Source organism: Centroberyx affinis, unplaced genomic scaffold (assembly GCF_046629955.1).
Source record: "Centroberyx affinis isolate AG114_WGS23_722 - 3 ecotype Tasmania unplaced genomic scaffold, CSIRO-AGI_Caff_v1 ptg000127l_1, whole genome shotgun sequence".
Classification (NCBI taxonomy): domain Eukaryota; kingdom Metazoa; phylum Chordata; class Actinopteri; order Beryciformes; family Berycidae; genus Centroberyx; species Centroberyx affinis.
The window spans coordinates 1-58,075 of NW_027278828.1; the positions used below are offsets into that span (position 1 = coordinate 1).

General features: G+C 42.9%; 1 protein-coding gene across 1 annotated transcript; it reads left to right on the forward strand.

The window, feature by feature from the left end:
* Positions 1 to 3: 3 nt before the first annotated feature.
* On the forward strand, positions 4 to 52,730 carry dnah6 (dynein, axonemal, heavy chain 6; the record flags this gene model as incomplete). Its single annotated transcript, XM_071529647.1, is given in 52 exon segments — positions 4 to 48; positions 250 to 417; positions 554 to 702; positions 3,481 to 3,588; positions 3,909 to 4,035; positions 4,334 to 4,546; positions 4,748 to 4,969; positions 5,640 to 5,762; positions 6,989 to 7,171; positions 8,010 to 8,153; positions 9,937 to 10,158; positions 10,335 to 10,482; positions 10,875 to 11,032; positions 12,375 to 12,506; positions 14,739 to 14,910; positions 16,097 to 16,243; positions 16,438 to 16,511; positions 16,633 to 16,787; positions 17,623 to 17,854; positions 18,079 to 18,231; positions 18,946 to 19,086; positions 22,978 to 23,220; positions 24,010 to 24,177; positions 24,349 to 24,584; positions 27,461 to 27,605; positions 27,876 to 27,992; positions 28,277 to 28,400; positions 28,690 to 28,886; positions 29,882 to 30,085; positions 31,551 to 31,676; positions 32,065 to 32,229; positions 33,181 to 33,248; positions 33,523 to 33,703; positions 33,904 to 34,083; positions 34,391 to 34,624; positions 36,610 to 36,745; positions 37,004 to 37,176; positions 37,684 to 37,874; positions 39,235 to 39,395; positions 40,620 to 40,679; positions 40,682 to 40,707; positions 42,111 to 42,257; positions 42,474 to 42,612; positions 46,454 to 46,573; positions 46,819 to 46,940; positions 47,603 to 47,732; positions 47,953 to 48,080; positions 48,347 to 48,532; positions 49,935 to 50,007; positions 50,342 to 50,493; positions 51,694 to 51,916; positions 52,627 to 52,730. Coding segments are annotated over 52 exon segments (7,875 nt in total), but the record flags the coding sequence as incomplete, so codon positions are not given.
* Positions 52,731 to 58,075: the final 5,345 nt, after the last annotated feature.

Consider the following 58,075-nt stretch of genomic DNA (forward strand, 5'->3'; position numbering starts at 1 on the left):
GTCATCGCTCAGCAGCTCATTACCATACGAAATGCTAAAGCTGCTAAGGTATGCAATTACTCACACATGCTCTCTCTCTCTCTCTCTCTCTCTCTCTCTCTCTCTCTCTCTCTCTCTCTCTCACACACACACACACACACACACACACACACACACACACACACACACACACACACACACACACACACACACACACCTACCACAATTTTTCATAATTTCTCAGTTAACCCTATGTAACCCCATACACAGCTGTCCAGGTTTAGGTTTGAAGGCCGGGAGATCAAGCTGGTGATGTCATGTGCCGCTTTCATCACCATGAACCCTGGATACGCTGGCAGGACCGAGCTACCTGACAACCTCAAGGCTCTCTTCAGACCCATAGCCATGATGGTGCCAAACTATGCGCTCATCGCCGAGGTAACAAGCTATCTGTGTGTGTAACCTTATGTGTACACCTGTTTATTTTCTCTGCTAATGATTTTTCATTCTCTTGTTTTTCTCCTCTCCTCTCCTCTTCTCTCCTCTCCTCTTCCCCCTCCCTCCCTCCGTCCAGGTGATTCTGTACTCAGAGGGTTTTGAGTCCAGTAAGACCCTGGCTAGGAAGATGACTCAGATGTACAAGCTGTGCTCTGAGCAGCTCTCCCAGCAGGACCACTACGACTTTGGAATGAGGGCCGTCAAGTCTGTCCTGGTCATGGCTGGGTCAGAGACACACACACACACACACACACACACACACACACACACACACACACAGTCATATTTGAGTCCATCAGAGCAACAAGTCATCTTCAGTAGGGTTGCAAAGGGGTGGAAAATTTCCGGTAAATTTCCGGAAAGTTTCCGGTAAATTTCCATGGGAAGTTAAGCTGGGGAATTTTGGAAATATTCCAAATTGGAAACTTTCCATGGGAATTATGGGAATTTATGGGAATTAATGGGAATTAATGGGAATTTATGGGAATTAACTGGGAATTGAGGGTAATTTAATGGAAAGGTATCATATCCAAGCATAAATATTTGTTTTGTTATAAGCAGACATCCATCCAAAATAATACAATTAAAACAGATTTATTTGTAAGTAGAACTTTATCAAGTGTTAAATATTTTATTGAACAATCAATTCTTTCATTGAAGAACAAAAACATGAATGTTGAGTTGCATGTAGGGGGCGTGGTCTCAATAGCCCTGCAGTAAGCAGTGTGCTATGTGTGCATGTGATTGAGGAATAGCATAGATATTCAACTGTACTTGCATGATATCTGGTTGTTTTAGTCAGGATTATGCTAAAATATATTTTCCCTATATTTAAGTTCCCTATTAAGAGCATACCTTCAATTTAGTAAATTCCTGGTTTATTCCCGTTTATTCCCATAAATTCCCGTGAATTCCCGTGAATTCCCATGGAAAGTTTCCAACTTTGAAAATTCCCGGAATTTTGCAACCCTAATCTTCAGTGGATAAAATGATCTGGCTGGGTGCAGAACTCTCATATCCAACAAAGATTTTGATGATGGGGCTGTAGGAAGCGTACAGGAAGCTGTAGACTCTGTACCAGTGATGACTCAGGCTAAGATTAGAGGGTAAGTGCTTCTGACTGCTGAAATGACCCCATTCTTTCTCGCTGTGACTATGGCAGATAAAAGGAAATGAGCACTTTTCCAAAGAGTGCCATCTGCGTGAAATTCCTTCACTGAGCCAAATGCACACTGTTCTGCACATGGCCCTTCATCGTTCAGATCACTTTTAGATTAATAGAGAATGTATGGGTCTTTAGATTTTCTTATTTCCTCACTCATCTTCTCCCCCCCCCCCCCCCCCCCACATATAGACTTATGTATTGATCATCTCCTAGTGTACTGACAGAGCTGACGTTATTATTTTATAATGTATGTGTTGGGGTTTATTGGCATAGATGGTGAAGTTAATTAATATATTGATCCACCCTCTGTTACTTTCTATGGGTTTTGCATAGTGAGCCTAAACTATGCCCATGTCCTCTTATAGCTGAATTATAGGCATTACTCTGTGCCCATAGAGCTGCTGCAGTTGCTGCTGCTCAACTGTTAACTGTCACAGTAACAGTTGAATTCACCTGAGGCTGAATAGAAGCGGACATGACAGTTTCTCCTTAGGAGTGAATTGGACAGATTGTCATTTTGGAGCAGAGCTGTAGTAACTGTGTAAAGGCCTGTGTGTGTGTGTGTGTGTGTGTGTGTGTGTGCATATGTGTGCGTGATCTCCTCTAAGGTTCTCTGTCTCACAGCACATCTTTTTTGCCATCTAATAAGTAAATCCACCTAATGGCCCACATATTTCCCCTGCCTTGTATGTGTTTGTGTGGGCAATGCATGCATGTGTGCATCCATGTATATGGTGTTGTCAATGACAGTGACAGTGACAGTGCTTCCTTCTATTATTCATGAATAAATCAGAGAACAGTCACTGGGACATCATCATCAAACCTAATTAGCTGGGTTGAAGAGATGAAGGGAGAGAGAAGGTAGACAAAATAAAAGGTTTGGAATGAACAACTTTGGATACAGCAAAACACAACTCTTCCTGGTTTGCGTAGGTGCATATATGGATTTGATTGGATGTTCTTGACCATATGACCACATGATATGTAAAGGAAGTAATGCTTTTGACTGATGTAGAATGGTTATTAGCTAAAGCTCTGGGGACTGTTGTAAGTGGCCTGTGATTCATTGTCTGTCTTTCCTAGATATTGCACCTCTGAGTCTGCTTGTTCCACACCAAGCACACATTCATTATCTCCTACTCTAATGACTCTAATGTTTTTTACTCTTGATAGAATCGAGCCAGCTTGTTGTGAAAAGCAGGTTTCGCAGTATTGAATCCTCAACTCTCACCAGCTGCATATTATCTTGACTACATCTGTATTTTTAATGAGTCTATTTTGCACCAGTGGCACATTCATTAGCCCACATTCTAATGACTTTTTTCAATGGAATGAACCTGCCACTGGGTTTGATTGCATACACTAAACAAGTTTTTCATTAGATTATAATTTTTCTTTTGCATTTTTCTGACATTGGCATTTGCTTTGTATGTCTATATCATATCCATCTTATGTTATTTAATGACATCTGCATCAGATGTCTGTCCTATGTTTTCTAATATAGTATACCTGAGAGGATGTTCTTTTCCAAGATTATGAGTATGACGGTGAAGCAATAGTTATTAGGTGCAGCTGAGTTGGTAATAATGATGAACATGTATGCTGACTGAAAACATTTGTGCAAAATAGTTTGACCATGCAAGAAAAAATAAAACAAGGATAAAGCAGGAGAGATCCCTAGCTAACTCCTTGGTTACCAATAAAGCACAGCTAGCCGTGCTTTATGCAAATTATTAGTGTGGTTGGAACGCCTCTGTGACTAATCAGTTTGTTTGGTTGAAAGTAGGCTACTTGATGAATGGCCATACTGTGTTAAGTAGTGATGTGTCTGTCATCAGCTCCCTAAAGAGAGAGAACCCCGACCTCAGTGAGGATGTGGTCCTTATCAGAGCCCTGAGGGACTCCAACCTGCCCAAGTTCCTCACCGATGACGCTGTGCTGTTTGGGTGAGCCTGTCAGACGCACCCACGCACAAACACACACACACACACACACACACACTCACAAACAGTATACACACATTTGTGCTTCTTGCACCATTGCATTGCCAGGTTTTTGGTAAGGAACTAAAATTACTCTCAGGCTGGAACTTATTTCTTGTGCTCCAAATGCATACATAATGGAAAGGAATATCACATTGCATTTTTATACTTGATTACTAATAGGAAATGCAGTGATAAGGTCAAATGGAGTCAAAAAAGTGTCACACGTGAGAACAACTGTTTTGTGGTGGCTGTGGGTGTGTGTGACATCTTTTTCCTTCCAGTGGTATCCTCTCAGACCTGTTCCCCGGTGTGTGTATCCCGGAGCACGACTATGGCGTGTTACACTCCACCATCCTGGAGTCTCTTGTCAAGCGCAACCTGCAGCCTCTGGCTAGCATGACCAACAAGGTACAAGTGGAGAGAGATGCTTTACTTTTGTGTATTAACCTGTGCATTAACCTATATAAAAGTAGTACAAGCACTTGAACACATAGGATGCACTTTAACAGCTATCAGTGATATACCTTGTATTTCTGAACCCATTTTATTATTTGGAGGTCTATTTTTCTTATTAGTTATATTATAACTATTATATTAGTTGAGATATTTTTCAGCAAAGCTGCAGTGCAGAACATTTTCTCTCACTCTTTCTCTCTTATTTATATCACTTCCTTTCTCTCCTTCACTCTCCCTTTTCTCCCACCAGGTGATCCAACTGTATGAGACCATGATAGTGCGTCATGGTGTGATGTTGGTGGGGCCTACAGGTGGAGGAAAGACCACTGTCTACACCATCCTGGCAGACACCCTGGAGACCCTCCACTGCACAGGACATGGGGCCAACAACCCCTTCTATCAGCCTGTCAAATCCTACGTCCTCAACCCAAAGTCTGTCACAATGGGGGAGCTTTATGGAGAGGTAGGTGGATGGGTGATGGAAGCATGGATGGCTGCTTCTTCTGCATGTGGCTGCTGCACCTACCATTCTCTCTCTCTCTCTCTCTCTCTCTCTCTCTCTCTCTCTCTCTCTCTCTCTCTCTCTCTCTCTCTCTCTCTCTCTCTCTCTCTGTGTGTGTCTCTCTCTCCACTCACTGATACCTCCCTAACCTCTACCCCTCAGGTCAACACACTGACCCTGGAGTGGCGGGACGGCCTGATGGCACTGAGCGTACGTGCGGCGGTCAATGACACCAGTGACGACCATAAGTGGATCATCAGCGATGGGCCGGTAGACGCCCTGTGGATTGAGAACATGAACACCGTGTTGGACGACAACAAGATGCTCTGTTTGGCCAACAGCGAGCGAATCAAACTCACCCCGTCCATACACATGGTGTTTGAGGTTAGAGAGTGAGGAAGAAGAGACAGTTATGTTTTGTCTGGTTAATGGGTAGCATTTCAAACGTTTTCAAAACTTTGTTAAATATGGGTCCAAGGGTAAAGGGCTAATGCTTTCAATACAGGATTGATGCTGTCTGTCTAACTGCATAATCGCATATGCACTTAAAAATGAACTGCATAAATTCATGCTACCTTGAAAATTGAAATAGGGTCACATGTGCAACTTCAGCTAGGGATGACACACTAAGGCATGCTGGATAGATCGGTCTACGTGTTCACATAGTTCCATTTTCTACAGCTAGATCACTTAAGCTATTCTATATTATTGCTGTAATACCATAGAGACCATTCTATTCTGTGATTGTGGGTACAATGGTCATGCAGTACCAAGTACCAATGATCACAGTAAAGAAAGTCATCAAGGGCGTTACAGGTTTTATATACGGTTACCAACAGATGCCTACTGACTGAAACGTTTTCTTTAATGTAGTTAACATACAGAAGAATTTAAAAAATGGACAACACAAAAAAGATTGCTAACTGGCTCCCCGGTAACCACTACAGTTGGCAGATTAACCAATAAAGCAATATCAGCACAGTCGGAATGCGTGTTTGACCAATTAGATTGCCTGGATGAAATTATGCATCGTCTGTAACCTTGTGTCTCTCAGGTCCAGGACTTGGCGGTGGCATCCCCAGCCACAGTCAGTCGCTGTGGGATGGTCTACATCGACCCAGATGAGCTCAAGTGGATGCCCTACGTCCAAACATGGATCAGTGGCCTGGGAGACAAGGTAATACACATTGCTATAATTATTATAATCATATCATTTTTTTTCAACATACAATATACAGGCTGGAAAGATCAAAATATGCTTTTGAAAGTGGCTGAAGGCATATTCATTGTAATAGAGGTTTGTCCTTTAGGCTCGGCAGATAACAGCTCTCACAGCATTATATGTATGTTTATATAATTACAAATTTTATGCTTTCAGATTAACTTGCAGTTTTAACATGTGGTTCCACATATCAGTGTTTGTGTATGTTTATTGTTGTGTTGATTATATCTCTTTTTTTTTATATCAGGTCGTAATAGCCATGTCCATAGCCATGTCTTCATGATCACATTCCAAGCTGTGGGCATGAGTCAAGCATCAAACACACTTCCCCATCCTTTAGATCGCTGACTACTACCATTTCATCTGTCCTTTCCATTGCTCTCATATTCTGTGTGTGTGTGGGTGCATATGTGTCTGTGTGTGTGTGTGTGCACGCATTGGCACATGAATGGTGTGGTGTGCCTGTTAGGGCATTCTAAGCAGCAGAACATCAGTGTCAGCATAAACACTGATAACAACATATCACATCAAAGTTGATTGCTTGGAACATTAGCCCTGAGCTTTTTAGGGTGACCTTACATCACAATGAGAGTGTGGGCCATCTCTTTCAACTAGCTCGCTCTCTCTCTGCCTCTGCATATCTACAGTAAATGGCTGAGGCTCTGCCGTTTGTTGACAAGGCCTGCATAGTTCTTTCGATCTTTGATCTGTGCTTATGTGGGCTCTGTTGTATCCCCTGTTTTTGTCTCCTCCTGTTTTCTCCCCACCTTTCTCCTCCCACCTCTGAGTATTTCATTCTATTGTGCTACTTTGAGCAGGTCTCTTTCAAGACAAAGTTTATTTTTGGAAGGGATTTCTTCTCCTAGTTTCTGTGGTGTATTCTGCTTTGTCTGGTTTGTTTGGTTTCAACCGTCTCAACAACTTTGTATAGAGGTTTCAATGAAACTTCCCACTGATTTCTTCCCTGCTATTTTAGCTGAGGGAGTCTCTCTCTCTCTCTCTCTCTCTCTCTCTCTCTCTCTCTCTCTCAAGCCCATTGCCATTGCTTGTGTACCTGTTCAGGTTGCTTCAGCAATTATGCAGATAAAGGTCTCCAGTCAATACCTAATTCCCCCCTCCGCCTCCATCCTTCTGTGCACTTCCCCATCCCTTTCTCCCTCAACCCATCCCTCTCTCCCTAGCTGCCAGACCCAGTGTGTATATACCTGCTGCAGCTGTTTGAGCAGTATGTGGAGAAGGGCCTCCAGTTTGTGTTGAAGCGCTGTTCCCAGGCCATTGGCCAGGTGGACATCAGTAAAGTCACTACCCTCTGCTGCCTGCTGGAGGCACTGCTGCTGGGCAAGGGAGGGCCCGACCTCAAAATGGTACATTAAACAGTAAATAAAACCATGACCTTAGTCCATTTGTGTGTTACTAGTACTAACTGATCTATGTGGCATAATGACACCAATCAGACCACAGTAGGACACGTGTATAGACCTCGTGAGTCTGACGGCCACATGCCCAAATTACAGACTTACAGTTCCATAGCGATTTCTCTATGGGGAACATGCATCGTCCCTGCCACATTTTGGTACATACAGTATAATTTGCGTCACCTCTCTCACTCTCAACATCTCAGCAGCAGACTGAGAAGTTTGTTCTGTGACAGTCATGATATAACGACGATGACAACTATATAACTTTGTATTCCTCCTTGGCACAGTAACATACCTTTCGTTTGCGCCATACATTTTCCCCATAGAGGTGCTATGGAACCAGAAGTCCATATTTGCGCATGTGGGCGTCGGACTTACGAGGTCTATAGCTCAACATTGTAATCAAAAAGATTTTGAATTGTTGTTGGGGACAAAGTCTGCTGACAAATGGCAATGGCAGGAACCTCTGCTGAAGCCAACCACCACACATTACACCTCAGTCACATACTGTACCTTATATCTGACCAGATGATGGATGTTGGGACCCCACAAACACATAAAATATTCACCAAACTCACAAGGGCATAGTTTAAATGTGCACAATTTTTTGGGTTTGACAATATTATTATAAAATGTATGCCATCTCAGTGATTGAGCTGTTTCCTGTTTTTCTGTCTGTGTGTGTGTGTGTGTGTGTGTGTGTGTGTGTGTGTGTGTGTGTGTGTGTGTGTGTGTGTGTGTGTGTGTGTGTGTGTGTGTGTGTGTGTGTGTGTGTGTGTGTCAGGATTCCAAGAACCTTAACAGTGTGGTGTGTCAGACCTTCATATTTTGCTACCTGTGGGCGGTAGGGGGCAACCTGACCAATTCTCACTGGGAGGCCTTTGACAGCTTCATCAGAGAGCAGGTTGAAGCCAACAATGACACTGAGGTATATATACACACACACCCACACAGTTTTTCATACATACAAATATGCACATAAAAGAAGAAACCTTTTTGCTCTATACTGCAGACATACATTAAGAAGAAACTTCACAGTTGTTCCACGAAGCTGTAACTGTTGCGCCCACAACACGCTTTCAGAACGCACACTATACTGTAGCCTCAACATACTTCTAAGGTGCTCACACTCTCACAACTCTAAGCATGTCCAGAATCACTATGTTCAAAGCCTTCTCTGCCACCCAAGGCATATTTCATACATCATCCCTACTGAGGGTCAAATCCATTTACCAAGACGTTCCCTAGTATTAGCGTGAGGTATGTGAGGAAGCCTGAAGGTTAGCTTATATATTGCATCAAAGTGCCCTTGGCATTGGATATATCTAGACATTGGAGCACAGTTAATCTAAAGGGGAATTCTTGACTCTTTTTTCATGAAATTATATCAGTCACTTGTGTCAAAGACATTAAGAAAGAGCATCCATATTGTCCATTTTCGTAATATGCTCAGTGGGATACAAGGAACAAATTGGAAAGGTAAATCACATAAACAAATGAGCCAAGGTTATAAAAGCCCATTGCATATTATTATCCTATGTTGTCAGCTTTAGAGAAATATGAATGAAGGGTTGTAGAATGGAAGATATATTTTATTTTTGTGAAGAATGAGGCACAGAGAAAGAGACGGCAGAAGGTGGAGGCTAATGGTAATATTATGAGTCCTTAAGCCTAACGGGAAATATTAAAGTTAATTATTTGAGACGTTTGTCTTGGTCGGTATTAGTGGCGGATGATAGAGATAATACGTTAATGACAGAGAGAGGCAGAAGAGAGTAGGGTAGGGACATGACTCACTTACCTGGAGGTGTGAGTGTGAGTGAGAGAGTAAGGGAAAGGATGGAAGGAAAGAATGAGACCTAATGAAAAAGCAAAGTGGGCACATGCATAGCTATTAAACATTGGAGTAAGCACATACAAGCGTCCCTCATGCAAACAAGCACACACTCGATTCTGATTCTGCGAATATTATAAAAGCTTCAGAGTGTTGTCTAGAACATTGAGTCCCACCTGTGAGCTTTCCACCCGCTGGATAGATTATACAGCAACCAACCCACCAAGGCTTTACTCTATGAGGTGTTCACATATTGTCTTGCTGTGTGTGTGGACATGTGGAGGGTAGAGTGTATGTGTACACATGTGTGTACATTTGCGTTTGTTTGTGCTTCTGCATCTGGTTATCTGGCTCTGTGTGTGTGTGTGTGTTTACTGTGAGATCAAGCCAGTGCCAGTTCCCAGCTGTGAAGCTTGAAGGAATACAAACTCACACAGAAATCCCATCACTCACCCACACACACACACATACACACACACACACACACACACACATACACATACATACACACACACACACACACACACACACACACACACACACACACACACACACAGATAATAGCAGGACTTGGAGTCTGGGGAGCAAATATGGCATACACATACATGCCATAGGGAAAACAAAACACAGACTTTCAAAGCACCACCATGATAGGAACTACTATCAGCAACATAAAGACTTTGGTTCTTTAATACCAGCAATAAGTTCCTAGGGATGGACTGCATTATCGCTAATGACATACAGTGAAAGGAAGGCATGTGTGCATGCATTTGTGTATATCGCATCACATTCGTTTTGCTTTAAATGTCTGTGTGTGCGCATGTGTGTGTGTTTGCATGAATGTCAATTCATGTGTGCATGCATATGTGTTATGTAGCTGCCGAGTTGTGGCTCCCTGTGGAGTGTGTACATGAACTTCAACAACAAGCGTCTGGAGCCATGGGAGAAGATAATCCCTTCGTTTAAATACAACAAGGAGCTTCCCTTCTTTGAGATGCTGGTTCCCACCACTGACACTGTACGCTATGGCTACCTAATGGAGAAACTGCTATCTGTGCGACGCTCTGTACTCTTCACTGGCATCACTGGAGTGGGGAAGGTAGGCATTCACATATACAGTCAGACAAACACACACTGGTGTATTTAAGATGGCGGCAGGGAGAGCTTAGGCAATTATTGAAAAAAAATTTGTAAGAAATTAAACTTTTGGTATTGTGCTTTTGATGGGTGTCAAAGTCAGTACCAGAGTGCCATGTGTCTGTCTGTCCCATGCAGTCAGTAGTGGCTCGAGGCCTGCTAAACAGTATCCAGGAGGAGGCAGGCTACCTCCCAGTCTACATCAACTTCTCTGCCCAGACCTCCTCAGCACGCACACAGGAGATGATCGAGTCTAAACTTGAGAAAAAGAGGAAAAACATTCTGGGTAGGAGCAAAAGGCACAGTATGACTGCAAACCCAGTAATTTAACCAGACAGCTTTTCATCTTATCTGGCCACCCTTTCATCAACCTGTCCATGCATTTGTCCTTCACTTCCCCACTTATATCTCTTCCTCCATCCATTATTCCATCCATCCTTCCATCCATTCATCCATCCATGTAGCTGTCTTTGTCCTTTATCCCCATCCATCTCTTCACCTCTTCCCTTCTTCAATCCATTTACATGTCATCCCCCCTTCACCATCGTACCCACTCTCCCCATCTTCCTTCCCTCCATCCATCTATCCATCCATCCATCCATCCTTACACTTGCTAATCTTTTCCTCCCTGTCCATCTGTTCCTCTCTCTTCATCCCTCTCATTCTCCCCCCCTGTAGGTGCCCCTGGTAATAAGAAGATAGTGATCTTTGTGGATGATCTGAACATGCCCAAGCTGGACAGCTATGGCTCTCAGCCCCCTATAGAGCTTATGCGGCAGTTCCAGGACTTTTCTGGCTTCTATGACAGAGAGAAGTTCTTCTGGAAGGAGATCCAGGTGCACAATTACACAAATAAGATGAGATAAGTTGACATGGCGTGATGAGATACAATGCAACATGAAATCTGTCTCAGGCATTCAAGCAGTGCTTTTTTCACACATTCACTTGGCATAAAAATGTTAAATGTATTTGTTAATAAATAAAAACAATCAAGAGCCAGTTCATACTGCATGTCGTCAGCAGGGCCATGCCACTGGAAGCGCACAAGCGAAATGTGCAAATATATTGTCAGACATGCGCACAGATGCTTACATTACACTATATACTGTATATGATATGAGGCAGAGAGCTGACTTGGCTGTTTTATTTTAGTTCAGCGGACAGCTGGTTGCTTTGTATACTGCAATGCTATGTAGCATGTGTTACTCTTGTGCATCTGCAAACAGCCTAGTAAACACACTCAGTATTCAGTCAGGGCAGCTGTCTGAGACGGAGCATTTAAGGCTAGATTGTTTTCTGTTAAGTGTAAAAGTGTAGGTTTAGCTCTTTAGTTCCTTTGTAACAGCAGCACAGTCAGCATCAACTTTTAATTGGTTTTCCAGTTGGACTTTTAACGAAGCTTGTCCATTCATATAAGAAACCCATTTATCTTGTGTGCCTGTGTGTGTGTGTTTGCGTGTGTGTGTGTATGCTTGTTAATATTATATACTCGTGGACAATTCGCAGGCACTGAGGTACCATATTTGTATTATACACTGATATGTTTGTCATATTTAACTTGTGCTACACAATCACACACACACGCACACACACACACACACACATACACACAATAACGATTGCGGTATGTGTATGTGGTATGCATGTGATATCACTGAATTGTTTGCTTTAATTGAGTGTGTGTGTGTGTGTGTAGTGCTGGAGTTAGACATAGGCGTCAGACCGATAGACAACCATGTCTGAGTATGCGATTAACCATGGCTCAGTACATACTGTGATGTACTACTACCTGAACACAAACAGACAAGGTCACCACACATATGCAGACAGCATACAAATACACTGTGGTTGGAAAAAAAGGAATTTAAAACGCCCAATATTGTATTTTATTTAGTCTGTTTTCCTTGTTTATATTGTATAATATGTTTTTCTTTGCATGAATATATTAGATATGACATTTATCTACGTCAGAAATTGATCTGCAGTCTGAAAGTTTAAATTATTGAGTTCTTATTGACCAAATCAGTGTAGCAGAAGGCGGCAGGAGATGTTTGAAATGGACTCCATTGAAAGGGACTCCCTGTTGCTCATCTCTACTCTTCTCACCTCTCTCCTTTTTTAATTTTTAATAATCCCTTCCTTATTTCTACTCCCCCACCCCCCCACCCCCTCCTCCAGGACATGACCATAGTAGCTGCCTGTGCTCCTCCAGGAGGGGGGCGTAACCCAGTGACCCCTCGATTCATCCGCCACTTCAGCATGCTGTGTCTGCCCACGCCCTCCGAACACAGCCTCAAACAGATCTTCAATGTCAGGAGACACACACACACACACACACACACACACACACACACACATACACACACATACACACAATCTTTGCCCCCTAGCAAATCCATGAAAAACATGGGAATGGCAGCACTCCAAATACGTGCTGTCAAAAATATGACAAGACTTAACCTCAGCTATACCATTATTTTATTTAGCCAACATGAGGCTAATCTGTTATGGCATGCAAGCCTTCATCAGAGCGCATATTGTTTGATGAGATTTTAGTGTTGCCTTTCCAATTTTTTCCATTGAGTCTTTAGATGCCAGTTTGCCAGAAGAAGGTAATGCTATTAGGGGTACCTGCCATACATTTTTTTTCCCACATAATCTCTGCTATCACATCTTCAGTTTTACAATTACAATTACAATTACAATTTCACATTTGGCAGACGCTTTTATCCAAAGCGACTTACACATGAGATTTTCATACAACACAAGCAAGGTTCTAGTTAGGAGAGAGCAACAAGAGTAAGTGCTATAAAGCTAAGTTCTGGTCCAACAGGACATAGGTGCTACGAGGCAGTGCTACAAGGCCGTGCTATGAGGCAATGCATAGAGTGCATAGAAGCAAATTTAATTTTTTTTGGTTACCCGGGCCATTAGGTGAGAAGGTATTCGCTAAAGAGCTGGGTCTTTAGCCTTTTCTTAAGGATTGAGAGGGACTCTGCAGATCGAATGGAGTTTGGTAACTCGTTCCACCACCGGGGAACCACAGAAGAGAAGAGTCTGGCTAGAGACTTAGGGCCTTGCTGTGGTGGCAGCATCAGGTGCCGCTCCTTGGCAGAGCGTAGTGAGCGGGAGGGAGCATAGACCTGAATGAGGGAGTTCAGGTAGGTCGGAGCCATTTTGGTTATTGTTTTATAGGTGAGCATCAAGGACTTGAACTTGATGCGGGCAGCAACTGGGAGCCAGTGGAGAGATATGAATAGCGGAGTGACATGGGCTGGTTGAAGACCAGACGCGCCGCCGCGTTCTGGATCATCTGCAGAGGTTTGAACGTACATGCCGGGAGCCCTGCCAGTAAGGAGTTGCAGTAGTCAAGGCGTGATATTACAAGAGCCTGTACCAGGAGTTGTGCTGCATGCTCAGACAGGTAGGGTCTGATCTTCCTGATATTGTACAGAGCAAATCGGCATGATCGAGCAACAGAAGCCACATGCTCCTTGAAGGTTAGTTGGTCATCAATCACGACACCCAAGTTTCTGGCAGACTTTGTGGGCATGAGCTGAGTTGATTCGAGCTGGATACTGATCTGTTGTTGTACAGAGGGAATGGCTGGGATGACAAGGAGCTCAGTCTTTGACAAGTTAAGCTGAAGGTGGTGTTCCTTCATCCAAGCCGAGATATCGGCGAGGCATGCCGATATCCGCGCCGAGACTGTGGGGTCGTCTGGCGGGAACAACAGGAGGAGCTGGGTATCGTCAGCATATGAATGGTATGAGAAGCCATGTGAGCGGATCACTGCACCCAGTGAGGTGGTGTATATTGAAAAGAGAAGGGGTCCAAGCACTGACCCTTGAGGTACCCCTGTGGACAAGCAGTGGGATTTAGACACTTCCCCTCTCCAAGACACTCTAAAGGATCTCCCTGAGAGGTAGGACTCAAACCAGCAGAGAGCCAAGCTCAGCGAGTGTGGAGAGGAGGATTTGGTGGTTAACCGTGTCAAAGGCGGCCGATAGGTCAAGTAGCAGTAGGACAGAGGACTGACCGGCAGCTCTAGCTGATCGCAGTGTTTCCACTACAGACAAGAGCGCAGTCTCGGTAGAGTTTTGACCCTCACCTCCACTATCACAGCTTCATATATTCAAATTCAGGATACCTCACACCCTCATACATCCACACACACCTCCGGTTCACAACCTCAAAAAGCGTCATACACCCTGAGCCTTGGTATTCATTTTGACTAACAACTGAAAATGATGTGTGAGTTTTCATTAGAAAGATACTTGCCTCTGGTGTTCGCTACCCCCCTAATGCTCAAACTGTTCAGACTGCCACTGCCAACACCTGCACCTGCATAACAGCCTTCACAGACACTTTCACACATAAGCAAACACACTTCTCTCTGCCTGTCTCTCTGTCTCTCTCTCTGTCTCACTCTTTCTCCTTTCTCCATCTCCTCCCTCCCTTCTCCTCATTGTTCTTTAATCAGTCTGTAATCTATCCCCGATGTCCATCCATATCTCTTTTCCTTCCCGCCCTTTGCTCCAGGCCATCCTGTGTGGTTTCCTCAGTGAGTTTTCCCAGGCGGTGAAGGACTGTGCGGGGCAGATCGTGGACGCGGCTGTAGAGATCTACCACCGCATGAGCGTCGATCTGCTGCCCACTCCAGCCAAGTCCCACTACGTCTTCAATCTCCGCGACCTCTCCAAGTGTGTCCAGGGTGAGACGTCAGCACACACACACACACAAGCACACACTTACAAACTAACACAGGCATACAGTCTCTGTCTTTCTCCCCCAACAGCACAAACTAAACTTTGGCTTTGCCCGCAGAGGCAGAGAGCGCCGGAATCCTTGTACCTCCGTAGTGTGGCGCAGAGCTATTTTTTATTTGCCAAAGTTTATCTCTCTAAGCCACATTACCAACATTTGTGAGCTCTATCTCAGCCGCTAGCTCCCAAATTATATCTACCATCACCACTTCTTCCCCCTTTCCCTCTCTCCTTCCATCCCTGTACCCAGCAGGCGTCGTCACTGCAGGGGGGCTGAGCTGAAGTGACTACTACGACTACTTCCCACACGCTACTTGTTCACCATCGCCAGAGTGCATTACTCTAACACACAGTGCCCAGTAGCAATACATAGTGTTGGTGAAGGGGAATAAGCCGACACCCTCTCTTCCCATCTTCTAGTATTGTTGACCTCACATGGCCCCTCCCCAAGCAACCTCTCCTTCCATTCTGTTTCCCTTCTCATGTATTCATAACCATCATCTTTACATGGGTCTAATTTAGGCAGGTTGCGTCGGGGACCATGTTAGGATTTAGTGTTGCATAATGCATCACAAAAGACTACAAAACACTACAAAACATAAAGTAATAAAGCGGTCTACTCAAGGTAAACAACATAAATGTGCAACATTTTCGAAAACATTGATATGAAAATACATCTATACTCTCCACCGCGCCCCTCCACTCTCACACACACACACACACACACACACACACACACACACACACATACAACAATTACCGCAGTCCCTTTCCCTGTGATGTAATTTCTGGCATTAGGGCAATTTTTTATTTTTTTATTTTTTGTCATTTTATATCTCTTATTGTTATTCTACCATTTCCCACAATGTTTCTGTTGTCATTGAGATTCCGTTATCCAATCAAGATGTGTCTTAGCTTGTCAATTGCTTTTGTTGTTATTCTGTTTTGTTTTTTCTTTTGTTTTCTTTGAGATTAGATGTTTTTAATGAGCTCCTTGTTTTTTTCATGACCTCCATCCAGTGTTTTACGTATGTTTTCACTGTTCAAATGAAGTAAAACAAAACTAAACTGTCCATCGAACCATACATTCCATCATCCCCCTCTCCATCTGCCCTCCCCTTTCTTGGTGTCCAGGCATGCTGCAGTGTGAGCCGAGTACAGTGAGGGACCAGACCCAGATCTTCCGTCTCTTCTGCCACGAGTGTCAGCGGGTGTTCCACGACCGACTCATCAACAACCAAGATAAGACCTATTTCAACACCATCGTCTCTGAGATGGCCAGTAAGAACTGTCACAATACAGGATGCCCTGGTGGCTCATTCTGCTAAATGCACAAACACAAATTGTGTACTCGTACTGTTTAAATTCTGGTATTTTCCTTGCTGTTGAGTCAGTCTTTGCCCACTTTCCTGTATTGTGTATCTTTATCTTTTGTGAAATGTCCCGTTCTTTGACCCTCTGACTCTCTCTTCCAGGCAAATATTTTGGCTTCAACTTGGAACCCGCCTACTTTGTGACTAAGCCAATTATATTTGGAGACTTCATCAAGGTTAGGTCCCATCTACCCATCACAAAGGCTAGAAAACAATGGAGAAGATCTGATCTCTCCATTTACACAGCAATACTGAACTTCGTCATTCCTCCCTCCCTCTATCCCATAATTCCTATAGGTGGGGGTAGAGAAAGCAGATCGCGTGTATGAGGATCTGACAGACATGGAGAAGATCCAGGCGGTTCTCCAGGACTACCTGGATGATTACAACATGACCTTCTCCAAGGAGACCAAGCTGGTCTTCTTCCAGGATGCCATAGAGCACGTCTCCAGGTGCTCACACACACAAACATACACTTGCACCATCCAATAGCCAGATTTTCGGTAGGGTGACTTCATAGTTGGTGGTAAATGACTGTCAGCCCTAGGTGGTACAAACTGCAAGATGAAGCAATTTTGAATGTTAGTAAAAGTGACATTGGTCAAGAAGTTACACTCGTACCCATTCAAAATATGAAGTATTGCTTTTCCAAATGGAACATCTGGAAAAGGACACTGTCATTCTTGCTCTAGGATTGTAATTATATCAATGAACGATAAAAGTGCATGCCTCCCAGCAACTTTTTAACTGTCACTTGTTTAGAAATATGAGTGTGATATATAATCAGTTTTGATGTGTCTACCGGATCTGGTTGTCTTGCCCATCTGTTTATCTGTACTTGTGTATCAAGCTGTCTTACTCCACAGAAACAGGTTCCTTAATTATAATAATAATATAAAGGAATAACAAGAAGGGGAAAAATAAGAAGAATGTGTTTTATTTACGACACGCTCCATTAAAAGCAAGACCATTTAAAGCTAGTAAAACATTACAGGAAGGAAAAAATGCATAATGAGCAAAACAATAGAGGTAGAAGCAGTGGTGAAATAATGAAAATGCTTTTCTGCAGCGATTACATTATTGATATTAAGCATTTAGCTGATGCTCTTTTTCAAAGCGACTTATTATAAGTGAGTAGGTAGGGCTTCAGTGTCTTGCTCAGGGACACATGGCTGTGGCAGGGATCGAATCTGTGACCTATGAACGTCCTTGTAACCACTAGGCCAACCTGTGAGCCTAGAAAGAAAGGTTTTTAAAGTTTTTGCACTTGTCACTATCGTCCTCTAGGATCGTCCGTATGATCCGCCAGGAGAGAGGCAATGCCCTGCTGGTGGGGGTGGGAGGTACAGGCAAGCAGTCACTCACACGGCTAGCAGCCCACATATGTGGCTACCGCTGCTTCCAGATCGAGCTGAGCCGGGGCTACAACTACGAAAGCTTCCATGAAGACTTGAGGAAGCTGTACAAGATGGCTGGGGTGGAGGGCAAAGATATGGTGTTCCTCTTCACTGATACTCAGGTATAGAGCAGAGAAAGGGCTTGGCTGTGTGATATTTTTTTCTGTGTATGTGTTTGTGTGTGTGTTCGGTAGTGGGTAGATCAATCAATGAAATTTAGCTTTACTCAGGTAACAGCAAACAAGCATCTCAAGTGCTTGGGAGGGTTTTTATTTGTTATTAGATGTTGACAATACTAGGTAGAGTATATTTAGATGAGTCACCCACTGTCACCTGCGTGTTGTAGATTGTGGTGGAAGAGTTTTTGGAGGATATCAACAACATGCTGAACTCTGGTGAGGTGCCCAACCTGTTTGAGAAGGATGAGCTGGAGCAGGTACTGGCCGCCACCCGCCCCAAAGCCAAAGAGGCTGGCATCAACGAGGGTAACAGAGATGAGGTACACACAGACACGCACACATACACAACATATGTCATTCAGGGAGTGTGTGTGACACATGCACATACAGTATACACATATGATCGTCTACGTGTGCAGGCAAACAAACAAATACACTGAAATTGTCTGTGTAGATTATCAGCGCAAATGATTGAGTGTATACTGGTATTATCAAGTTCTCTCTTTTTTTTTCTTTTTAATCTTTGTTTTTTGTTTTAATTTTTGCAGAATTAACCTTAACCCTGGCACAAAAACAAAAAGCCTATCCGCACCTTCACTTTGTAAACAAAATTTGTTATGTAAACAGAATTTCACACATGGGAACACACATACACATTATGGCCATTTCCAGATACCCAACTGGCACAGTGGCTGTGTCTAAATGTGTTACATAACACTTCAGAAACAAAACACATACACAAAACACACACACACACACACACACACACACACACCCCTATACACACACACACACACACTCTCACTGCACTATCCACAAAAGGCCGAAACAGCCATAGACTAGGGCAAAAACAGTCAATTAAAGACAGTGCCCCAAGTGAGCTGTAAGAAAGCATCAGCCTCTAATGTTATCCGCCTGCTGAGACCAAACCTCCAGTAGCTCCAATACAAGAGAATCAAATAGTTCAGTGCTGTATATCAAATTATGGAATTGTGTGTGTATGTGTGTGTGTGTGCGCGCGCCTGTGCCTGCAGGTGTTTCAGTTCTTCATCTCTCGTGTGCGGGAGAAGCTTCACATTGTGCTGTGTATGAGTCCTGTGGGCGATGCCTTCAGGTCCCGCTGTCGCATGTTCCCCTCGCTCGTCAACTGCTGCACCATCGACTGGTTTGTACAGGTCAGCTGAGATAGCTCTGTATACACACGTGTGTATGTGCGTGTGTGTGCTCTTCCTCTGACTCTCTTTCTATTTTCTGGCTCTTGCAAAACAATGTATTTATGTATTATAAATCAATTTACCTTGGGGCTGTGAAATTCTTACATAATTATTGTATATGTATGATCCATAGATAGTCATAAAATATTAACACAGCACCTAGCTGCTGTGAGCATAGAGTAGAATAGAAACTTTATTCTCTACACATGAGGAAAAACAGACAAGATGCAAGAAATGCTTATTCAAACACCAAAAGTAAATATTTACAAATGAGTACAGATTCTGCACTGCATATTTGTAGCCATGGCTTATAGATCTAATTAATTAGCAGTTGATTAGCAGTTTAGAATGTGATTCCAGTTCTCTGTCCCCCTAGTTGATCAGCTTAGTTGATCAGACTTACTGTAATCTCTTCTATGAAGAAAGCATCAATGTTATTATTATGTTTTCCTGTTGTGTGACAGTAAATTAATTTGCACACGAGAAGAGAATTATGGGAGTTGTGTGAAAATTTTCAGCTAAGATGTGAAGATTTAAAAGAGTGGTGGAATGAGCTGCTGTCCTATTCCACCTCTGAAAAAATAACGTACAGTGTGAAATGAAGATGGCACACTTTGATAATGTCTGGGGCCTGTTATTGAGTTCATATCCAAAATGTAGATGTACGCTAAAAATGTCAAATGTCTTGTGTTATTATTTTACTTGTGAGACCCTGAGACAGAGAGCCACATAGGGTTTGTTTGTTTGCTTGTTAGTTTTTCAGCAGGCTTTGGCTGGGAGTTCTGCGGTCTGGCTGCAGGGTGTACAACCTTTAACGTTAGCCATCGTAGGATACAGAGTACGCCATGGAGGCTATTTGCTTCACAATTCTCCCTCTTTCTTCTCTCGTAAACAAGGGTCATTTGTTGCCTATACTGCACTTACTCATATATACTGTATATGATATTATTGTTGACCTGTGACTGTGGGGCACCTCTGGGTGGGAGTGCAGGTCTGGGATAACCTTCAATTAGTTTTGCATATTTGAAATTAATGCACATAATAGACCCTGGACAGGCACTCCTGCTATGGGAGGCTCTGTGAATATGAACTACAGTGTCTTTTTATTGCTGCACTGAATGGGGTGGGAATGTGGGTGGGAGATGGATGGATGTATGGGTTTTGTAGGATGTATAGGTGGGATGCATGGGTTTTGTGGGACGGATGTGGGGAAAATATGCATAGCATGCATGGGTTTTCTAGGATGTATGGGTCTTGTGGGATGGGTGGGATATATGGAATGGTTGGATTGGGTGAGAAGGGTCAGGGATCTATCTTTTACTCCGTTGAGGTGGATTTTGTTTTTTTAATGTCTTTTGCATTCCAAAATCAATAATAATAAAAAATCGCATCGCTTAGTAGATACCGCTCAATGAAGGACATTATTTGTAGAAAATTATTTTTACCACCCTGTGATGAAGTTTGGTAATGCAGGAGAGAAATGTCTTATCCTTGAATAATGGACCTGATTTTGGCTCTTGTCACACTTACCACAGTGGTAAAAACTGCAAATTGTGCAATTCCTGATAGAGCATTAGTGAGGAATCAGGTTAAAAATTCAAAAAGGTAATTGCATTTAAGCTAAAAGTCTTTTTGAATACAGTCTTTGTATCTTTGTGGTTCTGGGCATTTCCGGCATTTGGGCATTTCTGCATCCTGGCCTTGTCAGCTGTGATAGATTGGGGTGCTAGGGATCACCCAGCTGTCGGTAAGCACTCATCAGTCTCCTTGTTCAGTTCAAGTTTGCGTATTGACATAGCCCTTTATCACAAGCATGTCTCAAAGGACTTTACAGAGAATGAGCCTAACTACATCTAACTGATCAACAATCAATCGTAGAACAGAATGATGTAGGCTAAACCAGTCAATTCAGATGGGTGAGGTTTGGATAAATTTAAGGCTTACGGTATTTTCCTCATGCCTCACAACCCTTCTTTCCTGCCATCCCTCTATCCATCTATCTGACATTAACATCATGGAGCACGTACTGTCGGCTATACCCAACACATTATTTCTTCTCCACACTGACAATTTTCTACCCCCATTCTTTCTCCTTATTAACCACGTTGTATAATGTGATTAAAGCAATAATGCAAGTAAGGCAGAGCCCATGTGAACACCATCCTGTGAACACATTATATTAATGCCATCATGCTCTTAATCTACAGCATGTAAGTATAATTACAGTAGCATGGAAGATTTTAATCGCATTAATAGACAGATGCGAACACCTTAGTTGCATTTCTTCAACTGTGGTTAAGTTGCGCATGTGCCCAGCTCATCGTGTTATGTAGAGGTAGAAGGGAACTGTAGTCTGTACTGGGCTAGATTAAACTGAGTGATGTGCTGCCATTTTCATAGTGCTGCACAATTATGCATGCCTCATCCAATGCGGGCACCTTGATTACATCTTATGCAACTATCGCCAGGCTGTTGCAAAACAGGTACACAAACGTCTGTGCTTTTGTGCACACCAAACAGGTTGGCTATAACTCAGTATTCTGCTCAGCTTCCAAGTTTATATAGTGTAGTTGCCACTGTCGTCATCAGGAGTACAGGGGCACAGGCGGTGTCACTGGGGACACATTGGGTGCAGTAGTTCACACAGCTCCATTCTATAGTTCTCTCTCCACCCTACATCACTGAACTCCCTCAGGACCACCGCTTCCCACCAACCCTTGCTCTGTATCCTCATCCAAAGGGCTTTTCCCACTTTACATTCTTAACCTAGGGTCATCTCTAACCCAAGGTTATTTTATTCTAAACTGCCCTGTTTCACACTGGTAAGAGTTAACCCTGGGTTTTACTCGATTTTCAGGCGAAAAAGAGTTATCACTCTTTGGAATTGGCAAGGGTGAAACGCTTGTTAAATATGCAGTGTGAAAAGTCCTCAGAAATGAAGAAAAAACAAGCACAGATCCTGTACAGACCCGCGTGTGTTCAATTCTATGCACTGAAGCACTGCAACATGGTTAAATTACCTAATTCCACTTACGTTACTTAAATACCACAAGATGACGTCACCTACCATTGAAGTTTGTAGGGCAGCGATGATGAGTTACTAACTGTGGAATGTTAAGTTTCACGTTTGTTTTCACACCAGGAGACTCTGTGGATTGAGTTCAATGCTGCTGGTCTGCAGTCTGTACATCTCCAAATTACAGACATGATGTGATGCGACACCAGGGACATTAGAAATCGATTTAGATCCATTTCTATACACTGATTTTATGCCTCTGTATGGGAAACACTGCATCTCACAGTCAAAAACGGCTTCTAGAAGCCATCTGCTGAAGCGCATCATCTCACTAAGCATTACCTGACTGACTGAATGAATGACTGACTGACTGCCTGACCTGAACTTGTCTCGCGATGCCCTCGGCTGCCGTGGGAAAAAAAAGTTTAATCAGACTATTGCCTTTTCTCATGTCTTAATGCTATCTTCCGCCATTCACTTTACATCTGCTCCTATTTAGTTAGTAATCATTTAGTTTGTTTTGTCCTTTTGTTTGTTTAGAAGCGAAATATAGATATGAGCCAGTTGGTGTTTGTTTTGTCTTGTCTACTATTTATGTGCAGAAATTTGTAATTTTCAACTTTTCTTCCTGTGTTTCTTTATCATTGTATTTTATCAGTTTTAAATCTCTCAATTTCTGTTGTTTCTATGATTTATTACTGCAAACAGACCAAACGGAACACAAAAACTAAACTTCCTTACCCCCACCCCAAACTCACTCTCTCTCTCTCTCTCTCTCTCTCTCTCTCTCTCTCTCTCTCTCTCTCTCTCTCTCTCTCTCTCTCTCTCTTTCCCAGTGGCCCCGCGAGGCCCTCCTCTCAGTCTCTCAGACCTTCTTCCAGAATGTGGACTTCGGCAGTGAGGAGCTCAAGCAGAGCTTCTCGGCCATGTGTGTGGAGATACACGTCAGCGTCACCGACATGGCTGAGCGCTTCTACTCAGAGCTGAGACGCCGCTACTACACCACACCCACCTCCTACCTGGAGCTCATCAACCTCTACCTGGCCATGCTAGGGGAGAAGAGACAGCAGCTAGTGGTTGTAAGGCTAACCATCAAAACTCATGATCAGTTATTAACTAGTGATAAATAATCAATAGTAGTAATCGCAAACAAATCACAAATACTGATCACCCTATGCCTGACATTGCTGGGGGAGAAGAGGCAGCAACTACAGCTGCTCCAGCTAGTGGCTCAATGACTCAGTTATCTATAGTAGTGATAAGTCTTGGGCTTGTTACGTTAATCATAACTTATATTACTTTTCCATTATACCTCTAACATTGCTGATTGCATTTTCTCCTCCCTTCATAAATCGGGGATAACTCGGCCTCCTCTCCTGCATGCTTCTGTGTAAATGATCAGGGTAACCAAATATCGCAGTGCAGTAAGCAAGAAAACAGGAGCATTCAGGGGCAAGAATTTAATTATCTAAATTTCTGATTAGTGAAGGTTTTATTATTACTGAAATTAAAATAGTTGACAGCAGTTACTGACTAAGGCATTGCTGGTAATCAGTTACCAATAGTAGTGATGAAGCTCTACCTTGCTGGGTTAGAACAGGCAGCAGAACAGAAAGCTGATTTAGGACTAACCATCAGTACTCGTCATTAATTATCAATACAGTTAATGACCTTTTATAAATACTAGTGATCAAACTCTTCCTGGCTGTGATGAGGGAAAAGAGACAGCAGCTAGTGGCTTTAAGACTGCTGTTCCATTATGTGTCATTTTGTGGATTGTATAAAATTGTGTGTGCGAGACATGCATGTGTGTATATACATAATATGCGTTTCTGTGTGTGTGTGTGTGTGTGTGTGTTTATGTGTAGGCCAGGGACCGTGTGAAGAATGGTCTGACCAAGCTGTTGGAGACCAATGTGTTGGTGGACAAGATGAAAGTGGACCTGTCTGCTCTGGAGCCAGTCCTCAAACAGAAGTCCATCGATGTCAGTGCCCTCATGGAGAAACTGGCCGTAGACCAGGAGGGTGCCGACAAGGTGTGTGTGTGTGTGTTTGTGTGTAATTACGTGTTAGGATTATATGTGTATTAGGATTTGTCCCTTACTATATAAGGTGATGAAAAGGCACAGGGCTTTTTGCTCAGTGCCATAGTGTATGCATATGCGTATCTTTATGATACAGGTAGAGTACGTGTATCTTTACCCTAGGTGCGTAAAGTGGTGAAAGAAGATGAGGCTTTGGCCAAGGTGAAGGCAGAGGACACCCAGGCCATGGCTGATGATGCCCAAAGGGACCTGGACGAGGCTCTGCCAGCCCTGGACAGTGCCAACGAAGCCCTCAGTGCCCTGGACAAGGCTGACATCTCTGAGATCAGGGTGTTCACCAAACCCCCAGACCTGGTCATGACTGTCATGGAGGCTGTCTGCATCCTGCTCAACTCCAAGTCAGTGTGATTCTATGTGTCAAAATGTCAAAATGTTGTAAGACTTAGATCCTGTTGTTAAATCCTAGGTTCTTCATCATTACGAAGAATATGATAAAAAACATTCCCTATGTTTCATAAATGAGGGTGTAAAGAACAACATTTTCATTTTTCTTGTCTACAGATTTGATGTGCCCATATAACCTCATGTTTGTATGCTATGTAAACATTGAACACTTTAAATTCCTGGCAGACATTTAGCAAAAATTATGGCTTTGCCCCCCTCCTACTGTAGCTTCACTTTCTTCTCTTGTTGGCTGACTTTGCATTGTGTTTCACTGGGAAATGTAAATAATGAAGTAAGCAGTACATGGAGGTAAAGGCCAGTCCTGACCAATGTAATGAAATAGCTACTGCCCATATGTATGTTTACATCATATTAGTTCAGTCCGTATCAGTCAATTAGATTTGAGTAGCATGATATTGAAAAATATTGAAGCAGGTAATATCTTGGACGTAATAGAATAACAAACCAGCAAACACGACAACACATATGGCAAATGATTACCTATAAATATTGTCTTGTTCTCTCTATCATGATTATCCATCATCATTATTATCACCATCATCACTGTCTTGATCATCTTTGATATGATCTGCAGCATCATCATTACCAACATAATTTCCATCATCATCATCATCATCATCATCATCATCATCATCATCACTTTCATCCCTTTTGCTGTGCAGTCCCTCTGCCAAATGTGTGAGATCAGGGCCTACTTTTTAATCCCACGTTATCTGGTAGTCAGCATCCAGATGGATTACTGTACCATCTCTTGAATTGACACTCATCCCTCTGCTAACCTTTAAATTGTATCATCCATCAATCTACTTCAGTGCTGCACTCTGACCACAAAATCCTAACCTTCCAATCCTGCCCAATACCCAACCTAACCCCAAAACCTCAGGGATTACGGAGTAGCAACACTCGAGTCAGTTAAATTCATAAATCCAGACAATATGTTATTTTTTATGTCATTTCTTTGCTATTATATTCCCACGAAGAGTTAGAATAGCTAGTTGCCATCTCACGGCATGCTTTCCAGTTGTGTCAGATTAGATATTGTTATCCCATGTTTTTCCTGTTGTGTTGTACTGTAGTGTGTTGTGTTGCATTGTTTGTGTTATGTGTTTCTTTGTGTTGAGTTTGTCTTGTGTTGCATTTGTAGCCATTCCATGTGTGTTCAATTGGAATCCCATGTCACACCTGAAACATCAGATGAGACTATATGGTATTTATAATATCATCATCATCATCTGTAGTTCACATTCCCATGTGTCCTGACAGTCCTTGTTTTTATTTACCTATGACAAATGATTACCTGTAAACAGTCTCTCATTCTGTCTATCATTGTAACCAATTAACAGTTCCAGGCTGAGGTTGCCAAAATCATCTAAGAAAAACCAGGACAACTTACAGGGGAACAAAAAATTGTGTTAAAATGTGTTTTGGGAAAGCAATCCTAATGTGTGTTGTATCATTCATTCAGTCAGTTAGTCACAGCAGAAGACGTTAATCCCTTATGCCTGATATCTGCTTCGTTAGTTCATAATCCCATGTGTTAGCAATCACAGCATTGTGACAGTACAAGCTGTGACAGACAGAGAGAGCCTTGGGGGTCTCCTTGATGACTGGCTACATATACTAGCTTTAGTCAGCACACTATGACTATGATGCATGTATTTCTCTTGTCGTTCCTCCGTCCTCTCCCTTAGACAAACACATACAGTACTTGGCTCCAGGCGTTTGGCACCGTCTGTCAGATGGGATATGTCCCCAAGCAGGCTGTATTGCAGTGCAGTTATATCACTGCCAAATCAGCCTGACCTCAAACTATTTATGAGCAAACTTATTAGATCATCTACAACTTTAAAGGCACCAGGTGGTGAAAAAGAGTGACTGAGTGGCACTCTTGCCTTACCTCTGTATAAAAGCAATTATACAACAGTTAGTTCCGGTCGAGCAATTTGATTGGACAAGAGGCATTCCATGAGTGCTGGTATAACAGCACTGGGACGCAAATATGGATACATTTGACCTTAATTATGAACGCTCGGCTGAGGCGGAAGATTGGGAAGAAAGTAAGCTGAAATTGTCTGTGCTAACCTAAAAGTAGCTAGCTAGCTTGCAGTCGGGAAACAGTTTACCTGTTGCTTGGCAACACTTGGTAGTGGAATCCTGAGGGAACTGTTTTTGTTGGCGGAGACAAATAACAGACAAAAACCATCTGTTGTCTCAAATTACCATTACTTGATGAATAGCTTTGTTTCTACAACTGTTGTATAAAAGCAATATCACACTCGAGGTCGTGCTGTTGCACTGTATATCAGCATGGCTGTGATTCGGTCATAGGCACGAGGCCGCACTCCCTCTTGTGTGATATTGCTTAAATAACACATGCACTGTATACACACAAGTGCGTGCACACAGGTTTCTGGGCTGGTAGGTTGATCAGGGAAGCCGCCAAGTTGTGATACTTAATTGATCCCCACAGGGAAATTCACATTTCTGTTGCTCAAGGACATTTCAGCAGGATGGATGATTTGGACAAGGGAGCTTAAACCTGGGTCCTCTGGCTGAAAAACACCCTTGTTGAAGGGTTTCTGATTCAACCCCCAGTACTGGCAGCGCTTTTACTACCGAAGTACCCCTAAAAAAGGGCACCTAAGATCCATGTAAATGTGTAACAACCTGGCTGACTGGCATTGAAATTCAGCTAACAGTACTCAACATTTTTTGACACGTTATCTTATACAAATTAACACACATTAATCTATTTTCTCAATCTTTCTCTTCCCACAACCTCCTCCCGTCCATCACCTTCTCCTTCCAGACCAGACTGGCCCGGTGCCAAGCAATTGCTGGGAGATTCCAATTTCCTGAAGCGTCTGACGGACTACGACAAGGACAATATCAAGCCTCAGATCCTGCAGAAGCTGCAGAAATATGTCAACAACCCTGATTTCATACCTGAGAAGGTTTGTTTGGATTTCATTTCAAACACTCAGATATCTATTAGCAGTAGGGCTTAGAGTAAACAGATTCTGTTTAAATTAGAGTTCAAACACTTGGGCATTTGCCCTCCAGAGCTGGGATAGGAACAGCAAGTAAACTGTTTTTTAAGTGTGACATCATTTCCATAACTTGTATGTCACCTGTGTGATATGACATCATGTGGCTTTAAATAGTGGAATATGACATGTTATCCCTGAGTACAAGTCCCGTTCTGCTGCTTTTGGCGGTGTCAGGTGGAGAAGGTATCCAAGGCCTGCAGATCCATGTGTATGTGGGTCAGAGCCATGGATCTCTACTCCAGAGTCCTGAAAGAGGTCGGCCCCAAGAGAGAGAAGCTGGCCATGGCACAGGTCAGTGATGCAGAATGCAATATGAATCCATGCATGTACACACGAAAATTACAATTCTAAAAGATATGGCCTTTTTTACCATTCCTCCACTCTTCTGTATACCATACCCTACAAATCCCTGTGAATTCTGGTCCATTGCTAACCTATTGCTGTGTGAAGTCTATCAAAGTCAAATCATAATGAACTTCATGGTGAGAATGGAAAATGGACCAAATATTTTCCAAACATGTTTCATAAGTGGTATTCCCCTCCCTCCCTTTCTCCCTCTATCCCAACCCATGCAGGCGGAGCTGGATGTGACCATGACAACCCTGAGGGAGAAGCAGCAACAGCTTCAGGATGTGGAGAATCAGATCAAGATCCTCCAGGACCAGTTTGACAACAGCGTGAATGAGAAGGAGGGACTGGGTGAGGGCTGCGCACTTGATATGTTGTGGTTATGGACTGGGACTAGGTCTTAAACTGTCTAGCTAAGTGATATGTGAATAATTCTTGTTGTATGGAAAGTGTCTCTAGAGATGAGGCAAATTCCTCTAAGAAATACTCTCTCTCGTCTAGTCTAGGTTCTCAATAAATGCACAATGAGGTTTTATTAGACATTGAAATGAAAAAAGAAAAGCCACTATTTACTTTTCTAATATTCCTCTTCTCTCTCTCGCTCGCTCTCTCTGTGACCCCCCACCCCTTTCTCTCAAAGCTAACACCATGGCTCTGACAGAGGCTCGGCTGGCCCGGGCAGGGAAGCTAACCTCAGCTCTAGGTGATGAGCAGATACGCTGGGAGGAGAGTATCACCCTGTTTGAGCAGGAAATCAACAATGTCGTAGGGAATGTCTTCATCGCAGCTGCCTGTGTGGCCTACTATGGAGCATTCACCTCCCACTATAGACAGCTGGTAAGTGTCCATTCTCACAGAAATTTGTCTTGCCTGACATGCTCCAATAATCATTAAAAGTACATAATACAACATTGGAAAAACAACATCAAACACTTCAAACAAACACTTCACCTAAAGGACATCATCATGACATGAGACAGTATTGAGCAAACACCTCATCAGAATGACATAATACAATAGACACACCACCTGCTGAAAAAAAAATGAAACTGAGCTGAGTTTCATTTCAAATTAAATTAAATTAAATTAATTTAATTTCCCTGTTTGATTATGAGGAAAATTAAAGTTTTATATTTACAGTAAAAAAAAAAAAAAAAGAAAAAGAAAAAAATGCATAAGAAGCCCACACTGGTTACTACAAAATGTCAGTGCTCAAACATGTGCTGCACCATCCACCCCTCCTCATCCTGGACAAAAAGTTATCACACTTGACTCCTGACCACTATTTCATGCTATTTCATGAGTCATGATGATGATGTGCGGCTACCAGTATGCACACACACACAATAGATGTAGATGGATAGCTTTTGAGGCTTCATAAGTCTTCATAAATCAATACCTTACAATTAGTTTTCACTGGTTTCCTGTCCCAGCTGAAACTAAAAGTTGGTGGATATTTGCATGTGTGTTTGTGTATAAAATATACATTTCTGTGTGAAACTATCTGTGTGTGTGTGTGTGTGTGTGTGTGTGTGTGTGTGTGTGTTTGTGTGTGTGTGCGTGCGTGCGTACGTACGTGCGTGCGTGCATGTGTGTGTGTGTGCATGCGTGTGTGTGTGTGTGTCTGTCTGTGTGTGAGTGTGTGTGCGTGCATGTTTTGCCAGTGTGTATGTATGTTCTGTTTTTTTTTCAGGAGCATGTTTATATGTTTGTGTGTGTGTGCATTTCGCATCCATATACTGTATTTGCATTTGCTTTGTACCCATGTGTTCTATCTACAGTATGTGTGTGTGTCACTCATGCAAGCCTCTGTGTGTGTCCCCTTTTCCCAGCTAATTGACCAGTGGATAGCACAGTGCCAGGAGCTGAACATCCCCATCAGTGCCAGCTTCAACCTGATCAACATCCTGGGTGACCCCTACATCATCCGCCAGTGGAACGCTGAGGGTCTCCCTCGTGACACCGTCTCCACAGAGAACGGTATCTTAGTGACCCAGGGCCGCCGCTGGCCCCTCATGATCGACCCACAGGATCAGGTGAGCCAGCACATTAGCATCCAGGTGGCATTCATTCAGTGGGAATCCATGCATGAAAAAAAGAGATTGTTGTTGTTCGATGTGATTTAGTACTTTAGTAGATAGTAGTAGTAGTTTAGTACAGAATTACATGACTGTAGATGAAGAGATCACAGTGGAAAGAATGAAAACTATTCATATAATATACAGTCTGTCTTTTTACTAACTTGCAGTCAATGAAATAACAGTGAAATAAAACTACATTCTTATATAAAACCACCAGACTGCTGCCTGGGATACTTAGATTTAACATCCATTTAATTATCGTTTCTGGCATTCAAGCCGCCCAAAAGCCTTCTCTTCGTACTAACAATTTTCTTTTCATTCATGCTCCAAAACAAGCATTTTTGCGTGTCTTCTCTGCATGCTGATATTGCGTTGCATGGATAACGTTTTCCTATTTATGGTCTGTGATTGTGAGATGGCTTTGATGGCCACAGTCCAGTGCCATACTATATAACTGGCATATCCCGAGAGCCCAGATACTCACTAAGTAGGGTTAGAGTTTGTAGTGATTTTTAATGTGTGGGCTGATCTATAGTAGCTAAAGCCTCTGACTTTCAATTTGAGTGTCGTTCTCAGGACGCTGTCTGAGACATAGAGCGGGGAGCACTGGCCCTCGCTATCTGCTTGGAGACAAAGGCCCAGACATGCACAGAATTCCCAGCTGCCCCAAATGTACTATTGAGTGGAGACAGACACAGACATACAGACTCACACATACACAGGCACACACACAAATATACACACAAATACAAAGAGATATGCACCCATCCGTACAGTACACGCATACTCTCATCCATATCTGAAGCACACACACACACATGCTTGCACAGGCACACAAACACATACAGGTGTCTTGTCACAGCTTCAGTTTTCTAGGCCTCCCTGTAGCTTAGCACTCTGTGTCACAACCACTGACAACTCTCATTTTCTCTCCTGTCATTTTTGAGGTGATTTCTCTTTCCTTCTTCCCCGTTGTTCCATCCGTTGTTCTTTTTCTGAGTACAGCTGCTCAAGCAAGAGGTCCTTCTTGCTGTACACACACACAGTGATGTAGATATGGAGAGGCATTTTCTGAAACAGACAGACAGGAATGCTGACAACTCAAATGGGAAGGCTTCCATGTCTGATTGTGGCTAACAGTCACATGATTTAGATGACTGATATAGTACACACACTCACCTACGGAGATACAACCTCCCACATCCAGAAATAGTTCTTAATCTGTCCTCTAGTGCAGGGGACAGCAAACAATTTGACCACATATTCTTGTTTGTTTTCATACTGCGTTACCATTGCTTTGGTCTCTCTCTGCCTTTGCATGTGAATTGCATCAAGTGTTGCTCATACATTCCCCCAGTTATCTTATATGTAATAAAAAGGCTGTCAATAGAGACAACAGAGCTATCTGTCTCTCCCTCAGGCCAACCGCTGGATCCGCTCCAAGGAAACCAAGCATGGTTTGAAGGTGATCAAGCTGACAGACCCAGGCTTCCTCCGTACCCTGGAGAACGCCATCCGCATGGGCATGCCTGTACTGCTGGAGGAGGTAGGCACACACTAGCCATGGCATAGCAAACACGCAGGAACATGAAGGAGCTGATTTGGAGGAAACTATAATTCCATTAGTTTAATTAACTGGGGGTAAGTACAATGTTTGGTGTGTATGATTTACTATTTGGGCATTTAGCCAATGCTCCCATCCTCAGCTTAAGGACACTTGAACAGGACACACGGCTGCTAATGGACACAATATTGACACAGCATGGATTGAACCTGAATGGATGGATTGAACCTTTATACAACAGTCTCTTTAAACATTAGGCCACCTCACCACTATGCAAACCTATACACAAATCAGCAAGCTGTGTGTGTGTGTGTGTGTGTGTGTGTGTGTGTGTGTGTGTGTGTGTGCTTGCATGCATGTGTGTGTGTAGTTGAAGGAGACCCTCGATCCGGCTCTGGAGCCCATCCTGCTAAAACAAACATTTGTGGCGGGTGGGCGCACATTGATCCGACTGGGAGACTCTGATATTGACTATGACAAGAACTTTAGATTCTACATGACCACCAAGATGGCCAACCCACACTACCTGCCTGAGGTAAGGACACAACACACACACACACACTTCATTTCCTTCAAACCTCTGCATTTGGCAAGAAACCATGGTGAGTGTGATGTCAGTAATTTGGCAAACATAAACCTTGATCTCACTTTAAGGTGAGATCTACTTAAAGTGAGATCTATTTCCAAAACACCTGGCATTAAGTTCATCTGTCATCTGCAACAGCAGCTGTGCAACAGAGAAATGCCACGTCAATTCACCCTAGAGTCATTGATTATACCAATGCCACAACACACCCCTGCTCTTTGCTTCAAACAATTACTTTTTGTGTAATCAAGCCAACAGCCCCCAATTATATACCATCCAAATAGTTCTATGCTCAAAAAAAGAAGCACATCTGTTTTGTGAAATAACAAAAAGTGTTAAACAAACAATAGGCTATGACAGCAACACAATATCCATTTTACCCTTTTGCCATGCCAGCACAGTAAATGCTTGGCATCCACAAATGGCATTGACTATGGTTGATTGGTGGCCATTGTGAAAAGATGCACCCACCTGCCAGCCTGCCCATTGTGCGATGCCCTCACATTCCCCAAGCCCAGGGGGGCAGCGACACCCGCTATGCTGGTCTAAGTGCCAGCTTTTGCCCCAGTGCCAGTCCAGGCCAGCAGTGCATTCAGGCAGAAAGTAGGAACTGAGACAGCAGGAAGTCGTCTGTCAGCCTCTGTATTGGACATCAGCTGTCAAGCACAGTCACTGATTTAATGTATTGAGTATTCACAGTGACATGGCAGAGTTAGGATGGTTTGGAAGTGAAGACGCGTTTAGGGGCAGATGTCAAAATGAGGCTGTGTGAATGAATGATGATGGCTGCCACTCACAAGGGAAATGCATTCTGTTGATATTCATGATAACAGTTAATCTCACTTTATGTGTAGTTTGATGCAGTGTGTGTGTTCTAACTCTGTTCCTGTTGCCTTTCAGGTGTGTATCAAAGTGACTATCATCAACTTCACTGTGACCAAGTCGGGCTTGGAGGACCAGCTTCTCAGGTACACACACACACACACACAATACACAAATACAGACATTGCATCCTACCTACCATGTGGTTCACGTGTCTTACAACCTCCATATCTCCTTATGTACGTCAGTAATGACTGTTTTGATTGCTTTCCTTGCACCTTTACCCTAATCTCTGTACTTTTTATCTGATGATAATTTATAGTTTGTAATGTGTAACTCCTTTTCCATTCTCCTTAATACCTCCTAAATCCTCCCCGTCCCCTACCCCCATCTCCCTTCATCACCTCTCCCTCTCCCCAGTGATGTGGTGCGTTTGGAGAGTCCACACCTTGAGGAACAGAGGAATGAGCTGATTGTGTGCATCAACGCCGACCGCAACCAGCTGAAAGCCATCGAAGACCGCATCCTTAAGCTTCTCTTCACCTCCGAGGGCAATATACTGGACAATGAGGAGCTGGTTCAGACCCTGCAGGAGTCAAAGGTTGGTCTTAGGTCACATAGAGGTTCATGGTGTCCCCTATCATCACAGGTGTGTCAAAATCTAATTTATTTCCTGGAATTTTCTCTTTTTTCTCCTATTGTCCTATTCTTGATGCCTCTCTCCTTTTCCCTTTTCTCTGTCTGTCATTCCTCTCCCTCTGTTCCTCTGTCCTTTTTCTCTCTGTCTCCATCATTCCTCAGGTCACATCGGAGGCCATAAAGCATCGTCTGGAGGAGGCGGAGGCCACTGAGCTGATGATCAACTCGGCGAGGGAGCGCTACCGGCCCGTGGCCACCCGTGGCTCTGTCTTGTACTTTGTTATCGCCAGTCTCTCTGAGATCGATCCCATGTATCAGTTCTCCCTCAAGTACTTCAAACAGGTGAGAGAAATCAACCAGGGTTCTTTTTTTTACAACCCATAGACAGGGATTAAAATGGTAGCTTTCTGGCCAAATCTTTACAACCATAAAGTTTAAGAGGGGACACATTGTGAAAAGGTTTTAAATCCATTCATCTCCTGATGCACGGCATCATGAGATGAGTGTAAAACCACTGTCAAGCCAGATCAAGTTAGCCTTTGCAAATAACAAGATTCTATTGTCATTGTCTTTCTCTTCTGTATCTCATTGTCTCTTTCTGGAATGTCCTTCCTTTCCCTGTCTCGTTCATTCCCGCTCTCCCTCCCAGCTGTTTAACTCCACCATTGAGACATCAGAGAAGAGCAGTGTGCTGGAGGAGCGTCTCCAGATCCTGCTGGATCAGACTCTGCTCACCTCCTACATCAACGTGTCACGTGGCCTCTTCGAGCAGCACAAGACCATCTATAGCTTCATGCTATGTGCGGAGATCATGAAGCAGCGTGGTGAAGTCTCCGATGCTGAGTGGCAGCATTTCCTAAGAGGGTCTGCTGCCTTGGATAAGGTGGGGCAGGGAATCGATTGGGATGTCAGAGAGTCCATGCTGATTATGGGGAAAAATATTGCTGTGTCAGATGAAAACTTTGTATCTCTAAATACTCAGCTTTTGGTTTTCATGGATTCCGTGGGTATTGAAAATGAATTGCTTAGTTCATAAAGAACCATGTAAACTGACAATTTATATAAGGTAAAGAAATGAAAACCACAAAATTAGACTTACAAGGTTTTCACATGTCAATTTTGCAGTCATAGTGTTTAGGGGGTGAAAAGGGCAAAGTTGTTGAGAAAAAGAATGACTGAGTTGTCAGTTCAAATTATCAGAGTTATAATATGCCAGAATGGCCAGCTGTCAGTAATTTACAGAGTTGGTCGTTGAAGGCTGAACAAATCAAAAGTGCTGAGGCTCGATTGCCAGTAGCAATACAGAGATAACTGTCCATTCTTAACCATGTCATGAGGTGTAATTGAAAAACAATGTTTTTCCATCTTTATTAACTCCCAGGTATTCTTATAATTACAAGGAAATAGAGAAATTTGTTACAGTTTGTTGGCTGGACCCTCTCCTTGCAGATAAGCCAGGAGCCATTGCATTTTCCCCTCTAAAAAAATCCCTTCTGTTTGTCCCGTCGCCCACTAGGCAATATCTTCATTCTCTCTCCCTCTCATCTAGGGATTCAGTTGATAGGAAAAATATATCCTTTGTTACGGAGTGGCAGTCAGTCTCTCTCTTGGTCGGCTGGTTGCTGAGGAACAACTGAGACAGATGGAAACACACACAGAAAGAAAGAGAGAGAGAGAGAGAGAGACATAAGAAGGAATGAGAAAGGCATTCTGTAGAGAGGCTGACAAATAAATACTACTGAGAAAGAGAGAGACTGATAATCCATACAGCCTGCGTGTAGCATGCTAATAGCCCCTTGTCTGTGAAATCAATGCCAAAGCCTTAGTCCCTCAAGTCAAACACAGGGCCCCTGGGGGCACAGATCTGGGATCAAGCACCAACCTTTAGACATGGGGGACATCAAACCTGACCTCAGATCAGTATCTACTGACAACTTGCTTATACTTTTTGGTTTTATTTACGATTCCTGACAGCCAATGCAGCCCAGAGGAGTTGTGTTAACTGCTGGACTTGAATTTCAATGGTTTCCTCTTGACACCCCCTCCCACTCTCTCTCTTTATGTCTTTATTTCTCTCTCTCACTCTATCTCTCTGTCTCTCTCTCTCTCTCTCTCTCTCTCTCTCTCTCTCTCACTCTGTCTCTCTCTCTCTCTCTCTCTCTCTCTCTCTCTCTCCCTCTTTAATTCTTCTCTTCCCTCTCAAAACACAGTGGAGCAGAAGGGCGTGCAGCTAAGGAACCATTGGTCTGAACAAAAGAGAAGGGAAAGGGTAGGACGAAGCAATGAATCGAAGAATGACTTTTGAGTTTTAGCACTGGTTTTATTGATGAGTTAAGATAGTTGTGAGACCACAATATAGATTAGTCAGGGCCACCCAGGGGTGTACTCCTATATCCACCCACCATTTGACTCTCATTTATATGGCATTAGGCTGGCGGAGGTAAGGGAAAGTGATGGGCCTATTCCTGACAGTGGCCTACAGGTTCCTTCTCAGCAATCGTGATCCTCATTCTAATGCTGTCACCTTTTCTTCTCCTTCACCTTTGCATCCTCCTATCTCCTACTTTCGCCTCTCATCTTCGATCCATCCATCACCTCCGCTTCCCCTCCAAATACTTCATATGCTTCTCTCATTTTTTCTGTCGTGTGTCCATACCTCCCAACATCTTCATCCGTGACTATCCATTCCCCAACAATATGTATTGAATCCACCATACTTTCTTATCACCTTCATTCACTCTCTTTTTTTTACATACTCGCTTTTTATACCGTCTTCGCCGCCTCGCTACCCATGATCTTACCCCTTCTTTCACCTGCCTCTTTCTCTCTCTCTTCTATTGTTCTCCACTCCGTTCCTCCATCTCCCAGGAGTATTCAGAACAGCCAGATGTGCCATGGCTCAGTGACTTCTTCTGGCAGACATGCTGTGAGCTGGAGGACACACTGCCCTGCTTCAAAGGCATCTCCAAGGAGATCACCAGAACCCATATCCACATCAGCCTAGGTATCCTAATCCTAGTGTTATCTTCCTGGCTGATCTAGCCAGGATCCATTTATACAGGCCATCACTTTCCTGCTATGTATATAAACTAGAGCATTAACAGAGTGACTGACCTAGCTAGGATCCTTCCTCATACACATCACATCGCTGTCCAGTCTAGGTATGCTAACCATTCTACCATGATCTCTACATACATTTGGAAGGCCTTATAAAAGATGTATGAAGATTTGTGCAGCATCAAATGTGTGTCCTCTCCTCTAGGGCGTTTGCAAGCATCCATTAACCCAGAGAGCTGGGAGGGCTACATGTCGGAGTTGCCTCCTGTATGGGAGACCAAAGAGGTGGAGGAGGAGAATAGGATCAGGGGCCACTGGAATGAGAGGTTGGGGACCTTCCAGAAACTAGTCCTTATCAAGAGCTTTATGGAAGAGAAGGTAAGACGAGATGAGGGCTATGGAAGGATATGTATCTTGTATATGTGTGTTTACATTTGAAGGATAGCTTAGTGTCATTTTCACGAGCATGTTCAAAGCGGTGAACAGCTGTGTTCTTTTTTTTTTCTCATTATTATGTGTATTGGATCTTTGAAAATAAAGCCCTAGGCTGTGCAGCGATGTGCACAGTTGATAAAAACATTCAGGTTGCCCATTCACCCATTTCATTTTATCTCTATTTATAACCCCTCTTATTATCAGTATCTTTCCCATTGCTGTCTCACTCACCCTCCCTTGCTTCTGATCTCTCTGTCTCTTTTTCTGCCCCTCTTGCCTTTTCTCTTACTTTGTCACTCTCTCAATTTACCTTGTCTTCCCACCTTCTTGTTCTGTCTCTCACACTCTTTCTCCCATGCACTGACTTACTCTCACCTGTCTCACTTGCTATTATCTGTCCTGTTTGTCCTATTATTCCATTATTTACCTTGCTCCCTCTCTACTGTCCAGGTGGTGTTTGCCGCTACAGAGTTTGTGATCGTCAGTCTGGGGAAGCAGTTTGTGGAAAACCCCCCAGTGGACCTTGCCACTCTGTACAATGACATGTCCCCCTCCACCCCACTGGTCTTCATCCTCAGCACAGGATCAGACCCCATGGGTGCCTTCCAGCGCTTCGCTAAAGAGAGAGGCTGCCTTGACAGGTAAAGAAAGTAGAGGGGCAGTTGGGATGGAGGAATGGGGTTTGGCTGGGGAGACAGCATGGAGGAAAATGTATAAAGGAAAAATCTCAGGCAGTGGCAGGCAACATGGAAAAGTGAGGAGTGGTGAGAAAAGCAAGGGATAGCTGCATGGAGAGAGGGAGGAGTCCTTAAGTACTTGGACGCCTTTCAGCAGATTGCCTACCTGGATGGGTAAAAGAGGGGGACAGATGGAGACGGGAGAAGAGGAGCAGGGAGGAAGGATTGAAACATATGGTTGGAGTGTTTTTTATACCCTGCCTCCCCAGAGACTGGTCTGTTTTACCATTTCTATGTGGTACATTCTGACCCTGCCCTCTCCTAATGTCTCGACCATGGTTGAACCTATTTGTTTGGGTTTATGTCAGACATAAAGATTTTGAAGATGGAGAAGCCAAAGATGAGTCACAAAGCACGTCTGCTGCAGCATTACTGTACTTGGAGCCAAAAAAATTAAGTCTACCCAAAATCCCTTCAGCTTTGGCTTCTGCCAATTTTACCAAAGCATTCTGTTGAGGCCTTTCATGCATACCTCTGCAGAGATTCTTCTGGGTCAGGGATCACTGGACAAATCAGTTTCACACCCTGTATTGGCAACAAAGCTGTTTCATGCTCAGGCGAGTGGTAAGGAAGGTACATCCCCATGTCACCTTATGGCCCTAAATGCGACCTTTAACACCTATATTCATCCCCATACAAAGGAAGCATTTTGTGTAGCCATGCACCAATATATCGGCAGACTATTGGTATTGATTTCAGCTTCAAAATGCAATATCGTTATCAGTCCGATATTATTTTTTCTGCCAATTTTTGGTCAATTGTGGAATTGTCATGTTTGTGACCTTGGTCTTTTATTGAAAAAACACTTAGTTATCTTAACCAGCTGAAAAGTTTAACCTGTTTTGCACCTGCATTTGTACTAAGACTCTTACAAAATGCATATTGGTATCTGCTGATATGGGTGGGAAAATATTGGAAATCAGTATTGGCCTCAAAAAAACATATCGGTGTATCCCTAATTTTGACTAAATGTAGTAGGACAATTTTGTCAATGATTACAGCGAGCAACATTTTTTATGACATTTGTTTTTTCTATTGCGGCCAATATATAATCTAGATTGATTGAAGAGAAAAGTTAAGATCAGTGCCAAAGCCACCAAGAGGTTGAAATCTCCTGTCTGGCCCCCATTCAGCAACTTCATTGTTTGGCACTAGTACAAATGCCTCTAGGGTGCAAATTAGATGAAAGAATTTGGTATGACAATCAGAATGGCAGAGATGCGATCACAGGGGAGAGAGTCAATAACCCCTCACTATCTCTCAGGGTTAAGTCCATCTCGTTGGGCCAAGGCCAGGGGCCTATAGCAGAGAAGATGATCCTAAAAGCACTGAAGAGCGGCAACTGGGTCTTCCTGCAGAACTGTCACTTGGCCGTCTCCTGGATGTTAGCCATGGAGGAGCTCATCAAGACCTTCACTGAGCCTGGTAACGTGACACATGCACACAACCACTTAGCTCACACATGATCACACAAGGGCCCAGCAGACATTTCATGATACCAATTACAGATGTAGCCACTGTCCCACTTTTTATTGCATGCTTGCTGCGCTATTGCATTACCCTTGAGACTTAGATTGTTCCTGTTTTAGAATTTCTATGTACGTGATATGTGATGAAGCAACCGCTAAAAATATGCCGTCGCGTTAGTATTTTCCACATATATATAATATGTCCACCATTTGAATAAGCCAAATTTAACTGTTAGCAGTGCTAGAATAACATTAAACATGGACAAGAATTCTTCAGAACATAGTCCATTTACTATAGAACCAGAATTGCCCAGCCATCGCGAGGCACACCCAGTCTTATTTGAGAAACATTCATTTTGTGATAATGTAAATTTGTTGGACAGCTAGCAACGCAACATCCATTATCCAACATGTGCCTGTGTGGCGTGTGTTTCGTTTTTCCCACAAAATTTGGACAATGTATAATGCTTTACACATTGGGTAGAACACACACAAATAGAGGGAAGGGGGTCAGTCTTGTTCATGATTAGCACTGGAGGTACAGCAGTAGCAGCAGGGACAATGTCTCGCAGTGTGTGTGTGTCGCCTGGTGTGTGTGTGTGTGTGTGTGTGTGTGCGTGTGTGTGTGTGTCTCACTAAAGGCTGCTAATTTTCATAGTTCAACCCAGGCTGCAAAGTTGTTGTTGGGTGAGAGTTGAGGAGGGTCATGGTGAGTCAATTCATTAGCAGTTCTGTGGTGTAGAACAGGGTGGGACAGGCTAAATGAGAATACTCATTTAATGGCTTGGTATCAGGAGATCAGGCTGGCAAACTCAGTGCCTTCCTTTAATGTAAACATGTTTTATGACATTTTATCTGATGAACTTGGTGTGACTATGGTTTTATGTTCTATCCTCACTTTGCTTTTATCACCTTTTGTTTTGATTTGTTTGTGTGAAGCACTTTGTAACATTTGTTTTGATTATTATTATTATTATACACATGCACAGACACATGTATGTACACATACAGACACACCTCCACACGCAAACACACACTGCTACAGCTACACCTACATGTGTCTGTGAGATGATACGTGCGCGTGTGTCTATTTGTTAATTAATACCTGAATTAATGTTTCTGGTTATACACTCATGGGTAGGTTTGTATGATAATAATTTTCCTCTCTGTTCCTATGTAGACATGTCAATCCATGAGGACTTCCGTCTGTTTCTCAGCTCCATGCCTACCAAAGTCTTCCCGTCACAGTGCTCCAGAACTCTGTCAAGGTAATCATACTCGTGTACACACACGCACACACACACACACACACACACAAACAAACAAAAACACTCTATCCTCACTTCAATTCAATACACTCTCAAAGAATCTCAAAGACTGCTCTCCAGGACTAATGTTCCCCATATGAAGGGATTTGGTGCATTCACATTGTCAAAAAGTTCAGTCTCAGTTCATGACTTTGTGCAAATCTGCATTTTCACCAGTAAGCATTCTGCAGTCACACATGGCTGTTAAGATGCGAACATGCGCACACAACACACCCACCCGCCCTGAAAGTAACTGCTCTAAATTTCATGCTGAGTAGAACATATTCTTAGACTGGGGTTGGGGAAACGTACAGATTATACATATTGCGTCTTTCCAGAAGACTATTAATATTGCACTTCCATACTGCTCTGTATTCTGGAGATGGTAGTTTCAGGAGTGCTTATTAATCACAAATAGGACCTCATTATAGGTTCTCATTTAACTGTCTAAAGCAGATGCATGGTAGTATGCTGAGGCATTTCATAATGGCATTATAGTTATGTCTATTGGGATGAGGTAGTCTGTAAGTAGAAAGGCTAAATGGATGCGATTTGCATTGCTGTTACTGGGAGGTTATATGACAGATGGTATGGATTGTAATCATAATTCACAAAGAGCAAAACCTGGTCCTGTTCCTAAAAGGCAGTGTTAATATTCAATGCACACAGTATTTCAGTGGTCAGTATTGCCTGGCTGTGTGGCACTAAAAGGAACTTGAACTTAAAGGGAAGGGAACTTATTTATTTACTTAGTTATTTAGTTATTTATTTATGTATTATATTTATTTTTTTTATTCCGGTAACACATTACAGTTGATAAAAATCGTTAACACCATACCAAGGCAAATGTAGAATTTTTACAATATCATAGCTGTATGGAGTTTCAGACATTTTGAGTATCTGCCATGCTGAATACATTCATTTTGGCTTGTACAACAGCACCAGGGTTTTCAGTTCGATACAAGCAACCACAGGCAGCCAGTGGAGGGACTGTAGGAGAAGTATGTGACATATGGGAGAATTTGGGTTGAAAAAGTGGCATGCTGCAGCATTCTGGATGAGTTGGAGGGGCTAGAGTGAGTATTTTGGGACACTATCTAGGAGGGAGTTGCAGTAATCCAAATGAGGGATGACCAAAGCTTAAACAGGGAGCTAGGCTAAGTCCATGGTGAGGAAGGGTTTGATTTGATTTGGTCTTGATCTTGTAGAGTGCAAATCTACAGGATCGGGTTGTGGCTGCAATGTGGGCCTGACATGACAGTTGGTTGTCTAGTGTCACACCAAGTTTCTTGGCATTCTGAGTCACTGTGGTCTTGTCAATAGTAGGTATCTAGCCCTGTGTGTCTCTGTGTTGTGGTTGCCAGGTGACTAATGAGCCCCCCAAAGGCCTGCGAGCCAACATGCGGCGGGCCTTCACAGAAATCTCCAGCAACTTCTTTGAAGACCACATTCTGGGACGCCAGTGGAGGAAGATCGTTTTTGGAATCTGCTTTTTCCATGCCATCATCCAGGTCACACACATATACGTGCACAGACACACACACATACATAAATACTCTCTCTCTCTCTCTCTCTCTCTCTTTCTCTCTCTCTCTCTCATTGCTACTTGTGTGTTGTGAAGTGTTTTACTCCCTTGTCTGTATGCATGTATTTTTGTGTGCGTCTGTGTTGTTGTGTGCCTGCCCATCTAGGTCGACATTTGTTTGATTTGTATGTGCGTATCTTAGGAGCGGAAAAAGTTTGGTCCTCTGGGCTGGAACATCCGCTATGAGTTCAATGACAGTGACAGGGAGTGTGCCCTTCTCAACCTCAACCTCTACTGCCGGGACGGCTCCATCCCCTGGGACGCTCTCATCTACATCACAGGTAGGGCAGCCTACACAAAGGGATGAGTGTGTGTGTGTGTATTTTTGCACATATGTGTGTGTCTGTGCGTGTGCAGATGCTTGTGGACCTGTGTGTCAGGGGGTGTGTATGCAGATGGATGCAGGCATACTTATATGAGTGTGTGTGTGTGTGTGTGTGTGTGTGTGTGTGTGTGTGTGTGTGTGTGTGTGTGTCTGGAGGTCTGTCAGTAGAGCTACATTATTCATCACAGTACTTGTGGCTACTGAGATGTTCAGTCAGGGCAGCCCACAGGTCTTTACTATATAATGGCTTGGTGATTAGAAAAATCTGCATATGCAGTATCAGTGAACCTTGGGCTATTGAAAAAGTTTGTGAGTAAATATGGAGTGGTACTTCTACCCTCATGGGCACCAAACATCCTCACAAGGATAGAAAGACATCCAAAGCTAGGACATTTTGCCAGTTCTAGGGATGTAAACAATTGTCCGGCTACTTGGTTACCCGTTTGAAAAATTAAACTTAGATAATGCAAATGTAGCCTATAATTTCCATAATAGTATTATTCCATTGGAAATTCTGTATGTTAAAACTCTTCGGAAAAAAAGTGACGTTTTTCCTCCTGAACGCACAAGGGCAATATAAAACAAAGTTGCCCAGCAAAGCTTGACTACTGTCGTGTCTTGCCATTGAACAACCATATATTATTCTGACTGAGGGAGATTTCAAGGCTTAGAATATATATTAAGGAAGGTCAAGTCAAATGACTTGGGAAAAGTATCGACAAGACAGAAAAACTTCCCTGTCAACAGTATGTATGCATTAGGTGAGTGTATGTATGTTAGTTTGTGTAGAATATTGACAGAGGGAATGTGTACATGTTTAGTAATACAAACACATGTGTTGGTCTGTATATGGTCACACCCACACATGGAATTTGTGAGTGAGAGTGAAACGAGATTGAAATCACAGACATCTTCGAAGTTGTTAGTAAAGCATCTTTGAAGGAGAGCAATTTTATGTAGAGAAGAGGGAACCCCTTCATTTAGAAAAAAAAGTGTCATATCTCTAAAACATTTGTTTCCCTTATTTGGTTTTCAGTTACACCTTCAAATGATAATGTGCACCGTTCAATCTCACTGGAGCGCACAACTCAACGCAAATTGATGTCTCTCATTGTTGTTATTCACTCTTCTATGCTATTAGTTTAATCCTTAATTCAGACGGTCCTTCTGTGCCAGAGCAACACGCTCTTTGAGGGAAATCATTTAGGCTCAAACCGAGCATGATATTGCCTTTCCTCTTTTTGAAGGAGCGGTCCCTCTCTTTTGGTGCGATGATTCAGAGCGCTAGGCAGAGAGGTTCCGCTGGCTTTCCCACGCCTGCAGCATACTAAAGGCTCCAGCAGAGATTTACCTGATCTTTCACCCCCTCCCTCTCACATAACATTATATCTTTGCAGAAAAAATGTTAGATTAAATTATGTTTTTAGATTCACCTTTATTTTTGCTCTTTTGGTAGTCTGTACCCTCCAACCATGTTTCTCTTTTCACATTTCCTATTTTTTGTCTTTCTGCGCCTAACTTTTTTGACATTCTACCTCCGCTCGTCACTCTCCATGATCCCTCTTTCCAACCTGTTATTGCCTACCAGCCACTGTGGTGTCTGCTCCCCTGTGCCATGCATCACTACAGAGCAGTGTTTCCCAACCCAGTCCTCAAGGACCCCTTTTCATGCAAGTATTGGTTCCAGCTCTACTCTTGCGCACCTGATCCAGTTAAGGTCTTAATGCTGATTGGTAGAGACAGATCTACCTGAACAGAGCAGCATGAAAGTGTGTAGGCCCCAGTGGGATCAGGTGTGCAAGAGTAAAGATGGAATAAAAACTTGCAGGACAGGGGGTCCTTGAGGACTGGGTTGGGAACCACTGCTACAGAGGACATGTCAGCAAAGAGGAGAACACCATTTACTACTGAATATATAGGCCTGCTTTTGGACTAAGGGATCTCTCTCAGTCTCGAAAATTACAGAGATGGGAGTGTCTGCTCAATTTACATGTTGTCATCCAGGGGTGAACAAATCATATATTTAGGTGGTAGTCCACTGGGCTACCAAGAGTTAAAACCTGGTTGCCCAGCCCAGGTTTGTGATAATCCTCCTTAATATGCTGATAATAAATTATCAGTTGTAATACAGTAACATCAGTAGGGAGGGAATAAGCACAGAGGACTAAAATGTATCACTTAAATCTTATTTTGGTTGACCTGCTGTTGCAGGGCTGTTACATGATGCAATGTTGTAATTTGACACCAACCGCACATGGCTGAGCAACATGTATGTAGCAACACTCTCTCAAACTCTACTGTTGTTGAGTTACAGCGTTGTAGCTGGGAAGTTATTGCAAAGTGTCCCTGATTCACGATGGCGGTCAACTGCTGGCTATTTGGTATTGACGTTATCAAGCTGTGGTGAAATGATATTCAGCTAGCGTTTAACTTAATTCTTGCTTTTTGGCATTAAGCAAACAAGACAAACCTTGTTATCCAGCCTCTTCCTTGTTATAGGTGTCCATAGCTTCTTGCTACTGTGTGTGTAATCTGTGAGCATGATCTGAAGTGTGTTGATGCGAGACTCTGATCTGCCCCGTGGGAGTGATTGACATAAGGTTCCACTCAAGACAGAAATAAAACAATTAAATTACACGTTGATTAAAAAAAAATCCCTTAGCAGCTGTAACTGCTGCTCACACTTTCTTCATGCAAAAAGTCAGTTTTTCCAGGCGTTCCTCAGAGATGCTCTGCCTGCCTCTGCAGGACATCCCAGAGGTTTGTGGTGCTGGTTGGTATGCAAAACCTTCTCTTAATACCACAGAAGACACTTTGATGAACATGAAGCATGAAGTATTGAATGAATATATCCAAAGTATTAGTAAATAGCTATTTTATGTTAACAAAAGCATTGCAAGCATTTTTTTCTTACTTCTTAATGGAAAAATATGAGAGAAAATCAAATAGTACTTTGAAAATTTAGAAAAAGCAAGGTGTCCCCAAACTTTTGACGGGCAGTGTACATTATTATTCTGTGTCTGTCTGTGACTCTGTGTGCGCATGCCTAAATCCCCCCATTTGCCTGAAATTGTCTTTTCAGTGATGTCTGGGACATTTTGGGGCGTATAATACCATTCGCTGTGGATGTGGACGTGTGGCAGACAAGACCCATTCAAAAACACAGGGGAATATTGCTTGTTGTTTTTAATTGCAAATTGCCTGCATTTGCTGTCTGCTCGTTTAACACCTGTAGTTTCTTTACGGATGCTGGTTACCTCAGCCTCAGGCCGGATGCTGTTTAAAGGTAGACACCTCATCAAGATGAGTGACAAGGGTTGGGTGTGAACTTGACCAACTGGGGAGGAGGAGGGTGAGACTGACAATAGAAACAATACATTTCGCTGCCTCAAGGCGAAAAGTTGTATGTTGTAACTTTAAGTGTCTGATAAAGATACATTTTGATACATTAAAGTAATACAAGTATGTGAAACCATACTTTCTGCCCATGTTTGCTGTCTCCCGACTTTGTTTACTTGATATTCATTCAGTAGTGTTGGGTCAACACAGCAAGAAAAGTACCACCAATGCTAGAGAAAGTGTCAGTCAAAATGTATAGTGTATACAAATATTGTTTTATCATGACGATTCCAAATAGGAATAGTTTACTGCAGCAGTCCAGAGTCAAAACAAAACTGGGACTAAAACAGGGTTGGTTGTGGAAACAATCCGAAATTCCCCCCAACCACCACTGCTAACAAACTGCTCACGAAATTTGACTGACAATGTTATGTTGATGTTTGTGCCCGTCTCCCCAGGTGATATCACATATGGAGGCAGGGTGACAGATGCCTGGGACCAGCGCTGCCTCAGGACCATCCTCAAAGGCTTCTTCTCCCCTCAAACCCTGGAGTGCAGCTACACCTACTCCGCCTCAGGTTCTGCTCAATCTTCATCCATACATATACAGTATATATGTATTTGTGTATGTGTGTGCTCACGCATTTCTGTGCAGGCTTATGGACATGCATGCATGGTTGTGTTCATTTTTGTACATGCTAATGCACAGTAAGATCTTACCTAATACAATTTTCTAGTGTGGGTTAGTACAATTACTGTGGATGAACCATTATACTTTCCTGGAATTATAATATAACCGTTGTTTCCCTCCCCTGTGTGTAAGGTATCTACTATGCCCCAGAGTCAGACCGTCTTGAGCAATATAAGAAGTACATTGAGGGTCTGCCCATCATAGATGATCCCGAGATCTTTGGCATGCATGAGAATGCCAACCTGGCCTTCCAGGTGAGGAATAGTACTAATATTATGTGTATTAATGATTATTATAAGTGATGAGTATGTTACAAAAAAAGGATAGAAGTCGTAAAACCTGCACACTATTGCTCACATCGTACATTTATTCACCGAAAGATTAAAAGGACAACGTTTCTGACCTGCCCTGAAAAACCCACTGCTGCTAGGAGTGTCACAGATTATCACAGACATTCATAAATTTGCCTTTTTTTTTCTTAATTTCTTTTTTTTTTTTTTGTTTGTTTGTTTCGTTTAAAGTGCCACCATTCCCATGGTTTCTGTGGTTTTTGCCTCTAGTTCTTGTCAGTGCACCCAGCCATAAAGTGTTGTAAGCAAAGGTCTTTGGACAGCTGATGTACCACAATGATATTTACTTTTATGCTGTAGTCATTATACGAGCAGATGGTGTTTTTTATTTATTTATTTACTTACTTATTTGTTTGTCTGGGCTGTATAAAAGTGTCCAACTACTAAAAGTCATTGTTTATGGGCCTATTTATGATTAAATCAGTGACTGTTCCTAGAGTTTATGGTTGGTTATAAAAGTCGTTATTCTGTTAATATTCAGAAAGCATGAGAGTGCAACTGTAAAATATCAACAAAAGAGGATGCTTTGTGTGTGTGTGTGTGTGTGTATGTGTTTGCCTCTGCAGCGTCAAGAAACCATGACTTTGATCAACACCATATTGGAAGTTCATCCTCGCTCCTCGGCCCGTGATGGAGCTAAAAGCAACGATGAGATAGTGTGCGAGCTGGCCGACTCCATACTGGCCAAGATACCTGGTATATACACACACACACATGCGCACACACACACAATCCATTTTGGTCAGAATGTCTGTCATAAAAACCTAATATCTCAGTATCTTGACTGCCTGCTTCCTTTCCTGTCTGTCTGCTTGTCCGCCTGTATTCCTGTCTGTCTGCCTGTGTTGGTTTGTCTCCCTGCCTGTCTACTTATCTGTCTATTTGCCTGCCTGTCTGTCTGCCTGACTCTGTGCAGAGTGTCTGGACATGGATGAGGCGGTGGAGAATCTGTTTGTCCGAGATGACAACGGCCGACTCAGCTCCCTGACAACTGTGCTGGGCCAGGAAGCAGACCGATTCAACAACCTGCTGAGAGTGCTCAGGGTGAAAGACAAGACACACACACACACGCTTGACTGATAAATACAGATACGGATATTAGCATTTGTTCCACTAATAATGCATCAAAAAGATAAACACAGAAAAATAAGGTTTCAGCACAATTAAATTTTTTATGCACTGCACACTGTCCCTTTGAGAAGAAAGTTTGTTCAGCATGGCTTAGATTTTTCAGACACAACTTCCCAATAGAGATTTTTATTTTTGTTTCCCCGACCTTATTATTTCCTGATTCTGGTTGTGTTCCCCAGATGTCTCTGAGCACGCTGCAGAAGGCCGTAGCAGGTCTGGTGGTGATGTCTGAGGAGATGGAGCGAATCTACACCAGCTTCCTCAACAACCAGGTGCCCACCTACTGGGCAAACTCTGCCTACCCTTCTCTCAAACCCCTGGCCTCCTGGGTCAGAGACCTGGCCCTCAGGACTTCCTTCATACAGGTTGGAAAGCAGACAAAGGAAAACAGACACTCACACACAAGCACACACACACATGGTTGGTCTTTGTGAAGTGCCTGCTAACACTGAGTTGTGAAAATAGGTTTTCTTTTTAAACTAATTTGTCCTATTAGAGCCCATTGAAAATAATCGGAATCCATCAGAGATGAGCGCACACATATGAGAGAAATTATGATAATAGGATCCACGTCCTTGTTCAATGAGGTTTGGTATTTTGTATGCATGGCACACACGCAAACACACACACACACACACACACACACACACACAGACTGGTCCCTAACATATTTTTCAGGCTGACATGGTGTGTAGAGTAGGAGCAACTCACTCTCAGTATCACTTGACTTCCACCCACACTGACTGCTGTGTGTATTGGTTTGTGTGTGTCCGTGTGTGTGTGTGTGTGTGTATATGTGTGTGTGTGTCTGTGTGTGTATATGTGTGTGTGTGTGTCTGTGTGTGTACGTGTTTGTGCGTTTTTGTTTATGTGTGATCTCATTAACACAGTTTGAAAAACACTATTAATGCATGGAGCATTGTGGGATCTTCCCTGAGGCATAGAGCATCTCTCTCTCTCTCTCTCTCTCTCTCTCTCTCTCTCTCTCTCTCTCTCCTCTCTCTCTCTCTCTCCTCTCTCTCTCTCTCTCTCTCTCTCTCTCTCTCTCTCTCTCTCTCTCTCTCTCTCTCTCTCTCTCTCTCTCTCTCTCTCTCTCTCTCTCACACTCACACACACACACACACACACACAGTGCTCATTATGTAGGGTAGTTTGATCGGGTGATGGGATGGGAGATTCATGTTTAAGCACACCATAAAGAGAAGGACAAGGCTGCACACAGCTGCTATCTTCCTACTCTCTCTACTCTTCCTGCACTGTCTTTATATTCCTCTCTTCTCTTCCCTAGCATTTACTCTACTCATTTCTTACATCTTCATCTTTCTCTCTTGCTCTCTCTCTGCACTCCCCTCCTCCCCCACCTCTGCATTTGGTTCATCTCCCCTGACTGAAGTTGTTCTTCCGTGAGACTGGTCTGAACGTTTGTGTTGCACAATCCCCCAAATTTACACACACGCGCACACACACACACACATACACTCACACACACAGGAGAGTCACATTAGCTCATAAAGTGAAGGGTAACCACTGTGTCATATTGCACATGTTCAGGACCTCAGAAGAGAGAATCCACCTCACTGTGCCGGTGAAACTTTCAGTCCACACTCAATGGGAGTCACTGAGTGGTACCAGGATGCCTGTAATGCACCATGACTTGTTCAACACTGCACACAAAAACAAAACATTAAAAAATGTTGTTACTTAAAAATATACCTTTAATCTCTCTCTCTCTCTCTCTCTCTCTCTCTCTCTCTCTCTCTCTCTCAGAGTTGGATCACTCAAGGTCAGCCCAAATCTTTCTGGATCTCGGGATTCTTCTTCCCTCAAGGCTTTCTTACTGGTATAACATAACAGCATTGTTTATAAAAAAAATATGGTTTGGGACACAAATTGGGTCGTAGGGCTGTTTCTGGCGTTTAGTGAGCCATAATAGCGGGGCAAGACTAAATTTACTCTATATGGCTCCTTGGCTGAAAAACATTAAGAACCCTTGCATTATAGTAATTACACTCAACATTCTTTCAAATATATGTAAAAAAAAATATTGTGATTCATTTTCAATTCCTGAGGATTATTCTTAACTCCAATTTGAGACTTGACAATAGTCTGCCTCTACTACAAAGTGTTACATCCTGAAAAAGTTTTGTTTGCAATTGTGTCCTCCTGCCTTGTAGGGGTGCTGCAGAATCATTCCAGGCGTTACAATCTGCCCATAGATGAGCTCAACTTCCGCTTCAACATGGTGCCGGCATACAGGGACCAGGCAGCTGTCTGCGAGGCTTTCCGCACAATGCCCCGCAACACCAAGCTGGACATGGATGAGGAGGTACTGGAAAGGGCTGGGAGGAGTTAGATGGATATGGGAGGAAAGAGAGCAGTGCTTAGTCTATATTTATGCAGCAGTGGTGGACCGCCACAGCAAGGAATTTTATTTCTATTTTATTTTTATTTTTTATTTATTTATACATTTTTTTGATGTACTTGATTGATCTGCCAAGGGGATATGCCCTCTGGTTGGGGCACAGTCAGGCAGCTAGTGCCCCTGGAGCAGGTTAAGTACATGGCTCACTTCCACAGGTTTGGCTGCACAGGGCATCAAACCCGGGCCCTCAGGTTGGGAAATGACCCCACTAATCACTAAACCATCCTGCCACCCCTTATAACTGCTAGAGAGAATGTGAAATTAAATTAACTGTTCATTTAAGCTAAAATAGCAGTATGCGTGTCCTCTGAAAGAATATGGACACACTGTCATAGACACAAATCACCTGACACAGTTCAGCAGTATTGGAGAGAGAAAGCGAGTGAATGATCCTGGTTCACTGTGTCCTCTGTAGACATTGCTGTGTCTCCTAACGGCCATTAGGGGCAGATAGGCTAATCGTGACTGAATTAATAAATGAATGAATAAATGAATGAATGAAGCGAGGAAGCGAGTGAATGATCCTGGTTCACTGTGTCCTCTGTAGACATTGCTATGCCTCCCAATGGCCATTAGGGGCAGATAGGCTAATCGTGACTGAATTAATTAATGAATGAATAAATGAATGAATGAATGAAGCGAGGAAGCGAGTGAATGATCCTGGTTGACTGTGTCCTCTGTAGACATTGCTATGCCTCCCAACGGCCATTAGGGGCAGATAGGCTAATCTTGACTGAATTAATGAATGAATAAATGAATGAATGAATGAATAAGTATGTTGAGTGAGTTACTCTCTTGATCCATGAGGTGCTTCGCATCTAAAAAGAAGAGGTTATGTTTTTGTTGGCAATGGAAAACATTGGAGAGAGAGAGAGAGAGAGAGAGATGCACTGTGTACCATAATGTGTGACAGAGAGAAGAGAAATTTTGAGCCATAATTACTTGAATATGTCTTTGGAAAGCATACGGTGCAAGAATTCAAGTAAACTTATTGGAATTTGATCTAGTTTTGCAAGGTAAACTGCATCTGCATGTTTGTGGTTTGAAATTTCTAATCTTGATGCATCTATGACCACTAATTTATTTCCTTTGTGGTTGCCGCAGTTACCAGAGCCAGAGAATGGCGTGCTGGTGCACGGCATGTTCATGGACAGTAGTCGCTGGGATGACGTCAACATGGTTATAGAGGATGCATTGCCTCGGGTGATGAACGCCATGCTGCCAGTGGTGCACTTTGAACCCCAGCAGAATTACATGCCTGAACCTGAGCTCTACCATGCTCCGCTGTACAAGACTTCAGCCAGGGCAGGGACTCTCTCCACCACCGGTACAGACTGGATCCACACAGGAACATGCACACACCATTGTCCCTGTTCTTTATTTATTCATTCCTTCCTTTATCCCTTCCTTTATTTCTTTATCTTTATTCTTCTCTGCAAAATGTTATCGCTAAAGATCAAATTTTAACCATAAAACCAGAAATTCCAAAAATGTCTTTTAAAGTAGATGAATGAATTTTGTGAAATTTGATACGCAGTTTGCTTTAACTCAGCAACTGTGGCCTAATGGTTAGAAGATACCCAGTTCGAAATTGCCAACCCTAATCAGCGAGAGTAGTGATGCAGATAAAACTGGTGTTGTCACTGATTATTTATGCTGGTATAAATGTGCAGATATTCCTTCAACTGATCCCATTCTCCCCTGACATTACCTACCTACCTAATTCTTACCTAATTGCATGCAGCTGCTTTTTAGCTAGCCAACTCAGTTTCTTTTGAAACTGTATTGAGTTTATTTTAAACTCATTTTATTTATCTGACACTCCTATCCAGGGCAGCTTACACAGAATGAGCAGGTTGGGGTTCATTGTTTTACTCAGTTAAACAGGATAGGAGCATGGAAATATATGTTGCTGGACAAACATTGGTTCTTGACTTTTTGGGTCCGGGACAATCAATCTAACCACTAGGCAATATAATGCAGAGACTGTTTCAACATTTGTACTTTCCCTCACCCGTAATTTCTGTCTCCCTCCAGGTCACTCGACTAACTTTGTGGTGACAGTGATGCTTCCGTCTAAGCGGCCCAGTGACTACTGGATCTCCAAAGCCTCAGCTCTGCTGTGCCAGCTGAATGAGTAACCTCTCACTTAGGACTAGCAATGCACTTTGAACACGACTGTAACACACACCACTATGCACACCAGTGAACTTGACCAAGGGCTTAAGGGCTTCTTGTGGAATAATTTATGAGGATTTTCATGAAGTAATTTTGTGTCTTTATTGTGTTTTCCATTATTACATAGACGGTATGATTTATGCTGAAAGTGTACTTCAAATACAGTGCAATAAACAATTCGTAGCTAGCTCTCTGACTGATCTATCCGCTTCCTTCATTCTCTCATCTGTATCCGGAAAGATTGATATCGGTTATATTCAGCAACAAAGCCTTATCCTGCTGGCGCTTGATGAAAGTAGCGCAGTACATCCAGATCTTTGAAGTGAAGCATTGAGATAAGGCATTCCATCTCCACGGTGTAAACACCATATATTTAGACTCCCATACTGGAGAGCTCCATTCACACTGTGCGGTAACTCACTGCGATGACACATTAGAATGTGCTTACTGAAGTCTACAGTACGCATCTAGCCTCAGGGAGGGGAAAGATGGATGGATGCAAGGATGGATGGAAGCACGGATAGATGGATGAACAGACAGATGGGTGGAAAGACATAGATGTTAATGGTCCTGAGAAAAAAAAACTGAAGGATAGCTAAGAGGGATGAGTTGAGACAGAGGAAGGAGGGATGATCATCAGATGATGAAATGTTTCCGCCACAACCCCCACACACATCAGCAGCCTATCTGTGTCACTTAGGGCATGCAGCGCAAACACATAAAATATGGCTCTTGAAACACACACTAAATACAACCACTGCAAGACTGGGGGCAGGGTACGCACTCGGACACACTCCGTCTCTCTGCCTGTCACATACAATTCCTCCTCTATACATTTACTGCTCCAGTAACGGTGAACAGAAACGGACATAAATAAACATTATTTTTCACACTAACCTGGGTAAGAGCCACACAAAAAGGACTGCAGTAGCTCGGGATGCAGTAGAGAGAAAGATAACTTGTGTAATGAGTAGAGTGCTGGTACACATGATAGGCATTTAGAGCTGAACACTCAGAGAATATACTTGACTGTCTATTTACTGTTGAAATACTAATAGCTGTGTAAAATGGACTTGTGTATCATATTAAATTCAAATTGATTTTGGGAAGGACATTTTCAAGCCCAGCAGAAAGGGAAAAAAAACATAATTTATAGTCAGGACATGTTTTTCCAATCCCAGTTATTCTACATTTTCTTCGTCATCCCAGACAACAGTAATCACAAGGCAGACAGATAAGCATCCCATTTATAGCTGTTACCTGACTTCCCACTCTCTTTCTACTGTCTATCTCTCACTCTCTCTCTCCTTTTGTCTATTTATGTCTCCCTGCCTTTCTCTGTCTCACTCACCCAAACACACACACACACACACACACACTCACTCTCAGACATGTGCACAGAATCCCATGCACTCTTATGTACCAGACGACTTATTTGTCAGTCTGTTTTGTGCAGGTTTGGGAGCTGTACCGGAGACAGATTTTGGAGACAGATTTTGCGTGTCATGCTAAAGCTTCCCTAAAGCTCTAAATGGTGATGAGTTGTCTGGCTTCATCAATACGTGCAAAACACTTCCATTCATTAATCTCACCTCCAGACTGATTCAATCTCCATTTTATATAACAGAAATGATAAACAGTTTTTACCTGCTGCACTGTCTGCTACGTTAAATACAGCTGAATGTTGGTTGCTGCACTGCTTTGAGACAATTTCCACTGTTACCTATCCTATCCTAGATAATAAACCTATCTAATAAACCTAAATTTAGGAAGATTTTCACTAGCAACGTAAGACTGCAGTATTTGGGCAAAGCTTTGACCTCATTGTCTCCCACTGGCACCTGCACAAATACAAGAATAGGTTTGCTGAGGACTTTGCATGCATGACTTTCAGTATTTCTGCAATTTTTGTGTCATCAGCAACACCAACAGTCACTGACCCCCTAACCCCCTTTTTCGACCTCCTTTTCCCTGTCAATCCTTTTATAAACCAAGATTATACACTATGAATAACTGTTAATGTGCTGTACTGTTATTTGGATATGACTTGTAATGAAGAAAGAGGGGGAGGCTTGAAGGGGGAAATGGGATTATATGCTCCGATCACTCTGAAAGCAGATTAATAATGTTTTATCATCCCACACACACACACACACACACACCTTCATCCCCATGGATTAAGTCAGGGGGGAAGAGGACATGGTTGAGGTTTGAAACAGATGGGCCCAAAGGGGAATGGAGGTAAATTTTTTCATATAGGAGGAAAGAAAAGGAGTGGAGGATATGAAAACTGATAAATAGTGTGTGACATTGGGGTAGAAAACAAACAGTTGATGGAAGTAGCTCTGGGACAATAGGGAAGGCTGATAAGATGGATATTTGATGTTAGTGCAGTTGGATGGCGGTTTCAAGGACATGCTTGGAATGACTAAAAGCATTGAACTAGTGTTGACTAGGGCGAGAACGGTCGAAGAAAGGCAGAATGGGAAGATCAGAGGCCAGGAAAATACATAATGTGGCTTTGTGCTCCGGCTGGACTGTGGTTTGATTTGGTTAATGGTGTTGACAACAGTCATGGATTAAGGACATTAGTTCCAGCCCGAGATTAACTGAAAATATGTGATTACAAGATAGACAGACATGTTAAGTTTTTGGCTTCATGAGATGAGACTCAACATGGATTGGTCTGGTTTAGCGGTGATATTCAGGCTTGGCATACTAGAATAATATCCTAATTAATCAAACCTATCTCAAAAGTCAAAGATGGTTTCTATTTTATATAAAGAAATTATCCAACCGCACACTGTGAGGCTTTGCTGTCAATATAATCACATCTTTATTTTTCTTTTCGAATTTGCAAAGTAAAAGGAGCGAACAACGCGTTTCGCTTGTTGCTTCCTCAGGTTCACTTACTATTCGCTTACTAATGGTTTCTATTTTGTTGAGCTGTGCTGTATGAAACCAGACTGAAGAGTGAGCTGTGTGATTTCCTCAATTATAAACCAATGCCCAAAGATGAATTTTAGATACCTGAGAGAAGCATCCCGATCCTGGTACTTAGACATGATGATTCATAAGTGATGGAGCTACTGAATGCAGAACAATGTTGCTGTTAAGGAGCTATATGAATAGACTGCTGTCCCTGAGGCTGAATCACTCAAATACAGTGCAAGATGAATTGGTTAGAATGAACCATCTCTGGCAGGCAGTGGCCATGCAGATGCTTTCCACCTCAGCCATGCGGCAACATGCAGAGGTCAGGTCAGACATGGCAGGACAATGGCTACCTACTGTAGTGCAGGGTCCCCACCTGAAGACCAGAAGGGTGTATGTGTGCGTGCAAACTCTCGTTCTGCAAAGTGGATGGCCATATGGATGTCGCTGGGGGGGCAGGTGTGTGGTCTTTACATTACACTAACTCCACAAAGTCCACTAAACTCTGTTCCAGCTGACCTGGCACCAACAGTGCCACCAAACAGAGCAAACATTATTCACCAGGATTACATAAAACACCCCCACCTATCGCCCAGGTGGTCTGCTCCGCCTCATGACCAGAAAGAGGAAGCACCAATGGGACAGTCTGCAGGGAGGGGTGGAGTGGAGCTTGTCAGCTTGTGTGTGTGTGTGTGTGTGTGTGTGTGTGTGTGTGTGTGTGTGTGTGTGTGTCTTATGTCTGTGTGTGCGCATGGCGTGATACAGTGCAGTGCAATTCCAGTCACCAACAGCTGTCTGTCTGGGTGTAGTGAAGCCTGAGATTAGATTTGACCAATTTGAACATGTCACCACTCTGTCGAGCACCATTTGATGTGTGTGTGTGTGTGTGTGTGTGTGTGTGTGTGTGTCCTGACCAATATTAGAAGCAGTAAGGAGATTCCCCGCTCCCTCCTGACACAGTCTATCTCAGCCATTCATCTCTGCTGGGAAATGAGGATGCTTAGGATGGCTGCTGCGCCTGGCTGGCCATCGACTTGGTTTTACATACCATTCCTCAGCTCACGTCAACCTATCAGCTCTGGGATCTAATGGAGAGAAGTGCTGAGAAGTTCATGGCAGTAGTTGGTAGTTTGGAACTAGAACGAGTGCTGTGCCTGTAAACTTACACTCAGCTATCTGGGCACATGACTAATGGCTCGCTTGGATGCACACATACACCCACACACACCTGAAAAATGAATGAATAAAAATATGCTCTGCAGACATCAAACAAACGCACACACATACACACACACCTTCCAGAGAAGAGAGGATTTGCATGAGGGGAAAAATTATTTGCAGGACAGGGAATCCTTAGACGATTTTGATCTAGTCTGTATCAGATGTAATTCTGCTATTATCAAATGAACAGTTCCCTTCCCTCATCAAACAGCTAACATTAAGGAGCTGAAAATGAGACTGTTCATCCTCTTGGATGAATAGAGCAATGAAGCAATATTCAAGAAGGGAGGACAGTCAGTCCCTTTTTTGTTAACCAGACTATAAAACGCACTGATCAATAGAGAGAGGAGCCTGGTTCCATGAATCAGCTGGAGCCGGGCCCAGAATATGACGTCTCCATCACCGCTACTCTGTGATCTGACAGCTAAACAGCCCACACACACAACACATGCTACACATGAACACAAGCTTATGCTCGAGATAGCACATTTGATGCTGTGATTCACATTCCCTTTTTTGCTATTGCTATTGATTTATAAAAAGCATATGTAAACCCTGTTAGGTTGTGGCATTCTACTTTTTTTTACATCTCTGTGAACAATACTAAGGCAATCACTTATTATGATTAGCCAGGCAGAAGGGAGGACATGTTGTCATTACACTGTCTGTCCAGTTAGATCAACAGCAGCAACCCTGCATTTCCCAGCCTCAGCTTGCCTTCACAGAAAAGACTAGGAAGGTCTGACAACATTGGTGAGTGAGACATGAAAGCATTTTTTGTTTTCTTTTTCAATAAAGTAGATTTTTGGTGAAATTGCTTAGCATGCCAGACACTCTAATACCTGTAATTAGTACATTTCTCCTTTATTTTCATCAAAATAATCATGTACAATAGGCATTTATGTACATACTTAAAAGGAGAATAAACTACTGAGCAGAGAGGCACAGACCACAAAGAAAAAGACCAGTTGACCAATAAAATAACAACACTGGTGATAAAAAAGTAGCCTACGACAAGTGGCCACAGCAAGTGGTCAAACCATCACATTTCAACTGTAGCAAGTTTCACTTTCCTTAACTTTCTTTTCTTTCTCTTTTACTGTTCAATAACAGTCAAGGAAATTATGTAATTACAACACAATGCAATTTGAAC